This window comes from Chamaea fasciata, unplaced genomic scaffold, assembly GCF_029207755.1.
Source record: "Chamaea fasciata isolate MVZ Bird 193981 ecotype frontalis unplaced genomic scaffold, bChaFas1.0.hap1 SCAF_17, whole genome shotgun sequence".
NCBI lineage: Eukaryota > Metazoa > Chordata > Aves > Passeriformes > Sylviidae > Chamaea > Chamaea fasciata.
In genome coordinates, this window is record NW_027094102.1 from 13,538,125 (window position 1) to 13,607,092 (window position 68,968).

At 52.9% G+C, this 68,968-nt stretch overlaps 2 protein-coding genes across 2 annotated transcripts; both read left to right on the top strand.

The window, feature by feature from the left end:
• The first annotated feature begins 4,858 nt into the window (after positions 1 to 4,858).
• LOC136298498 (chromosome partition protein Smc-like) lies at positions 4,859 to 7,392 on the top strand. The gene is made up of 4 exons (XM_066199238.1): positions 4,859 to 4,863; positions 5,310 to 5,451; positions 6,031 to 6,252; positions 7,119 to 7,392. Exons 1-4 carry the CDS (start codon positions 4,859 to 4,861, stop codon positions 7,281 to 7,283), a joined length of 534 nt encoding a protein of 177 aa, XP_066055335.1. The 3' UTR covers positions 7,284 to 7,392.
• Positions 7,393 to 14,751: 7,359 nt separating this feature from the next.
• On the top strand, positions 14,752 to 29,978 carry LOC136298499 (centrosome-associated protein CEP250-like). Its single transcript, XM_066199239.1, has 17 exons — positions 14,752 to 14,760; positions 17,562 to 17,698; positions 18,040 to 18,193; positions 19,258 to 19,538; positions 20,633 to 20,792; positions 21,387 to 21,603; positions 22,219 to 22,352; positions 23,669 to 23,983; positions 24,719 to 24,912; positions 25,131 to 25,258; positions 25,431 to 25,600; positions 26,348 to 26,527; positions 27,136 to 27,270; positions 27,547 to 27,690; positions 28,142 to 28,422; positions 29,517 to 29,676; positions 29,877 to 29,978. Exons 1-17 carry the CDS (start codon positions 14,752 to 14,754, stop codon positions 29,976 to 29,978), a joined length of 2,901 nt encoding a protein of 966 aa, XP_066055336.1.
• The last annotated feature ends 38,990 nt before the right edge of the window (positions 29,979 to 68,968 follow it).

Genomic DNA, 68,968 nt, shown 5'->3' on the forward strand with positions numbered 1-68,968 from the left:
GCCGTGCTCTGCCTTGTGCTGCTGCTGAACCCTGAGGCCAAGTCTGCATGTGGTGCCGCGTGCTGCCACTGTTTTCACCCATTCTCTGCCGGCTCCCAGCAGGAAATGTGGGAGGAGAGGCTGCAGCGGACTCTTTTGGAGCTTCTCTGTCCCTCTGTTAGCAGTGTTGTCCCAGGCAGAGTTGGTGCCTGTGCCAGGCCCTGAGCAATGTGGGGACACAGACGTGGCTGTGGCAGGCTGGGGAGGGCACTTCCAGCACAGCCAGTTCAGCCGGTGTTCAGAGCTGCAGCCTCAAGGATGGCCCTTGCCTCCCTCTCCCTGTTTTCTCCACATTTGTCTCCATTACAATCCTTGCTTCTGGGCTTTCTATTTCCGGCGTGTTTTTTGCTTGACGTCGTTTCTCTATTCTTGCTCTCCCTACTGCCCACTCTGAGCCTCAGAAGCAGCCCTGTCCCTGAGGCTCTGTGCATCCATCTTCCAAATCCACACCCTGCAGGACGCAGTGAAGGAGAAGGCAGCTCGAGAGAAGCAGCTGCTGGAAACTGAGGTGTCTGAGCTTCGTGTGCGGCTCCAGAGCTCTGAGAAAAAAGCAGAGGCCATGGTCATACAGTGTAAGGCCCTGAAGATGAAGCTGCGGAATACAAAGGCTCAGAGAGACCAACTAAATGCCAAGAATCAGAAGCTGCTGAAACAGCTGGAGGAAAGTGAGCAAGGTACAGCTTTTTCTCTTCCACCCATTGCCCCATCCTGTCTTGCCAGCGAGGATGTCTGATGCCACACAGAATAAAAGTGCCCAGGGATGGCAGAGGGGGAAAACGATCAGCAGGAGATTTATCCATCCTAGTGCCAGTGGAAGCTTTTTCTCAAGAAAGATGCCATGGCTGGCAGTGCCATCTGGCTGTGCTGTGGCTGATCCCGTGCACAGCTGGTGCCTTTCAGGTGCCCTGTCTGTGCTAAGGAGCTGTAGCTGACTGCCTCAGCTCCGTTCCCCCAAACTCCAAGCCCTGCCAGAGCCTCCAGGCTATTGGCCTGTCTGGAGCAGGGCTGCACAGGCATTCCTGCTCCTTTGTCTCTCTTGGATTGCTCACTCTGCACAAGTCCAGGAGCAAAGACACTTCCCTACTCTTCTGAACCTTGCCCCTTCCATTCCTGCTTTTCTCTCTGCCTGGAAGCTTCCTTCATTTCTGTCAGTTTTGGCGCCCTTGTGGGCTTAGGGCCTGGCAAAGACAGGCAGGCAGAGAAGACAGTGCTGTTGGCTCTGCAGGATGCACATCAGTTTGCTTTTGCTTTGCTTTCCCCCTTCTTGTCCTTCCCCTTCCCTCCTGCAGCAATGTGGAGAGCAGAACACCAGAATACCTCTTTTCAAGATGTCCTGAAGCAAGAGGCTGTGGCTCTTCGTCAGAAGGTGACATCTCTGCAAAGGCAGTTGGAGAGACTGGAGAAGGAAAGGAAGGATGTGCAGGTGAGATTGGCAGATGCTACAAAGGGCCGTTTCCTGGCTATGATTGGACCTTGCCTTACTAGTTCTAAGGAGCTCCTTTTTCCAGTTTAACATTTCTAATTTCATTCTTCTGAAAAAGGAGGAAAAGATATTGTTGTCATGCCAAAGCCAGGTGGTGCTGAGGCTGCTGGTTTTCCTCCAGGTGGGAATTGAGTGCCTTAGAAGTTTTAGTTCTCAATGTCCACACTGTCTCTAGTGACATTGCATAGTTTGGGCAATTTTATTGTCGATGCTGAGATTTCTAAATATCTGGACCTTGGAGGAGTGGTGAGAAGAGCAAGTTTGCTGTTAATAGAAATGTGTTCGGCCTTGGCCATCTGAGAGCAGCCAGTGGGGAGAGAAGAGGGGAAAGCCAAATGCTGATCCAGATAAGGATGTGTGCCTGTGCCCTAGTTCCTTCAGCCCTCGGTCCGGCCCTGGCTAGCTGTGGATCTCAGGGGGGAATCTGGGCTAGGGCGATGATCAAAGACAAAAGGCGCTCTTATTGCTCGTGGGAACAGTCCCACAAGTTTAATGTAGAACTCACACCTTAATGTCTAGGAGGAAAGAGAGGGTGAGATCCCCCGTGCGGGGAGTTTGAAGCCCTAGGGGAGAGGGGGAGGGGAGGGGAGTCTGTTGACCAGTGGGGGCTGACTCAGGGGGAGGGGAGAGATAGAGGGTATCAGGTGAAGAGGGCGCAAAGGTGCACGGGAAGGTGTGACCAGGAACACCCAGTGCAAAACGAACTAACTACTTAGTGCAATACAACGTGCCTGCAAGGGCAGGACTCGTCCTGAGTGGCAGCAGAGAATGACAGACTGGTCTGGCCACGGCTGCTCCAAGAGGGCAGTTGGCCATGGGGATGGTGCCATGGAAACTCTACACAGGAGAGGTGAGAATCCAGTCCTGTTGGGCCCAGCTCCAGGGAATGAAATGCTGGGGGTGGTTGCTCTTCCCTTCCTCCCTGATGGAGAGCACTACCTCGTGGCACTGCCTAAATCCTGCTTGGCATGGACTTGAAATCCAGGCTGCAGTTCTGGCAGCTCGTCCCCAAAGGAACAGGGGAGTGGAGCTGCAAGAGGTCGGGGAAGGGCAGAAAGGAAGCTGGGAGGGGCTGAGTGAGCTGGGAAAGATGCAGCATCAAGGGGGGCCCAGCAAAGGTCTGCGGCATCCCGAGAGGCAGAGAGAGAGGGGCAGCTCGTGCCTGCCCCTGCTGCAGGAGTCCATTTGTGGTATGAAAAGCAAACTGAGAGAGGGAATGAGGGACCCTTTTTCTCCCTGTTTTGGCAGCATGAACGGCAATTGTACGAGCAGAAGGTGAGAGATCTGGAAAAGAAGAATGAAATGCGTGCACCCCACATGCAAAGTTGGAATGACATAACCCAGCAACCAGAAATGGAGAGGGAAGGCATGCAGGAGGACTTGGAGCATGGGGCTGCTGCCACCTTCAATCTGACAGGAAAAGAACTCAAAGGGAGACAGGACGCTCAAGTCCTGAGTGCTGCACCGCACAAGAGTGAAATTGCCAATAGGACTTGGAAGAAAGATTTGGCAATCCCAAAGGGAAGGGCTCCTGACACTGGCATGGGCCAGTCTCATCTCCAGGTAGGCCCTGGCATTGACCTTTAGTCCACTACAACATCCCTGAATTATTCCAATGAGGTTTCCCATAAAGAGGTGGGACTCTACATCCCCGTCAGTCCAGGCCTGCTTGGGCAAGGCAGCCTGGGCTGCAGCAGGCAGCCTTGTCTGTGTGCCTGGCTCCAGCCAGAGACCATTGACCGCCAGACTGTTTCCTGGCATGCCCGGAATGATTGACACAGCTCTGGAGTTTGCTGTTCCAATCAGCTCCAGGCCAAAAGCTGGGCATGGGGAGCTGCTTCTTCTGTGCCCACACAAGGGGCGGGAACACATGGGAACTTGGATTTGGTGTGGAAAGGAATAGAGCAGGTGAGCAGAGTGAGGGACTAAACCCAGCAGAGCTTTGGACCAGTGCCTGAAAAGCGTCTGCACTGCTGGTGCTCAGAGTAAATTGTTTTGGCAGTAGTAGAAGATGTGGTAATTCTGAGTGACGACACGGAGTCAGGAGTAGGGATGTTTGTTGGGAAGGAGCTGTCTGGTCCCAGGAAAGCCAGCAGGGCCTGACACAGCACTTGCAAGGGAGCAGTGCCAGAGGCTTTTGGAGCTCAGGGTATCAGAGCAGCATAGGGCAGATGCTGTGAAACTTTGAGCCCAGAGCACAGGTGCTCCTTGTCCTCTGGCTGCCTGCGAGCTGGCACTGGCTGGCTCTGCACAGGGCTCCTGAGGAAGGGCTCGACCTGTACCTTGTCCTGCTTCCAGGTTTCCCAGCAGCAAGAGTCGTCAAGGAGGGCTCTGGAGCGGCTGCACCGGGAATCCTCTGGCCAAGGGCACACACTGGCCCAGGTGTGCAGAGGGAAGGAGCTGCTGTGCCAGGAGAAGGCTGCCCTTGAGGGCCAACTGGCAGCCGTGGAGCAGCACAGACATGACCTTTCCAAGCAGCTGGCAGAGACCAGGTAAAGGCAGGGAACAGATCCTTTCCAGATGTTTTTACACTCTATGGACAGAATATGGAAGAGTCTCAAGAAAAAAACCCAAAACTATGCCACCATGTGAAGATTATTTTTCTGGCACCTAAAGCCAGCAAAGCTCTCGTGAGCCTTGGGCTCCTGTTTGTGCCGCTGAGCACACTCCTGTGGGAAGTCCAAAGCAAGCCACCCACCCTGAATTGAGTAGTAGTTAAACCATGCAGATGTTGAGTGAAACCACACGTGTCTCTTGGGTTTGGTTCCTGGTTCTGGGCATTGAATATCCCTCATTCCTAACAAAGTAGCTTGACATGATCCCGATCTCTGGAACTGAAGATTCATCTTCAGCATTCCAGGCTCTTACCTTTGGACATTGGGAGTAGCACGAAGCCAGAGGCTGCTGCTGAATGTCTTGAGGGCCTTCTGCTTCCAAGCACACTCTTGAGAAGTGTGGGGCAGGTCCTAGAACTGCTTAGAGAGCAGCAGGAAAAGCTCTTTGGAATTCTCAACAGCCTCTGAGGATTCTTGCTGATTGTTGATGGGCAGCCACCTGCCAAACCCGCCAAGGCCCCTTTGGATGGTCCCTCGCACTCTGTAAAGGTGGACAAGTCACTTGGGCTACTGCCTGCTTAGCCAGCAACACTAAAACAAAGCTGGCAAGTCTACTCCTTGACTTTGCAAGAGTTTAAACTGCAGTCTCTTCATTCAGGTAGTTGTTGTTCAGAGAAAAATCCGTGTGTTCTGATTTTTTACAAGTGCTGCCATGGCCATGAGATTTTACTGTATCATGCAAAGTAGTTTGCAAGTCTCTTAAAGACAGGGTGTCTGGAAGATGATGTACCTTCATGTCCATTATCAAGAGCATTACAGCGTCAGGAGTCAGCCAGGACAAGAATCTGTTCTGTCCCCCAGCAGAGCAGCTTAGAAGTGCTGAGGAGAGAAGGGCTGTGAGCAGGGGCTGGGCTTTCGCTCGCCAGCCCGGCCTGTTTGGGCGCAGCTACCCAGTGTCATAGGTCAGGAACAGCAACTGAAGGCTTGGCTCTTGAAGTCAAGCTGGGCTGGGCTGTCTGTGCTGTGCCAGGCCATAAGGAAGGCCTGGGCACTCCCTCAGAGGGCCCTGCTTTGCCATTGAAATGGCACAAATGTGCCTTCTCTGGACGACTTTCCATGCCTCCCATTTTTCATACTCAGGTGTGGGGATCTTGAGCCATGTTGTCCTGGAATACCTGACTGTGGGAGTCAGGAGCAAGCAACTCATGTCTCTCCATATTTGCAACTTGTAGATCACAGAACCCGTGCCTCAGATCGCTGGAAGAAAAGAACCTGGCACTGAACACTCAGGTGACTGAGCTTCGTTCTGCTCTTCAGGAGACCCTGCAGCTCTGTTCTGAATATAGAAGAGAAGTGGACGAGCTCCACGCCCTGGTAAGCAGTGCACTGGCATCCTCTTCTCCAGGGACACGCACCACCACCTTTGGCTGGGAGGCCCCAAGCTCTTTTCCCTCCCAGCAGCATCCACTGCTGCCGTGCTCTGCCTTGTGCTGCTGCTGAACCCTGAGGCCAAGTCTGCATGTGGTGCCTTGTGCTGCCACTGTTTTCACCCATTCTCTGCCGGCTCCCAGCAGGAAATGTGGGAGGAGGGGCTGCAGCGGACTCCTTTGGAGCTTCTTTGTCCCTCTGTTAGCAGTGTTGTCCCAGGCAGAGTTGGTGCCTGTGCCAGGCCCTGAGCAATGTGGGGACACAGACGTGGCTGTGGCAGGCTGGGGAGGGCACTTCCAGCACAGCCAGTTCAGCCGGTGTTCAGAGCTGCAGCCTCAAGGATGGCCCTTGCCTCCCTCTCCCTGTTTTCTCCACATTTGTCTCCATTACAATCCTTGCTTCTGGGCTTTCTATTTCCGGCGTGTTTTTTGCTTGACGTCGTTTCTCTATTCTTGCTCTCCCTACTGCCCACTCTGAGCCTCAGAAGCAGCCCTGTCCCTGAGGCTCTGTGCATCCATCTTCCAGATCCACATACTGCAGGACACAGTGCAGCAGATGGAGGCTACCCAGGCAGCTCGAGAGAAGCAGCTGCTGCAGCAGCTGGAGGAGTCCCGAGCAAGAGAACGGCGCTTGAAGGACTCTGTGCAAGTGCTGCGGGCTGCAGTGTCCCAGCTGCGTGTGAGTCTCCAGAAGGTCAAGACAAAGAAGCCTGAATCAACTACTGAGCCCAGGAGAACTGGCGAGCAGGTAAAGTGCGCTGCCTGTGCAGAGCCTCGGGGCTGCTCTGGAACACAACATGTTAGCCCAGGCAGTGCTTTGGAGATCTCTGCTTGTTTCCTTGCCTCTCCCTGTGCCTGCTGTGGGCACACCCTTCTGTTTGTTCTCTCTCTTGTGGCAGCCCATGGCTTTAACAAAGGCACCTTCACTCTGCTGCCTCTCTGGCCCCGTGTCCCCAGACACTCACTGACCTCTCTTGCACAGCCCCCAGAGAGAGCTTTTTGCCCCCAGTGTTGTCTGGTGCAATTCAGAGTCTCAGAGCAGAGATCTCCATGCCTTGATGGCCACAGATCCTTTTGCTCCACGCTTGCTGACAGGTTTCTGTGACCCTTTCTCCCATCCAACATGCTGGTGGAACCTGAAGGGAGAAGAATCAGAACTTTTAGGAGAGTGTTCCCCCCAGACACTTTATGTTGCCTGTCTCCCAGTCTGACCGGCAGACTATATCGGCGTCTCAGGAAGAGTCCTTCAGTAGCTCAGAGGAGCAGTAGCCCTTGTGCTGAGGCACAGCCTGTGGAGAAAGGGGTCAGTGGCCCAAGTCTGTGCTTTGGAAATCAGAGCTGGGTTCCTAAATGCTGTCGGAACTCTCTCTAATAGACCTGTGGTGGCTGAGGGATGTACGTGGGAAGGGTTTGCCAGCCATGAAGTGGAGCTGTTGATCCTCTGAGCTCTGTTGAGGGGCAGTCTGGGAGCCTGTTCCTTTCCCCTTCCCCAAGGGCAGAGTGTTGGTGAGGGCTGGACTTGGAGGCTGTGTCTGCCCCGACAGCCGGTTCCGTGGGGCTGCGGATGCTCCTGCCAGCGTGGGCTTGTCTGAGCCGGGCCTTTGCCTCTTCCAGGTGTCCCTGCTGCAGTCACAGCTGGCCCGGGACCAGCAGGACCACCTGGAGAGCTGTGCAGGGAGCAGGCAGGACGCTCCTGTTGAGTCACAAGGTGCAGAAAGGACCTCCTTGCTTCCTCGACTTCTCAGAGAAGAGCCCGGACGCCGCTGGATGCAGCCATAGACTTAGTCAGTAGTTTGTGTTTAAAGGATAGTATAGGTGTAATTGAACCTTTATATAACTGTGTTCCATGGCACGAAGGTTGTATTTGTAGGCAAATAAAGAGTTTATTATGGTCATGATTAAATGAAAAGATCTTTCTCAGAATTACTTACTACCCAGTACAGAGAACTATAGCTTCCAGTATAGTGAGTTCTATTTGAAGCAACATTGAAGCAATTCCCTTCAAGCCAGCAAAACCAGTTCTTAAGTAAAGACTGATCACCCAAACCAATGACCATGGGCAAATCTCAGGTTTGGTTTTCTTTTCCCGAGATTCAGGTGGTGGTTCGAGTGGGCCCTTTTTGCCCTCTGAAGGCCCCGAGCCAGACGCGAGAAAAAAGCGGAGTCTTCAAGGTCTTTTTCTCTTTGGTTTCTCGCGTTGTTTATTAGTTTCTTATCTTACAATTTTCTCTGTGCCCGGCTGAGATGTTCACAGCTGCTCGGACACAGGACGACTCCCCCCGCCATGGGAGGTCGCTGCCTTTTATACAGATAACTACCTGTCTATTATTTGCAATTATGTGCCAATGCCTATTACCTACACTAAAGGGGTCAACTCTACTCTGACCCAATCTGCTTAAACTACTTTGTGCCACCGTCACCAGGAGATGGACGCCAGGGGAGAAGAAGGAAGAACTCAGGGCAACACCCTAAATCCTCCATCTTGTTCTCCATGCACCTACATACTAAGAATCCTAAAACTACAAAATTTTCCACCCTGCGACACACTACACTACTGTCAGTTACGTCTTTGTGACTTGTAATTCTTCTCTCAGTGTTAGAAGCTTTTTTGCATGGACTGAAGTCAAAGACAGTGTCTCTCTGGGCTCTGTGCCAGGGTCTCCAACCCCCCTGTACAGATTCCAGACCCCCCTGTACAGATCTCTAACCCTCTTGCTAGGGTCCCAGACCTCTCTGCCGAGGTCTGTGGCCTCCCAGGGTGCCCAAAGGAATGCCCTGGACTCCAACAGGCAAACACTTCTCTCTGCCTCAAGGAGTGACCTTAGGGGCATCCTCCCTCCAGGGAGGAATGTGCAGAAGGGAAACATGTGACATGAACCACTTTGGTGAGGGCAGGAGAAACCTGCCATGTGTGGAGCTTTTCCATTTGTCCTTAGGAAACTGCAACCTGTTTTTTCTCAGAGTCACAGAACCTCAGGCTGGGTGAGGCACCTCTGGAGGTCACCTTGCCCAGCCCCTGCTCCATCAGAGCCACCCCAGGGGTGAGATGCCCTGAGCCTGCTCTGCTCCAGGCTGGGCAGTCCCAGCTCTCTCAGCCTCTCCTCATGGCAGAGATGCTCCAGTCCCCCCATCACCTTCATGGCCCTGTGCTGGCCTCTGTCCAGTCTGTCCCTGTCTCCTCTACTGGGCAGCCCAGCTCTGGGCCCAGCACCCCAGGGCTGGCCTCACTGGTGGGGAGCAGAGGGGAAGGATCCCCTCCCTTCACCAGCCGAGTCACAGCTCCCAGTGCAGCCCAGGGCTCTGTTCTGCGTTGCTGCAGGAGCACACTGCTGGCCCATGGGCATCCTGGTGCCCAGCAGGACCCTGCCTAACCTCAGTTTTCCACCCCAGAAGATACGGGTGCCTGTGGTTGTTCCTTCCCAAGGACAGCACTCAGCACTTGGCGTTGAACTGTCACCCTTGAACTGTCGTCCCTGTGGATGGCAGCACGTCTCTCTGGCACATCAGCCACTCCTCCCGGTTTTGTGGGAGCGCACACTCTGCCCCATCCCCCGCTTTGCTAACAAAGGTGTCAGAAAGGACTGGAGTCAGCACCGTCCTCCAGGGTACACTGCTCGTGCCACTGACCACCAGGGATCCAAGAAGGTAGATTTTTCTGCAAGGCATCTTTGCTTGTATGTAAATCTTGAGAAAGAATTGGCAGGATTTACATCAGGGATTTCTGCTCCATATCTTATGTGGGAAAAATGTAATGATCCATGCTCCCTCTCACTGGTGGTGGGTAAAGTGGTCCTGTTGTTGGTGACAGTGGATGCCAGCTGCATAGGAACTGTGCCAGACAGGTGTGACATACTGTGGGAAGGAGGACTCTGAGGAAGATAAAATCCGGGGCGTAGAGATCACTCAAAGGCTATTCCACAAACCATGGAAGCTCCTGTTTTGTGGAGGTCAGGAACAATTCCTAGGCAAGGGCTGAAACTGTGCTTCTGTGAGTTCTTTTCCCTCCTAGGTCAATTCTTCCATTAATGACAGCAGATTGTCCTGGTTTAAAAGACAGATGTCTGCCAAGAAAGCTGGGAATCTTCCTGAAATGGAAAGATAGCCCCCTCCCTCTAATTTATTATAACTTGAAATTGCAGGGCTTCCAGGCAAAGATCTGGGAAAAGGAATAACAGTTCTTTCCTGGAATACATGTATACACATGTGTAACAAGAGAGAATGAACAACAACAGCCCCCCAAAGCAGGAACAGACTTTTCCCACCCATTAAGCAGTTCTCACTTTGCTGTAGTTATGCCCCACCTGGGCAGAGGGCACCGTTGGCTCAGGCAGCTTCAGGGGGCCACTGATGCGAGCTCTGAGCCATCCCAGGGGTTAAGGGCAGCCTCAGGGAGAGAGAGAAGGTGGGGGCCTGGTTTTCCCAGGTTCTCACCTGTCTGTTGCAGCATCCTGGCGATGGCAGCTCTGGTGAGGTTCCAGGCAAACAGCAGCTGGGGCTCCCTCTCTCCAGAGAGGGAGAGAATAGGTGGGGTGGTCTGGTTTCCCCCGAAGCACCCATGCAGATGGTGAGGGTCTTCCTTGCGATGGCAAGTGTCGAAAAGTCCCTGTCAACCAACAGCTGCTGCAAGCAACCGGCTCGCCTGTGGGTGGCAAGGAGAATTCTGAAGCAGTGCTGGGTCCAGCACCAAAACCTGCCCAAACTGCCCTGCTCCCAGCATAGCCGGCTGGTTCTTCCTCAGCAAGGCAGCGCCCGATCCAGCCCGCCCTGCCTGGAGCCTTCCAGTGGAGTGGGAGGGTCACTGGCCAGTTCTTTTGTATTTCAGTTGCCCCTCATTCATTCCCCAGGGCCATCAACTGCCCTCTCCTTGCCACATCTCCCTTCTCAGGTCACATATGGGAGAAAATTCACTAAACACACCCCCCCCGCCTCCAAACCCACAACATTTTCCATCCTGAATTTTTTCCCATGCCAACATGTTACATCAAACTTTGACTTTTAAACTATACACATATGTTGCAGACAGGTAAAAGATGTTATAAAAGAAAAGTCTTATGAAATATGGATTAGGCCCCGCTACTTTAGCTAAGTGCAGATAACTCACAAGTTCTCATACAAAACAATCTTGAGCATGAAAAGTTCATTAGCGCAACAATCTATTCTTGGGGAGAAAAATAAGTGCATCTGCATAAACATTAGATCTGCTCCATGAAAACGCACAAAGGAAAAATGTAAACAACCTGAACCTTAGCAGACGCAAATCACCCTCTGACCAAGAAATGAAGTAGCAAGAAAACTACCAACCAGTGGCTTGTAGTTTTGTAGGGTTGTTGCACCCAAGGTCTGTGAAAACTGTATAAATTGAGTTAAGTGCATAAAGACTTGGCTTTTCCTGCATAAAGAAAATGGAGTCTCAGCTGACTTATTTCAACATACATCCATGTATTATCCTAATTATATACATCCATACATACATGCAGATATGGATAGAGGCACAATGTCTCAGGCAATTCACCCAAAACCAAGATCCCCCTGAGATATACATCGTGTTTCTCCATCTTTCCGCATCACCCACCAAGTGCAACCTGGTCCCTGAACAAAGACAACCCCAGCAATGGGTTTGTCTTTCCTCAAGGCAGAATTAACCCAAACAGTCTTTCCTAGCATACCTCTCATAGGCACCACCAGAACCTTGTCTCCACCTGCCGTACACGGGGGTTGGGATCGGGAATGGCCAGCTTGGTTGCTGGAACCTCCGGTGTTAAGTAACCGTGTAGCCTTTGCTAAATGCACGTCCCACTCCTTGAAGGTCCCACCCCCCCATTGCCTTCAAGGTTCTTTTTAAGAGTTCATTGCACTGCTCAACTTTCCTGGCAGATGGTGCATGGTAGGGGATACGGTCTACCCACTCAATGCCGTGTTCTCTAGCCCAGGTGTTTATAAGGCTATTCCTGAAATGAGTCCCATTGTTGGACTCAGTTCTCTTGTGGGTACCATGCCTCCAAAGGACCTGCTTTTCAAGACCCAGGATGGTGTTCCGGGCAGTAGTGTGACCGGCTAGGTCTCCAGCCATCCACTGGTGGCTTCTACCACTGTGAGCATGTAGCACTTGCCTTGGTGGGTCTGGGGCAGTGTAATGTAATCAGTCTGCCAGGCTTCCCCATACTTATGTTTGGAGCACGGCCCCCCATATCACAGGGGCTTCACTCACTTTGCTTGCTTGATCTGAGCTCACATCTCACAAGCAGGGATAACCTGGGAGATGCTGCCCATGCTTAGATCCACCCTTCGGTCTCGTGCCTACTTATAGGTGGCATCTCTGCCCTGATGGCCTGAGGCATCAGGGCCCATCAAGCAAGGAACAATTGTCCCGTGTGTTGCCAATCCAAATCTATCTGTAACACCTCGATTTTTGCAGCCCGATCCACCTGCTCGTTGTTTCAGTGTTCCTCATTAGCCCAACTCTTGGGGACATGGGCATCTACCTGCAGACTTTCACAGGTAGCTTCTCTACCCAAATGGCAATGTCTTGCCATTCGTCAGTGTCGTGGTTTGAAAGCAAAATAAATGAGAGGCTCCAAGTCAGAGATACATTTTAATAGGAAGAAAGGAAAGAAAGTAAAATAAAATAGATGCAATAATACAGAAGACCACTGACAGAGTCAGAATACAACTTGAGCAGGGTGATGGAAGCAGTCCAGGTGAGGTGGTCTTCCTGAAGCAGTGATCCCGTAGAAAGGTCTGGTAGCTCTGGTCCTCTGGGAATCCAGTGGGTAAGGGCTGCTTGTACTGTCCCACATCCCAGATTATATCCAGGCTGGAATGCTTGGTTCCTCCCCCTGGGCGGAGCATCTCACAATGGGATGATGAGTCATGCAGGGGGTCCCTGATGGCCCATTAAACAGAGATAGCTCCTGGAGGGAGTTCTCCATGAGTCATGGGCAAGGCATTTGATGGGCCATTAAGAGAAGGTAATGGCCCAGAGGGAGGGGGTCTGGAAAAACACTGCCCCACCTGGATTCAACAGTTCATGAAGATGGTGATAGAATACTCGGTGCACATCCTATACTACAACCCAGGACAATTTTATAGCCTTCCTGGCCGGGGCGGTCCCTGTCCCCTTTCCCATTGCCTGGGTACAAGGGAACTTCCACTCTCTCCCACTGCCTACTCTTCTGTCCCCTCCCCTCTCATCCTACTGCCTTTTTAGTCAGATCTTCAACCCCACCCCTCTCCCAGCTCACAGCAACACGCAACAAACCATCCAGAACATATCCAAGCCACAAAGAGCAACACACGGAACCAACAACTTTCCTTCTTTAACTTAAGAACCTTTTGGCTTCAGCAAAATATCACCTCATCCTCAAAATCCCATAAAGTCTTTATTCCTCTTCCCCAAGTTCAGGAGTTTAGCATGACCTTGGCTGAGGAGCAGTCCATGTCAATTAATAAAGCTTACTAAAAAATTTCAATGGATTTATCTAGTGGCAATTGTGGATCATGTGTTTTACAGAGGGCACATAGTACGGGGGGACATGGATAGGTGGATCAGGAAATTCCCGGTATCATGCCAGTACCTCAGCCAAGGGAGAAAGGCAATGAGGAGAAAAGAAGGTTACTTGCTCCAGTTAATTGAGAAAGACCCCGTTGGATGCAGGCCTGATGGACATTGTCCCTTTGTTTGACTCCAGGGACTTTTACAGGACTCCTCTGCCTCCTTTGTGGACACGAACCTCTAGCGATGTGAATTTTACGCTCTGGGGGGTGGGAGCGGAGGGCGCCGGATCTCCCCTACCTGGGGAGGGAGGAGAATAAACCAGTGGAGAGCAGTCCAGACTGGGGCAGCTGGGGAAAATTCAGAGTCACTGGGGCCCACTGGGAGCCAGGCAGGGCAGGGGCGGGAGCGATCGGCCAGGGGCCGGCGGGGAGAAGTTCCCGCCTCAGCCGAAGCCCCTCAGGGACTGACAGTGGGGGGGCGGCGGCTCCCGCCCAACCCGCGGGCGGGGAAAAGTGCCCTCAGGGATTGGCTGGGCGGGATGGGGGCGGGGCAGGAGCGGGCCCCGCCTCAGACAAACTCCCCTCAGGGAGCGGCTGGGCCGGGACCCAAAACAGCCTCAAAACCTCCTCAAAATTTCAACAAGACTGACACAAACGGAATACGTGTGAATAACTGTGAAATACTCAAGGCTATATTTTTGTTATATTTAAACAATGGCGGGGGGAAAAGGCAGATTGCGCACTCAAAGGTGGCAAAACCAAGAAAACCTCCAAAACACCTTTAAGAGTCCCTGGAAGTGAAGTAAAGTTGACTAGAAGCATAATGAATATGAAAAAATATAAATCAGTTAAAGCCAGAGTTAACGTATAATAAAAAAATGGGGGCGTGTAGAATGGGGCTTGGGGTGCTAAAAGGCCTCCAGAAAGCACCAAAAGACCCCAAGCACCACGTTCCCCTCATGTCTGGCATGGCTGTGCAGCAGCTCAAGTACAAGAGTCCTCCAGTAGCTCTGGAAGGGAAGTAGAGGGTGCTAAAAATGGGCAGGAGACAATGTTTCCTCCTTAATTGCCTTTATTACAAAGGGGCTGGGTCAGAGGCATGCCCTACACCGGCCGCTGGGGAGTCTCGCTTCCACCGCTGAGGAGGTGGTGCCGAGTCGGTGCTGCGGAGACCGCTGCAGATCCGGGAGTTCGCTCAGCACACGGGAGCCCTCAGGAACTCCTTGGGGCTCCTCGAGTCTAGGGGTGTCTTTCCCTCGGAGTGTCTTTGAGGTCATGGCCAGACACCAGGATCAGTCAGCCAACACTTCAAGGTGTCCACAGTCCACTGCTGTCCTCCGGGGGGTTGAATTCTTTGTACATTCAACTGGGCCGGGGACTGTTGGGGTCAGTTCTGTCCCAGTTTGCAGTGGGGCTCCATAATTTCCATAGGGGTGGCAACAGCAGCTTGATAGGCAGGCTGGGGCTGACAGGATGGAGGAAGATGGCTAGCAGGAAATAGAAGGATGGCTGGCGGGAAGCCAGCAGGGCAGCAGCAGCAGTCCAACTTGGGAGAATTGCTACGGCATTCTAAGGGGTTTCAAAAGGGGTACAAAACTTGCAGCTCAAGGAAGAAAAAACTCGGGCTGGGATACATATAACGTGTAACAATTCATGGGCACAACTGGGATAAATATAGCATGTAACCACTAATGGGGTATAGTTAGTAACTTTTCAACTTGAACGTTCAGCATGGGGTCGGTAGCCTAGGACGATGAGACAGGTAAGTGGGGTTTCCAAGGGAGGAGGGAGGGGACAGGATCTGGGGTACGGAACGGGGATTTTACAGCTTTTATAAACGACGTTTTAACCTCTAATGTATGGAACCTCATAACTTACAACTAGTAACTTCCTTTACTCGGCGTTGTCTAATCTTAGTTTATCACAGAGGGAAGCAGAGGGAAGCAGCATGGGAAGAACTACATTGAGAGCTGTGCAAGGACCAGTCAGGAGCTGTCAGACCTTCACCAGGAGCTGTCGTGCTCCTTTGCAGCTCTGCTCAAGGAGTCCCAGGCTGCTCTTGTGAAAGAAGAGACTTGAATCTGCCTTGGTCTCTGAAGCTTTACTTGGCAGTGACATCCTTGGGCCGTCAGTCTCGGGAGAGTCAGGCCCTGGAGAAGGCAGGTGCAGCTCTTCTCTTCCACGGAGGATTTGTGCCCTGCTCAGAAGCCAGTTCCTGTCAACTGGGACACACAAATCCTCCTAGGACACAGGCAAACACTGCCAAAGATGAGGGCAAAAACCACTTGCCGACGCTTTTCCAAACAGACCCATATGGTTCTTGAAGGTCTGGGCCTAGTGAGGAATCTTTGATGTAAGCAGCAAGACTTTTCTTCTGCCTAGAACACCTAATGATATATTGCCAAAGAGATAGCAGAGGAAAAAAATGCACTTGTGGCTGTCTCAGGATTCTTAATCCATTTTATGAGCCTTAAACACTGCAGCTCTCGGCTTTTCTCTGTAGGAATCTGAAAAGCCCCTCAAACACCATTTTTCTCGTCATGTGGCCGTTCTAAATGCAAACCTTTACTTTCCATGAGTATTTGTAAGCACCAAGAACCTTTTTAGCCTTTTTCTTACATCTCCCCTTTGTCAGGGAAGACAGAATTTCTGTGACTCAGGAACTAAGCACATCCCTAAAGAGCATGCAGGTCGTGAGAATGCTGAGCCTTAAAACTGATGTTGTCTGGACCAGCAACTTTGAACTCATGCTATGAGCCAGGTCCCTGCCCAGCAGGGCTCTGGGGACACGGGGGAAGGTAGGGCAGGTGCCAGGGCCAGCAGGGAGCTGGGATGGGGGAGAGCCAGGAAGGGCTTCTCCAACAGCCCCTGGAATGCTGGGCTTCTTACCCCAGCAACCGTCAACAGGCCATGGAATGTTGGAGGTTAGACCCTGGCAACTGTCAACAGGCCATGGAATGTTGGGGGGTGGACCCTGGCAACAATCAACAGCTCCTGGCTATTGGGGTTTAGACCCTGGAGCTGTCAACAGCTGGCGAACCTTGGTGCTTGGACTTTGCAAATACTGACAGCACTTTGTGTGCTGTTGACCCTGCAAAGGCCAAGGACCTTTGGAGATTGGTGTCTAGACCCCGCAAAGGCCAAGGACCTTTGGAGATTGGTGTTTAGACCCCGCAAAGGCCAAAGGCCTTTGGGCACTGGCGTTTAGACCCTGCAAAGGCCAAAGGCCTTTGGAAACTGGTGTTTAGACCCCGCAAAGGCCAAGGACCTTTGGACACTTACTTTTGGTCACTGCTCGTGCCAACAGGCGGATGGAGACCCGGCGGGTGAGTGAGAAAGCTGCTGCTCTCCTTGTGCCAAGCCCAGCAGGGGCCTGGGTGGGCCTGGGCTATGCCGTGTGGAACGGTTCCCTTTGGGAAGAGCAAGGGATTCACAGTTGGCTGTTTCAGAGCTGGCAGTAGCTTTGGTGCTTTCCATGGGGACAGGCGTGGGAGGGAATGGGAGGCTCCTGGCCATCCCAGAGCACAGCCACATCGCCTCCTCCATCCTTGTCCCCCTGGAGGCCGTGGGCACAAACAAGGGAGCAGCTTTTCCTTGCCTTCCCCTCAGCCCAATTTACAGCACAGCCTCAGCGCTTCCCAGAGGCAAGAATGGGTTTCTCCCAGACATGTCCGAGATGATCTCCAGTGGCCTGGAGGAGGCCACAGGGATAACAGGAAGATGCTCCAGGGGCTGGAGCACCTGTGCCAAGGGGAAAGGATGCAAAGTTGGAGATGTCCAGCCTAGAGAAGGTTCCAGGATGACCTTACAGCCTCTTGCAATGCATGAAGGGGCTTCAGGATAGCTGGAGAGGGACTTAAGCCAGGAGCCTGCAGGGACAGGACAAGAGACAGTGGCTTACCACTGAGACAGAGCAGGGGTGGATGGGATATTGGGAGGGAAATCTGCCCTGTGAGGGTGCTGAGGCCCTGGCACAGGTTGCCCAGAGAAGCTGTGACTGCCCCTGGATCCCTGAGAGTGTTCAAGGCCGGGTTGGATGGGGCTCCGGGCAGTTCCCCTCCTGGTGCTCTTAGAAGTGATGAGACACCTTCCAGCATGTTCATTTGTGCTGCTGTCAAACTACTGGGCTGAAAATATTCCCCGGGGGGGGGGGGGGGGGTGGGGGGGAAGAAGAGCTCTGCTGGAATTGCTGTGCTCTGGGACAGGCTGGGAAGCACTTAGAGGCCACTGCCTCAGGGGCAGCCATGCAGTCTGAGCATGCTCTTCCCTGTGCTCTTCCAGGGAGCTCGAGGGCTTTCTCACCAGGGACGTTCCTCCCGAGCCCCTGAGGTGAGTAAACTGTGCTGAGCTGGCCGGGATTTTGAAACCGCTTCTCCGTTAACGGACACTGCTTCTTGTGGGAGCAGAAGAGGCATCTCAGTGGTACTTTGGAATAGGAACAGAATACCTGACTAACAGCTGGATGTGGGCTTGCAGGGGCTGTTAGACAACAGTGACAGCATGGCCAATTCCATCATCTCAACTGGGAGCACCCTCTCAACTCTGACATCCACTGATGCGCAGTATCCCTTTAAATTGGTTCGGAAAGCCACGGAGAATTGTGAGCGCTTGCAGAGACGTTTTGAGCTAATGGCAGAGAAATGCCGGACGCTCAGAAGCCGCCATGAGAACATAGACTGTCTGGTAGAAGAAATAAGAAGGTGAGCATTTCCCCCTCCTCCTCCTGTCTGGGTTTTTCATGCTCTACTGTGACTCCCAAGGCCGTGTGGGAGGTGCACAGCCATGTTGGCACAGAAGACTCCTTCTGGTTGTGCTGCTTCCCTGAATTCTGTTCTTTGTGTGCCCCTGCCCAGCCACTGCTTCTCGCTGCAAGAAGGCAAAGTCCTGCCTTCCTTTCCCTTTGCCTCTGGAGGATTTCCTGGGAGGGAAAGAGCAAGGTCTTCCTTAGCCCACTGCCCCCTGCTCCATGCTGGAGTGCTGAAAATGGGATTGGGAACTCTTCGGGCCTCTTGGTTCTTCTGACTGTGCCTTGCCTCTGCAGTGACTGTGAAAACTTTGAGAAGTCCAAGGAAATGCTGCATCAATGCATTGGGATCCCGGAGCCAGGAGCCTTTTTTCTGCGTCAGAAGAACACCAAGCAGCAGAAGGAAGCGTCAGCCCAGGCAGAAAAGGCAGAGCAGCAGGACAGGATGGAGGTTGGTTTTGGAAATGAGACTGGTTTTCTGTTGAAAACTTGTCTTGGCCCTTCTTGTACAGTGGAGGACTTGGCTGCACTCGAGGGACAAGACCCATCATTGCAGAGCCAGTGGGAAGTCAAGAGGCAGACATTGGAGTAATTGCAGCTTCAGAGGAATCTGCTGGGGCAAAAGAAGGATGATGTTACCATGGCTCTGGACACCTTATTCCGAGGCAGCACCCGTGGGACTGGGAGTTGTGCCAAGCACTTCAGCCCAGATACTGTTTCTGGCAGTAGAAGACAGGGACACTGCGGCGCACACCTGGCAGAAGGCAGCATACGCATTTATTAGCCAGGGATAGGCATGTTCATGAGCAAAGTGTTGCCTGCTTCTGCAGAATTTGTTGCTTTGGGCAGCCACAGAGCCTCTAAAACAGGGAACAGAGCTGGGGAAGGGTCTGGAGCACAGGTGTGATGAGGAGCAGCTGAGGGAGCTGGAGGGGCTCAGCCTGGAGGAAAGGAGGCTCCGGGGGCACCTTCTTGCTCTTTACAACTCCCTGTGACAGGAAGGTGCAGCCAGGTGAGGGTCGGGCTCTGCTCCCAGGGAACAAGGGACAGGACAAGAGGAAATGACCCCAGGCTGTACCAGGGGAGGTTTGCGTTGGGTGTTACAGGAGAGCTGCGAGAGAAGGGCTTGTTTCCGACGGTCTGTCACACAGTCTCAGTTCTGGGGTATGTGGTAGATTTGGCAAATACACAAACAGCAGAGGTTTTGCTCTGCTGAATCTCAGCTGCTGCCCTGGACAGCTGGGCTAGTCTTCTGGGCTGTTGGCCAGGGAACCACCAGCATGCATTCCTGCTGGCCTTCTACTGCTGGCCTTGGTTTTGGAGGTGCTTTTTCAGTTGCCCTTGGTGGGCCACTTCGAGATTGAAACACCTTGTCCATATCCATTGTGAATCTGGTGCTCTCAGGACTGGGAGTAATGGAAAGTTGTCCTTTCCTTTTCCTCACAGCCTCTGCTGTGGCTGACAGTGACAGGCTGTGGCTGTAGCCTCTGATTGCTCTGTTCTGCTTGACTGCAGGTGGGAGAGTTGACATCCCAGCTGGCAGCCTACCGAGAGTCCCAGGAAAGAATTGTCCAGAGAGCCCAGCAAGTTGTGAGGGAGGCCCAGGAAGAGTCAAGGCAGAAGCTGTTGGAGGATGAGCGAGTCCAGAAGATGCTGGAGGAAGTAGAAGATCAGAAAAATGAGCTGCAAGTGCACCTGCAGAACTTGGAGAGGGAAAGGAGTCATTGGGCAGAAGTGGCATGGCAAAATTCAGAATTGCAGGCTTCTGTGAATGCCCTAGAGAGTGAAAAAGCCAGGTAAGTGAATTGTCCGTGCAGACAGGTGTCATTGTCTTTACCTTCATTTTCTTTCCCTTTAAACCTCCAGTTAGAGTTTTTCTGCAAAGCAAGGCTTTGGGGGTAGCTCCTTCCCTCCAGGGAATGTTGTGTTGTGTACGTTAGGTGGGTGTGTTAACACTGCCCAAGCTGCAGTGCAAGGAGCTGGATACATCCATCAGCTGCACCTTGGCTGCTGTAACTTGAAGCCCTTGGGATCTGGATCAGCCTGGCGTCTGATGCCTTTGCTGGGCAGAACCATCTTAAGGCCCTGACTGCGGTCCTAGGCCAGACTGCCCTCAGAAGCACCCAAGAAACCAGAATGTCTCCATTGCATTGTTCCTCATAAAATGCCCCCAGTGCCCAGAGGGGTCAAGCAGGGTCCCTGACACCCTCCACAGTCACAGGCGGTAGTGACTGTGCAGAGAATGCAAGAAACAAGACCAGGGTTAGGGGGGCTCCTCCAGCTGATCAAGTCCTGCCAGTCTTCAGTGCCACCGGATTCTTCTTCCAAGAAGACGACGACAAAGGAAAGGCAGGGCACTCTTGCTTGCCTGGAGGTTTCTGCATCTGCCATCAGGTTGTGCTTCAAGCCTCCGTTGCCACTTCTGCCTTTGGCCTTTGTTCCTGCAGCTGACAGTAGGATGGGTGCTGGTAAATCTTAGGGAACTTGCCAGAGATCCCCTGGCTGTAGGGTGCTGCTCCTCCTGCCTGGACATACAAGATGGGGGAAGGAAATGTCTCTTCCATTTTGGCCCAACCTCTCGCCCTTGGAACATGATTCGTTAGAAGCAAATTCTTCCTCCCCCCTAATGTCTTCATTGCAAGACTTTGTTAGGTTTGTACTCACATTCCCATCTCAAAAAGAAGTTTGGGCATGTAGGCAGGAACTCCCTGTTCTTTCAGGAACAAAAGTAGAGTGGGCACATGCTGGGCTGGGACTGCAGGGGGAACAAACAGCCAAGTTGTTTAGAGAAACCTCATCAGACAGAGCATTTCTCCCTGAGGTGATGGAAGTACTAAGGATTCATGGAATGTGTTATCGTGTAGTAAGGAGTTGCATGCTTCCCTTCTAGGCTGATTCTGTCTCTGGAGGAAAAGAACCTGTGCCTCAGATCGCTGGAAGAAAAGGCCCTGGCACTGAATACTCAGGTGACTGAGCTTCGTTCTGCTCTTCAGGAGACCCAGCAGCTCTGTTCTGAATATAGAAGAGAAGTGGACGAGCTCCACGCCCTGGTAAGCCGTGCACTGGCATCCTCTTCTCCAGGGACACGCACCACCACCTTTGGCTGGGAGGCCCCAAGCTCTTTTCCCTCCCAGCAGCATCCACTGCTGCCGTGCTCTGCCTTGTGCTGCTGCTGAACCCTGAGGCCAAGTCTGCATGTGGTGCCTTGTGCTGCCACTGTTTTCACCCATTCTCTGCCGGCTCCCAGCAGGAAATGTGGGAGGAGAGGCTGCAGCGGACTCCTCTGGAGCTTCTCTGTCCCTCTGTTAGCAGTGTTGTCCCAGGCAGAGTTGGTGCCTGTGCCAGGCCCTGAGCAATGTGGGGACACAGACGTGGCTGTGGCAGGCTGGGGAGGGCACTTCCAGCACAGCCAGTTCAGCCGGTGTTCAGAGCTGCAGCCTCAAGGATGGCCCTTGCCTCCCTCTCCCTGTTTTCTCCACATTTGTCTCCATTACAATCCTTGCTTCTGGGCTTTCTATTTCCGGCGTGTTTTTTGCTTGACGTCATTTCTCCATTCTTGCTCTCCCTACTGCCCACTCTGAGCCTCAGAAGCAGCCCTGTCCCTGAGGCTCTGTGCATCCATCTTCCAAATCCACACCCTGCAGGACGCAGTGAAGGAGAAGGCAGCTCGAGAGAAGCAGCTGCTGGAAACTGAGGTGTCTGAGCTTTGTGTGCGGCTCCAGAGCTCTGAGAAAAAAGCAGAGGCCATGGTCATACAGTGTAAGGCCCTGAAGATGAAGCTGCGGAATACAAAGGCTCAGAGAGACCAACTAAATGCCAAGAATCAGAAGCTGCTGAAACAGCTGGAGGAAAGTGAGCAAGGTACAGCTTTTCCTCTTCCACCCATTGCCCCATCCTGTCTTGCCAGCGAGGATGTCTGATGCCACACAGAATAAAAGTGCCCAGGGATGGCAGAGGGGGAAAACGATCAGCAGGAGATTTATCCATCCTAGTGCCAGTGGAAGCTTTTTCTCAAGAAAGATGCCATGGCTGGCAGTGCCATCTGGCTGTGCTGTGGCTGATCCCGTGCACAGCTGGTGCCTTTCAGGTGCCCTGTCTGTGCTAAGGAGCTGTAGCTGGCTGCCTCAGCTCCGTTCCCCCAAACTCCAGGCCCTGCCAGAGCCTCCAGGCTATTGGCCTGTCTGGAGCAGGGCTGCACAGGCATTCCTGCTCCTTTGTCTCTCTTGGACTGCTCACTCTGCACAAGTCCAGGAGCAAAGACACTTCCCTACTCTTCTGAACCTTGCCCCTTCCATTCCTGCTTTTCTCTCTGCCTGGAAGCTTCCTTCATTTCTGTCAGTTTTGGCGCCCTTGTGGGCTTAGGGCCTGGCAAAGACAGGCAGGCAGAGAAGACAGTGCTGTTGGCTCTGCAGGATGCACATCAGTTTGCTTTTGCTTTGCTTTCCCCCTTCTTGTCCTTCCCCTTCCCTCCTGCAGCAATGTGGAGAGCAGAACACCAGAATACCTCTTTTCAAGATGTCCTGAAGCAAGAGGCTGTGGCTCTTCGTCAGAAGGTGACATCTCTGCAAAGGCAGTTGGAGAGCCTGGAGAAGGAAAGGAAGGATGTGCAGGTGAGATTGGCGGATGCTACAAAGGGCCGTTTCCTGGCTATGATTGGACCTTGCGTTACTAGTTCTAAGGAGCTCCTTTTTCCAGTTTAACATTTCTAATTTCATTCTTCTGAAAAAGGAGGAAAAGATATTGTAGTCATGCCAAAGCCAGGTGGTGCTGAGGCTGCTGGTTTTCCTCCAGGTGCGAATTCAGTGCCCTAGAAGTTTTAGTTCTCAATGTCCACACTGTCTCTAGTGACATTGCATAGTTTGGGCAATTTTTAGTGTCCAAACCCAGGCTGAGATTTCTAAATATCTGGACCTTGGAGGAGTGGTGAGAAGAGCAAGTTTGCTGTTAATAGAAATGTGTTCGGCCTTGGCCATCTGAGAGCAGCCAGTGGGGAGAGAAGAGGGGAAAGCCAAATGCTGATCCAGATAAGGACGTGTGCCTGTGCCCTAGTTCCTTCAGCCCTCGGTCCGGCCCTGGCTAGCTGTGGATCTCAGGGGGGAATCTGGGCTAGGGCGATGATCAAAGACAAAAGGCGCTCTTATTGCTCGTGGGAACAGTCCCACAAGTTTAATGTAGAACTCACACCTTAATGTCTAGGAGGAAAGAGAGGGTGAGATCCCCCGTGTGGGGAGTTTGAAGCCCTAGGGGAGAGGGTGAGGGGAGGGGAGTCTGTTGACCAGTGGGGGCTGACTCAGGGGGAGGGGAGAGATAGAGGGTATCAGGTGAAGAGGGCGCAAAGGTGCACAGGAAGGTGTGACCAGGAACACCCAGTGCAAAACGAACTAACTACTTAGTGCAATACAACGTGCCTGCAAGGGCAGGACTCGTCCTGAGTGGCAGCAGAGAATGACAGACTGGTCTGGCCACGGCTGCTCCAAGAGGGCAGTGGTGCCATGGGGATGGTGCCATGGAAACTCTACACAGGAGAGGTGAGAATCCAGTCCTGTTGGGCCCAGCTCCAGGGAATGAAATGCTGGGGGTGTTTGCTCTTCCCTTCCTCCCTGATGGAGAGCACAGCCTCGTGGCACTGCCTAAATCCTGCTTGGCGTGGACTTGAAATCCTGGCTGCAGTTCTGGCAGCTCCTCCCCAAAGGAACAGGGGAGTGGAGCTGCAAGAGGTCGGGGAAGGGCAGAAAGGAAGCTGGGAGGGGCTGAGTGAGCTGGGAAAGATGCAGCATCAAGGGGGGCCCAGCAAAGGTCTGCGGCATCCCGAGAGGCAGAGAGAGAGGGGCAGCTCGTGCCTGCCCCTGCTGCAGGAGTCCATTTGTGGTATGAAAAGCAAACTGAGAGAGGGAATGAGGGACCCTTTTTCTCCCTGTTTTGGCAGCATGAACGGCAATTGTACGAGCAGAAGATGAGAGATCTGGAAAAGAAGAATGAAATGCGTGCACCCCACATGCAAAGTTGGAATGACATAACCCAGCAACCAGAAATGGAGAGGGAAGGCATGCAGGAGGACTTGGAGCATGGGGCTGCTGCCACCTTGAATCTGACAGGAAAAGAACTCAAAGGGAGACAGGACGCTCAAGTCCTGAGTGCTGCACCGCACAAGAGTGAAATTGCCAATAGGACTTGGAAGAAAGATTTGGCAATCCCAAAGGGAAGGGCTCCTGACACTGGCATGGGCCAGTCTCATCTCCAGGTAGGCCCTGGCATTGACCTTTAGTCCACTACAACATCCCTGAATTATTCCAATGAGGTTTCCCATAAAGAGGTGGGACTCTATATCCCCGTCAGTCCAGGCCTGCTTGGGCAAGGCAGCCTGGGCTGCAGCAGGCAGCCTTGTCTGTGTGCCTGGCTCCAGCCAGAGACCATTGACCGCCAGACTGTTTCCTGGCATGCCCGGAATGATTGACACAGCTCTGGAGTTTGCTGTTCCAATCAGCTCCAGGCCAAAAGCTGGGCATGGGGAGCTGCTTCTTCTGTGCCCACACAAGGGGCGGGGACACATGGGAACTTGGATTTGGTGTGGAAAGGAATAGAGCAGGTGAGCAGAGTGAGGGACTAAACCCAGCAGAGTTTTGGACCAGTGCCTGAAAAGCGTCTGCACTGCTGGTGCTCAGAGTAAATTGTTTTGGCAGTAGTAGAAGATGTGGTAATTCTGAGTGACGACACGGAGTCAGGAGTAGGGATGTTTGTTGGGAAGGAGCTGTCTGGTCCCAGGAAAGCCAGCAGGGCCTGACACAGCACTTGCAAGGGAGCAGTGCCAGAGGCTTTTGGAGCTCAGGGTATCAGAGCAGCATAGGGCAGATGCTGTGAAACTTTGAGCCCAGAGCACAGGTGCTCCTTGTCCTCTGGCTGCCTGCGAGCTGGCACTGGCTGGCTCTGCACAGGGCTCCTGAGGAAGGGCTCGACCTGTACCTTGTCCCGCTTCCAGGTTTCCCAGCAGCAAGAGTCGTCAAGGAGGGCTCTGGAGCGGCTGCACCGGGAATCCTCTGGCCAAGGGCACACACTGGCCCAGGTGTGCAGAGAGAAGGAGCTGCTGTGCCAGGAGAAGGCTGCCCTTGAGGGCCAACTGGCAGCCGTGGAGCAGCACAGACATGACCTTTCCAAGCAGCTGGCAGAGACCAGGTAAAGGCCATGGGAGGCCATAAGGAAAGCCGGGGCACTCCCTCAGAGGGCCCTGCTTTGCCATTGAAATAGCACAAATGTGCCTTCCCTGGACGACTTTCCATGCCTCCCATTTTTCATACTCATGTGTGGGAATCTTGAGCCATGTTGTCCTGGAATACCAGAGTGTGGGCGTCAGGAGCAAGCAACTCATGTCTCTCCATATTTGCTACTTGTAGATCGGCAAAGGAGAGCCTGGAATGCAGCCTGTTTGCTGCTCAGCAGCAGATATCTCAGCTGGAGAAGACCAGGGACCATCTGCAGGCTCAAGTGGTCACAATGACACAGGCCAAGGAGGTGATAGAAGGTGAGAACCTCGTGTGCTTTGTTTGTGGTGCCGCCCCTGCCTAGAGAGGCTGCTGTAAAGCCACCTCTGTCCACAGGGCTTCTGAGGAGTGGTGGGGCTGGGGGCACTGAAAGGGCCTGAGGTCAGGAAAGTCAGTAAAGACTCTGACTCTTGCTGTTGGTCTTGTTTGCAGGACAAGTGAAGGGCCTGCAACATGAGCTGGAAGCAGAGAGAGCTGTCAGGTGGCAGGAACAGGAAGACACAGCTCAACAGCTCTTGCAGGCAGAGCAGCAGCATCACGAAAGCCTCAGGCTTCAGGAAGCTGCTCAGCAACTGCAAATAAACAAGCTCCTGCAAGAGCTGGTAGGGGACAATACACTTCTGAATTGTCCAGGCTGGCACTGTGGGTTGGTTTAGCACAAGCAGAGCCACTGGGTGGGTGTGAAAGGACAGCAATCCTCTGCCAGAGGACTCCTGCTGCTGGGCCGGGCAGCAGAGCCATCGGCTCGGACTTGGAGGCACCTGAAGGCCCCCAGGATGGTGCTGGGACAGTAAATGCAGCCAGGGCTCCAGTCAGGGTGTAAGACGAGTTCCAGAGCAGGTTGGGCAGTGTCCAGCCAAAGCGTGGCAGCCCAGGGCAGGATTGTCCCCAGGTCCCACCTGCCACGTGGAGCAGATGCCAACGTGGAGCAGATGCCAACAGTGCTGCTGGCTGCAGGCCTGGGAACTCGGTTCCTTCCTTGCTGTGCTTCCGTGGTGGACAAATGGATTAGCTTTGGGCTGGAAGCAAATGGAACACGCCCCTTGTCCCTGCTCCTTCAGTGCTTGTTCCTGGGGCATCAGAGAGGGGAAGGTGACACCTCCTTTCCTGAGTGGTTGGACTCAATGCTTGGGAAGGTCTTTCCCAACAGAAATCATTCCACGAGTCCGTGATTCTTATACCTGCTGAGCCTCCTTTTAAATTCCCTGACAGGACGTGGTTTCTGGAGGGCAGAAAGTCAGTGCTGTAGTCTTTTCAGGTTGGGGTTAGTGGGAGGGATGAAGCTTCACATTTTGCAGCAAGGAGCTTGCCGGGGACTTCACCTTGCAAATTTCTCCTCCCCTCCTCAGGCAAGTGAGCGCGAAAGGCACCGTGCAGAGATGCAGGAGACGCTGGAGCAATGGGAAAAAGAGAAGGCAGGGAGAGAGGAGGAGCACGAGAAAGTGCTGTTTGAGATGAGGCAGAAAGTTGCCTCCCTGCAGGCACAACAGGAAGAAGAACGGACAAGATTTGAAGATGCCAAGCGAGAGGTAACGATTGTGAAAGGAGAACTGGTGTGATTTTCTGCAAGGCTGGAGCTGTGGGAGATGGCAGCATATGGGGCTGTGTGGAGCATGCCCTGCGTGTCTTCTGCCTTGAATGTGGGAAGGTGAAAGGTGAACGGGGCCATCTTTGGGACCAGGAATGAGCCCCCTCGTAGGAAGCCGGGCAGAAACATCAGCTTTCAGCTGAGATTTTTGTGCTGCTCTTGTGCTCCGATTTTTGAATTTTACTTTAGAGTATCTTCCCTGTTTTCTTACCACACCTGTTTTGGAGTGTACTGGTAGGTGTTCGTAGCCAAAGGGAGTTTGTAGGGCTTTTCTTTTACAGGCACAGGGAAGGTGCAGCAGGAATGCTGAGAAGAGAAAAATCCTTTTAAAGACTCGTCTGGAGTATTTCTGAACAGTAACCCAGAGATATCTTCTGGGCTGTGTTTTCAGTCACTTCCTGGGAAGCTGTGTCTCCCTCGGGGCAGACAGTGGCCCAGGGGAGCATCAGCCCAGTGCTCTGCGAGCCCGTGAGCCCATCACTCTTTGCCTCCTGCGACACGGATGTTGCAGGAGAAGTGTGAAGCCCTCTGCTCTTTCCTTCTGTGCAGGTCCTGCTGGAAGAGCAGAATGAGAAAAATGCTTTATCAGAGGCACTGCTCCAAACTCGGCGGGAGCTCAGCCAAGCGTGCCAGCAGGTCCAGCAGCTCAGGCAGGAGGTGGAAGCGCAGCAAGAGAAGGGGCAGGTAAGCCTGAGTAGGCAGGAATCAGAGTGCAGCGCAGGGACAAGGGCACAAAAGGCAGCTCCTGGGACTGAGGAGGCAAGGGCTGCTTCAGGCCCTGGGAGCACAGAGCCTGCTAAGCTGCAGAGCTCAGCCCCAGGAAGGAAGGCTTGCAGTGGAAGCAGAGCTGGGAAGAGAAGCCAAAAGAAGTTGTGGAAGGAAGGAGATTTTGAGACAGCAAGTGGGAAAAGCTGGGCGTGAGGAAAGATCTCAGGAAGCTGCTCTGCATTTTGTTGCCAGACCATCAAGGCAGAGCTGCAAGCTGAGCTGCAGGTGGCTCAGAATGAATTCCAGGCAGCGCAGACGAGGCACCAGGAAGAAGTACAAGGCATCAAAGAGGAAATGAATGTGCTCCTTGAGCAGAGGGAGGCTCTACAAAATCAGGTGAGTGAGACAGCACAGGAACTGCAGTCATCCAACCAAGGGGTCTGTGCCCTTCGAGCCTTTCCATGGCAGAACAGCAGCTGATGGGGTGATCCATCGTGCTCTGGGGACTCCATGGCAGCTGCTCGGAAGGACACTCAGTGCTCTGCTGAATCTCAGCTGCTGCCCTGGACAGCTGGGTTAGTCTTCTGGGCTGTTGGCCAGGGAACCATCAGCATGCATTCCTGCTGGCCTCCTACTGCTGGCCTCGGTTTTGGAGGTGCTTTTTCAGTTGCTCTTGGAGGGCCACTTCGAGACTGAAACACCTTGTCCATATCCATTGTGAATCTGGTGGTCTCAGGACTGGGAGTAATGGAAAGTTGTCCTTTCCTTTTCCTCACAGCCTCTGCTGTGGCTGACAGTGACAGGCTGTGGCTGTAGCCTCTGATTGCTCTGTTCTGCTTGACTGCAGGTGGGAGAGTTGACATCCCAGCTGGCAGCCTCCCGAGAGTCCCAGGAAAGAATTGTCCAGAGAGCCCAGCAAGTTGTGAGGGAGGCCCAGGAAGAGTCAAGGCAGAAGCTGTTGGGGGATGAGCGAGTCCAGAAGATGCTGGAGAAAGTAGAAGATCAGAAAAATGAGCTGCAAGTGCACCTGCAGAACTTGGAGATTGAAAGGAGTCATTGGGCAGAAGTGGCATGGCAAAATTCAGAATTGCAGGCTTCTGTGAATGCCCTAGAGAGTGAAAAAGCCAGGTAAGTGAATTGTCCGTGCAGACAGGTCTCATTGTCTTTACCTTCATTTTCTTTCCCTTTAAACCTCCAGTTAGAGTTTTTCTGCAAAGCAAGGCTTTGGGGGTAGCTCCTTCCCTCCAGGGAATGTTGTGTTGTGTACGTTAGGTGGGTGTGTTAACACTGCCCAAGCTGCAGTGCAAGGAGCTGGATACATCCATCAGCTGCACCTTGGCTGCTGTAACTTGAAGCCCTTGGGATCTGGATCAGCCTGGCGTCTGATGCCTTTGCTGGGCAGAACCATCTTAAGGCCCTGACTGCGGTCCTAGGCCAGACTGCCCTCAGAGGCACCCAAGAAACCAGAATGTCTCCATTGCATTGTTCCTCATAAAATGCCCCCAGTGCCCAGAGGGGTCAAGCAGGGTCCCTGACACCCTCCACAGTCACAGGCGGTAGTGACTGTGCAGAGAATGCAAGAAACAAGACCAGGGTTAGGGGGGCTCCTCCAGCTGATCAAGTCCTGCCAGTCTTCAGTGCCACCGGATTCTTCTTCCAAGAAGACGACGACAAAGCAGAGGCAGGGCACTCTTGCTTGCCTGGAGGTTTCTGCATCTGCCATCAGGTTGTGCTTCAAGCCTCCGTTGCCACTTCTGCCTTTGGCCTTTGTTCCTGCAGCTGACAGTAGGATGGGTGCTGGTAAATCTTAGGGAACTTGCCAGAGATCCCCTGGCTGTAGGGTGCTGCTCCTCCTGCCTGGACATACAAGATGGGGGAAGGAAATGTCTCTTCCATTTTGGCCCAACCTCTCCCCCTTGGAACATGGTTCATTAGAAGCAAATTCTTCCTCTCCCCTAATGTCTTCATTGCAAGACTTTGTTAGGTTTGTACTCACATTCCCATCTCAAAAAGAAGTTTGGGCATGTAGGCAGGAACTCCCTGTTCTTTCAGGAACAAAAGCAGAGTGGGCACATGCTGGGCTGGGACTGCAGGGGGAACAAACAGCCAAGTTGTTTAGAGAAACCTCATCAGACAGAGCATTTCTCCCTGAGGTGATGGAAGTACTAAGGATTCATGGAATGTGATATCATGAAGTAAGGAGTTGCATGCTTCCCTTCTAGGCTGATTCTGTCTCTGGAGGAAAAGAACCTGTGCCTCAGATCGCTGGAAGAAAAGAACCTGGCACTGAACACTCAGGTGATTGAGCTTCGTTCTGCTCTTCAGGAGCCCCTGCAGCTCTTTTGCGAATATAGAAGAGAAGTGGACGAGCTCAATGCCCAGGTAAGCAGTGCACTGGCATCCTCTTCTCCAGGGACACGCACCACCACCTTTGGCTGGGAGGCCCCAAGCTCTTTTCCCTCCCAGCAGCATCCACTGCTGCCGTGCTCTGCCTTGTGCTGCTGCTGAACCCTGAGGCCAAGTCTGCATGTGGTGCCTTGTGCTGCCACTGTTTTCACCCATTCTCTGCCGGCTCCCAGCAGGAAATGTGGGAGGAGAGGCTGCAGCGGACTCCTTTGGAGCTTCTCTGTCCCTCTGTTAGCAGTGTTGTCCCAGGCAGAGTTGGTGCCTGTGCCAGGCCCTGAGCAATGTGGGGACACAGACGTGGCTGTGGCAGGCTGGGGAGGGCACTTCCAGCACAGCCAGTTCAGCCGGTGTTCAGAGCTGCAGCCTCAAGGATGGCCCTTGCCTCCCTCTCCCTGTTTTCTCCACATTTGTCTCCATTACAATCCTTGCTTCTGGGCTTTCTATTTCCGGCGTGTTTTTTGCTTGACGTCGTTTCTCTATTCTTGCTCTCCCTACTGCCCACTCTGAGCCTCAGAAGCAGCCCTGTCCCTGAGGCTCTGTGCATCCATCTTCCAGATCCACATACTGCAGGACACAGTGCAGCAGATGGAGGCTACCCAGGCAGCTCGAGAGAAGCAGCTGCTGCAGCAGCTGGAGGAGTCCCGAGCAAGAGAACGGCGCTTGAAGGACTCTGTGCAAGTGCTGCGGGCTGCAGTGTCCCAGCTGCGTGTGAGTCTCCAGAAGGTCAAGACAAAGAAGCCTGAATCAACTACTGAGCCCAGGAGAACTGGCGAGCAGGTAAAGTGCGCTGCCTGTGCAGAGCCTCGGGGCTGCTCTGGAACACAACATGTTAGCCCAGGCAGTGCTTTGGAGATCTCTGCTTGTTTCCTTGCCTCTCCCTGTGCCTGCTGTGGGCACACCCTTCTGTTTGTTCTCTCTCTTGTGGCAGCCCATGGCTTTAACAAAGGCACCTTCACTCTGCTGCCTCTCTGGCCCCGTGTCCCCAGACACTCACTGACCTCTCTTGCACAGCCCCCAGAGAGAGCTTTTTGCCCCCAGTGTTGTCTGGTGCAATTCAGAGTCTCAGAGCAGAGATCTCCATGCCTTGATGGCCACAGATCCTTTTGCTCCACGCTTGCTGACAGGTTTCTGTGACCCTTTCTCCCATCCAACATGCTGGTGGAACCTGAAGGGAGAAGAATCAGAACTTTTAGGAGAGTGTTCCCCCCAGACACTTTATGTTGCCTGTCTCCCAGTCTGACCGGCAGACTATATCGGCGTCTCAGGAAGAGTCCTTCAGTAGCTCAGAGGAGCAGTAGCCCTTGTGCTGAGGCACAGCCTGTGGAGAAAGGGGTCAGTGGCCCAAGTCTGTGCTTTGGAAATCAGAGCTGGGTTCCTAAATGCTGTCGGAACTCTCTCTAATAGACCTGTGGTGGCTGAGGGATGTACGTGGGAAGGGTTTGCCAGCCATGAAGTGGAGCTGTTGATCCTCTGAGCTCTGTTGAGGGGCAGTCTGGGAGCCTGTTCCTTTCCCCTTCCCCAAGGGCAGAGTGTTGGTGAGGGCTGGACTTGGAGGCTGTGTCTGCCCCGACAGCCGGTTCCGTGGGGCTGCAGATGCTCCTGCCAGCGTGGGCTTGTCTGAGCCGGGCCTTTGCCTCTTCCAGGTGTCCCTGCTGCAGTCACAGCTGGCCCGGGACCAGCAGGACCACCTGGAGAGCTGTGCAGGGAGCAGGCAGGACGCTCCTGTTGAGTCACAAGGTGCAGAAAGGACCTCCTTGCTTCCTCGACTTCTCAGAGAAGAGCCCGGACGCCGCTGGATGCAGCCATAGACTTAGTCAGTAGTTTGTGTTTAAAGGATAGTATAGGTGTAATTGAACCTTTATATAACTGTGTTCCATGGCACGAAGGTTGTATTTGTAGGCAAATAAAGAGTTTATTATGGTCATGATTAAATGAAAAGATCTTTCTCAGAATTACTTACTACCCAGTACAGGGAACTATAGCTTCCGGTATAGTGAGTTCTATTTGAACCAACATTGAAGCAATTCCCTTCAAGCCAGCAAAACCAGTTCTTAAGTAAAGACTGATCACCCAAACCAATGACCATGGGCAAATCTCAGGTTTGGTTTTCTTTTCCCGAGATTCAGGTGGTGGTTCGAGTGGGCCCTTTTTGCCCTCTGAAGGCCCCGAGCCAGACGCGAGAAAAAAGCGGAGTCTTCAAGGTCTTTTTCTCTTTGGTTTCTCGCGTTGTTTATTAGTTTCTTATCTTACAATTTTCTCTGTGCCCGGCTGAGATGTTCACAGCTGCTCGGACACAGGACGACTCCCCCCGCCATGGGAGGTCGCTGCCTTTTATACAGATAACTACCTGTCTATTATTTGCAATTATGTGCCAATGCCTATTACCTACACTAAAGGGGTCAACTCTACTCTGACCCAATCTGCTTAAACTACTTTGTGCCACCGTCACCAGGAGATGGACGCCAGGGGAGAAGAAGGAAGAACTCAGGGCAACACCCTAAATCCTCCATCTTGTTCTCCATGCACCTACATACTAAGAATCCTAAAACTACAAAATTTTCCACCCTGCGACACACTACACTACTGTCAGTTACATCTTTGTGACTTGTAATTCTTCTCTCAGTGTTAGAAGCTTTTTTGCATGGACTGAAGTCAAAGACAGTGTCTCTCTGGGCTCTGTGCCAGGGTCTCCAACCCCCCTGTACAGATTCCAGACCCCCCTGTACAGATCTCTAACCCTCTTGCTAGGGTCCCAGACCTCTCTGCCGAGGTCTGTGGCCTCCCAGGGTGCCCAAAGGAATGTCCTGGACTCCAACAGGCAAACACTTCTCTCTGCCTCAAGGAGTGACCTTAGGGGCATCCTCCCTCCAGGGAGGAATGTGCAGAAGGGAAACATGTGACATGAACCACTTTGGTGAGGGCAGGAGAAACCTGCCATGTGTGGAGCTTTTCCATTTGTCCTTAGGAAACTGCAACCTGTTTTTTCTCAGAGTCACAGAACCTCAGGCTGGGTGAGGCACCTCTGGAGGTCACCTTGCCCAGCCCCTGCTCCATCAGAGCCACCCAGGGGCAGCTGCCCAGGATGTGTCCAGGGGGCTTTTGAGTCCCTCCAGGGATGGACACTCCACCACCTCCCTGGGCACCTGCACCAGTGCTCAGCCACCCTCCCAGTGCAGAAGTGTCTCCTGAGCTCGGAGGGCCCCTCCAATGTGTCACCTTGTGCCTCTGGCCCCTGGGGCTGTCCCTGGCCCTGGCCCCTCTGCAGCCTCCCCCCAGGTATTTATCCCCAGGGGTGAGATGCCCTGAGCCTGCTCTGCTCCAGGCTGGGCAGTCCCAGCTCTCTCAGCCTCTCCTCATGGCAGAGATGCTCCAGTCCCCCCATCACCTTCATGGCCCTGTGCTGGCCTCTGTCCAGTCTGTCCCTGTCTCCTCTACTGGGCAGCCCAGCTCTGGGCCCAGCACCCCAGGGCTGGCCTCACTGGTGGGGAGCAGAGGGGAAGGATCCCCTCCCTTCACCAGCCGAGTCACAGCTCCCAGTGCAGCCCAGGGCTCTGTTCTGCGTTGCTGCAGGAGCACACTGCTGGCCCATGGGCATCCTGGTGCCCAGCAGGACCCTGCCTAACCTCAGTTTTCCACCCCAGAAGATACGGGTACCTGTGGTTGTTCCTTCCCAAGGACAGCACTCAGCACTTGGCGTTGAACTGTCACCCTTGAACTGTCGTCCCTGTGGATGGCAGCACGTCTCTCTGGCACATCAGCCACTCCTCCCGGTTTTGTGGGAGCGCACACTCTGCCCCATCCCCCGCTTTGCTAACAAAGGTGTCAGAAAGGACTGGAGTCAGCACCGTCCTCCAGGGTACACTGCTCGTGCCACTGACCACCAGGGATCCAAGAAGGTAGATTTTTCTGCAAGGCATCTTTGCTTGTATGTAAATCTTGAGAAAGAATTGGCAGGATTTACATCAGGGATTTCTGCTCCATATCTTATGTGGGAAAAATGTAATGATCCATGCTCCCTCTCACTGGAGGGAGAGGGTGGTGGGTAAAGTGATCCTGTTGTTGGTGACAGCGGATGCCAGCTGCATAAGAACTGTGCCAGACAGGTGTGACATACTGTGGGAAGGAGCACTCTGAGGAAGATAAAATCCGGGGCGTAGAGATCACTCAAAGGCTATTCCACAAACCATGGAAGCCCCTGTTTTGTGGAGGTCAGGAACAATTCCTAGGCAAGGGCTGAAACTGTGCTTCTGTGAGTTCTTTTCCCTCCTAGGTCAATTCTTCCATTAATGACAGCAGATTGTCCTGGTTTAAAAGACAGATGTCTGCCAAGAAAGCTGGGAATCTTCCTGAAATGGAAAGATAGCCCCCTCCCTCTAATTTATTAAAACTTGAAATTGCAGGGCTTCCAGGCAAAGATCTGGGAAAAGGAATAACAGTTCTTTACTGGAATACATGTATACACATATGTAACAAGAGAGAATGAACAACAACAGCCCCCCAAAGCAGGAACAGACTTTTCCCACCCATTAAGCAGTTCTCACTTTGCTGTAGTTATGCCCCACCTGGGCAGAGGGCACCGTTGGCTCAGGCAGCTTCAGGGGGCCACTGATGCGAGCTCTGAGCCATCCCAGGGGTTAAGGGCAGCCTCAGGGAGAGAGAGAAGGTGGGGGCCTGGTTTTCCCAGGTTCTCTCACCTGTCTGTTGCAGCATCCTGGCGATGGCAGCTCTGGTGAGGTTCCAGGCAAACAGCAGCTGGGGCTCCCTCTCTCCAGAGAGGGAGAGAATAGGTGGGGTGGTCTGGTTTCCCCCGAAGCACCCATGCAGATGGTGAGGGTCTTCCTTGCGATGGCAAGTGTCGAAAAGTCCCTGTCAACCAACAGCTGCTGCAAGCAACCGACTCGCCTGTGGGTGGCAAGGAGAATTCTGAAGCAGTGCTGGGTCCAGCACCAAAACCTGCCCAAACTGCCCTGCTCCCAGCATAGCCGGCTGGTTCTTCCTCAGCAAGGCAGCGCCCGATCCCGCCCGCCCTGCCTGGAGCCTTCCAGTGGAGTGGGAGGGTCACTGGCCAGTTCTTTTGTATTTCAGTTGCCCCTCATTCATTCCCCAGGGCCATCAACTGCCCTCTCCTTGCCACATCTCCCTTCTCAGGTAACATATGGGAGAAAATTCACTAAACACACCCCCCCTGCCACCAAACCCACAACATTTTCCATCCTGAATTTTTTCCCATGCCAACATGTTACATCAAACTTTGACTTTTAAACTATACACATATGTTGCAGACAGGTAAAAGATGTTATAAAAGAAAAGTCTTATGAAATATGGATTAGGCCCCGCTACTTTAGCTAAGTGCAGATAACTCACAAGTTCTCATACAAAACAATCTTGAGCATGAAAAGTTCATTAGTGCAACAATCTATTCTTGGGGAGAAAAATAAGTGCATCTGCATAAACATTAGATCTGCTCCATGAAAACGCACAAAGGAAAAATGTAAACAACCTGAACCTTAGCAGACGCAAATCACCCTCTGACCAAGAAATGAAGTAGCAAGAAAACTACCAACCAGTGGCTTGTAGTTTTGTAGGGTTGTTGCACCCAAGGTCTGTGAAAACTGTATAAATTGAGTTAAGTGCATAAAGACTTGGCTTTTCCTGCATAAAGAAAATGGAGTCTCAGCTGACTTATTTCAACATACATCCATGTATTATCCTAATTATATCCATCCATACATACATGCAGATAAGGATAGAGGCACAATGTCTCAGGCAATTCACCCAAAACCAAGATCCCCCTGAGATATACATCGTGTTTCTCCATCTTTCCGCATCACCCACCAAGTGCAACCTGGTCCCTGAACAAAGACAACCCCAGCAATGGGTTTGTCTTTCCTCAAGGCAGAATTAACCCAAACAGTCTTTCCTAGCATACCTCTCATAGGCACCACCAGAACCTTGTCTCCACCTGCCGTACACAGGGGTTGGGATCGGGAATGGCCAGCTTGGTTGCTGGAACCTCCGGTGTTAAGTAACCGTGTAGCCTTTGCTAAATGCACGTCCCACTCCTCGAAGGTCCCACCCCCCCATTGCCTTCAAGGTTCTTTTTAAGAGTTCATTGCACTGCTCAACTTTCCTGGCAGATGGTGCATGGTAGGGGATACGGTCTACCCACTCAATGCCGTGTTCTCTAGCCCAGGTGTTTATAAGGCTATTCCTGAAATGAGTCCCATTGTTGGACTCAGTTCTCTTGTGGGTACCATGCCTCCAAAGGACCTGCTTTTCAAGACCCAGGATGGTGTTCCGGGCAGTAGTGTGACCGGCTAGGTCTCCAGCCATCCACTGGTGGCTTCTACCACTGTGAGCATGTAGCACTTGCCTTGGTGGGTCTGGGGCAGTGTAATGTAATCAATCTGACAGGCTTCCCCATACTTATGTTTGGAGCACGGCCCCCCATATCACAGGGGCTTCACTCACTTTGCTTGCTTGATCTGAGCTCACATCTCACAAGCGGGGATAACCTGGGAGATGCTGCCCATGGTTAGATCCACCCTTCGGTCTCGTGCCTACTTATAGGTGGCATCTCTGCCCTGATGGCCTGAGGCATCAGGGCCCATCAAGCAAGGAACAATTGTCCCGTGTGTTGCCAATCCAAATCTATCTGTAACACCTCGATTTTTGCAGCCCGATACACCTGCTCGTTGTTTCAGTGTTCCTCATTAGCCCAACTCTTGGGGACATGGGCATCTACCTGCAGACTTTCACAGGTAGCTTCTCTACCCAAATGGCAATGTCTTGCCATTCGTCAGTGTCGTGGTTTGAAAGCAAAATAAATGAGAGGCTCCAAGTCAGAGATACATTTTAATAGGAAGAAAGGAAAGAAAGTAAAATAAAATAGATGCAATAATACAGAAGACCACTGACAGAGTCAGAATACAACTTGAGCAGGGTGATGGAAGCAGTCCAGGTGAGGTGGTCTTCCTGAAGCAGTGATCCCGTAGAAAGGTCTGGTAGCTCTGGTCCTCTGGGAATCCAGTGGGTAAGGGCTGCTTGTACTGTCCCACATCCCAGATTATATCCAGGCTGGAATGCTTGGTTCCTCCCCCTGGGCGGAGCATCTCACAATGGGATGATGAGTCATGCAGGGGGTCCCTGATGGCCCATTAAACAGAGATAGCTCCTGGAGGGAGTTCTCCATGAGTCATGGGCAAGGCATTTGATGGGCCATTAAGAGAAGGTAATGGCCCAGAGGGAGGGGGTCTGGAAAAACACTGCCCCACCTGGATTCAACAGTTCATGAAGATGGTGATAGGATACTCGGTGCACATCCTATACTACAACCCAGGACAATTTTATAGCCTTCCTGGCCGGGGCGGTCCCTGTCCCCTTTCCCATTGCCTGGGTACAAGGGAACTTCCACTCTCTCCCACTGCCTACTCTTCTGTCCCCTCCCCTCTCATCCTACTGCCTTTTTAGTCAGATCTTCAACCCCACCCCTCTCCCAGCTCACAGCAACACGCAACAAACCATCCAGAACATATCCAAGCCACAAAGAGCAACACACGGAACCAACAACTTTCCTTCTTTAACTTAAGAACCTTTTGGCTTCAGCAAAATATCACCTCATCCTCAAAATCCCATAAAGTCTTTATTCCTCTTCCCCAAGTTCAGGAGTTTAGCATGACCTTGGCTGAGGAGCAGTCCATGTCAATTAATAAAGCTTACTAAAAAATTTCAATGGATTTATCTAGTGGCAATTGTGGATCATGTGTTTTACAGAGGGCACATAGTACGGGGGGACATGGATAGGTGGATCAGGAAATTCCCGGTATCATGCCAGTACCTCAGCCAAGGGAGAAAGGCAATGAGGAGAAAAGAAGGTTACTTGCTCCAGTTAATTGAGAAAGACCCCGTTGGATGCAGGCCTGATGGACATTGTCCCTTTGTTTGACTCCAGGGACTTTTACAGGACTCCTCTGCCTCCTTTGTGGACACGAACCTCTAGCGATGTGAATTTTACGCTCTGGGGGGTGGGAGCGGAGGGCGCCGGATCTCCCCTACCTGGGGAGGGAGGAGAATAAACCAGTGGAGAGCAGTCCAGACTGGGGCAGCTGGGGAAAATTCAGAGTCACTGGGGCCCACTGGGAGCCAGGCAGGGCAGGGGCGGGAGCGATCGGCCAGGGGCCGGCGGGGAGAAGTTCCCGCCTCAGCCGAAGCCCCTCAGGGACTGACAGTGGGGGGGCGGCGGCTCCCGCCCAACCCGCGGGCGGGGAAAAGTGCCCTCAGGGATTGGCTGGGCGGGATGGGGGCGGGGCAGGAGCGGGCCCCGCCTCAGACAAACTCCCCTCAGGGAGCGGCTCGGCCGGGACCCAAAACAGCCTCAAAACCTCCTCAAAATTTCAACAAGACTGACACAAACGGAATACGTGTGAATAACTGTGAAATACTCAAGGCTATATTTTTGTTATATTTAAACAATGGCGGGGGGAAAAGGCAGATTGCGCACTCAAAGGTGGCAAAACCAAGAAAACCTCCAAAACACCTTTAAGAGTCCCTGGAAGTGAAGTAAAGTTGACTAGAAGCATAATGAATATGAAAAAATATAAACCAGTTAAAGCCAGTGTTAACGTATAATAAAAAAATGGGGGCGTGTAGAATGGGGCTTGGGGTGCTAAAAGGCCTCCAGAAAGCACCAAAAGACCCCAAGCACCACGTTCCCCTCATGTCTGGCATGGCTGTGCAGCAGCTCAAGTACAAGAGTCCTCCAGTAGCTCTGGAAGGGAAGTAGAGGGTGCTAAAAATGGGCAGGAGACAATGTTTCCTCCTTAATTGCCTTTATTAGAAAGGGGCTGGGTCAGAGGCATGCCCTACGCCGGCCGCTGGGGAGTCTCGCTTCCACCGCTGAGGAGGTGGTGCCGAGTCGGTGCTGCGGAGACCGCTGCAGATCCGGGAGTTCGCTCAGCACACGGGAGCCCTCAGGAACTCCTTGGGGCTCCTCGAGTCTAGGGGTGTCTTTCCCTCGGAGTGTCTTTGAGGTCACGGCCAGACACCAGGATCAGTCAGCCAACACTTCAAGGTGTCCACAGTCCACTGCTGTCCTCCGGGGGGTTGAATTCTTTGTACATTCAACTGGGCCGGGGACTGTTGGGGTCAGTTCTGTCCCAGTTTGCAGTCGGGCTCCATAATTTCCATAGGGGTGGCAACAGCAGCTTGATAGGCAGGCTGGGGCTGACAGGATGGAGGAAGATGGCTAGCAGGAAATAGAAGGATGGCTGGCGGGAAGCCAGCAGGGCAGCAGCAGCAGTCCAACTTGGGAGAATTGCTATGGCATTCTAAGGGGTTTCAAAAGGGGTACAAAACTTGCAACTCAAGGAAGAAAAAACTCGGGCTGGGATACATATAACGTGTAACAATTCATGGGCACAACTGGGAGAAATATAGCATGTAACCACTAATGGGGTATAGTTAGTAACTTTTCAACTTGAAGGTTCAGCATGGGGTCGGTAGCCTAGGACGATGAGACAGGTAAGTGGGGTTTCCAAGGGAGGAGGGAGGGGACAGGATCTGGGGTACAGAACGGGGATTTTACAGCTTTTATAAACGACGTTTTAACCTCTAATGTTATGGAACCTCATAACCTACAACTAGTAACTTCCTTTACTCGGCGTTGTCTAATCTTAGTTTATCACAGAGGGAAGCAGAGGGAAGCAGCATGGGAAGAACTACATTGAGAGCTGTGCAAGGACCAGTCAGGAGCTGTCAGACCTTCACCAGGAGCTGTCGTGCTCCTTTGCAGCTCTGCTCAAGGAGTCCCAGGCTGCTCTTGTGAAAGAAGAGACTTGAATCTGCCTTGGTCTCTGAAGCTTTACTTGGCAGTGACATCCTTGGGCCGTCAGTCTCGGGAGAGTCAGGCCCTGGAGAAGGCAGGTGCAGCTCTTCTCTTCCACGGAGGATTTGTGCCCTGCTCAGAAGCCAGTTCCTGTCAACTGGGACACACAAATCCTCCTAGGACACAGGCAAACACTGCCAAAGATGAGGGCAAAAACCACTTGCCGACGCTTTTCCAAACAGACCCATATGGTTCTTGAAGGTCTGGGCCTAGTGAGGAATCTTTGATGTAAGCAGCAAGACTTTTCTTCTGCCTAGAGCGCCTAATGATATATTGCCAAAGAGATAGCAGAGGAAAAAAATGCATTTGTGGCTGTCTCAGGATTCTTAATCCATTTTATGAGCCTTAAACACTGCAGCTCTCGGCTTTTCTCTGTAGGAATCTGAAAAACCCCTCAAACACCATTTTTCTCGTCATGTGGCCGTTCTAAATGCAAACCTTTACTTTCCATGAGTATTTGTAAGCACCAAGAACCTTTTTAGCCTTTTTCTTACATCTCCCCTTTGTCAGGGAAGACAGAATTTCTGTGACTCAGGAACTAAGCACATCCCTAAAGAGCATGCAGGTCGTGAGAATGCTGAGCCTTAAAACTGATGTTGTCTGGACCAGCAACTTTGAACTCATGCTATGAGCCAGGTCCCTGCCCAGCAGGGCTCTGGGGACACGGGGAAGGTAGGGCAGGTGCCAGGGCCAGCAGGGAGCTGGGATGGGGGAGAGCCAGGAAGGGCTTCTCCAACAGCCCCTGGAATGCTGGGCTTCTTACCCCAGCAACCATCAACAGGCCATGGAATGTTGGAGGTTAGACCCTGGCAACTGTCAACAGGCCATGGAATGTTGGGGGGTGGACCCTGGCAACAATCAACAGCTCCTGGCTATTGGGGTTTAGACCCTGGAGCTGTCAACAGCTGGCGAACCTTGGTGCTTGGACTTTGCAAAGGCTGACAGCACTTTGTGTGCTGTTGACCCTGCAAAGGCCAAGGACCTTTGGAGATTGGTGTCTAGACCCCGCAAAGGCCAAGGACCTTTGGAGATTGGTGTTTAGACCCGGCAAAGGCCAAAGGCCTTTGGGCACTGGCGTTTAGACCCTGCAAAGGCCAAAGGCCTTTGGACACTGTGGTTTAGACCCCGCAAAGGCCAAGGACCTTTGGACACTTACTTTTGGTCACTGCTCGTGCCAACAGGCGGATGGAGACCCGGCGGGTGAGTGAGAAAGCTGCTGCTCTCCTTGTGCCAAGCCCAGCAGGGGCCTGGGTGGGCCTGGGCTATGTCGTGTGGAACGGTTCCCTTTGGGAAGAGCAAGGGATTCACAGTTGGCTGTTTCAGAGCTGGCAGTAGCTTTGGTGCTTTCCATGGGGACAGGCGTGGGAGGGAATGGGAGGCTCCTGGCCATCCCAGAGCACAGCCACATCGCCTCCTCCATCCTTGTCCCCCTGGAGGCCGTGGGCACAAACAAGGGAGCAGCTTTTCCTTGCCTTCCCCTCAGCCCAATTTACAGCACAGCCTCAGCGCTTCCCAGAGGCAAGAATGGGTTTCTCCCAGACATGTCCGAGATGATCTCCAGTGGCCTGGAGGAGGCCACAGGGATAACAGGAAGATGCTCCAGGGGCTGGAGCACCTCTGCCAAGGGGAAAGGATGCAAAGTTGGAGATGTCCAGCCTAGAGAAGGTTCCAGGATGACCTTACAGCCTCTTGCAATGCATGAAGGGGCTTCAGGATAGCTGGAGAGGGACTTAAGCCAGGAGCATGCAAGGACAGGACAAGAGACAATGGCTTACCACTGAGACAGAGCAGGGGTGGATGGGATATTGGGAGGGAAATCTGCCCTGTGAGGGTGCTGAGGCCCTGGCACAGGTTGCCCAGAGAAGCTGTGACTGCCCCTGGATCCCTGAGAGTGTTCAAGGCCGGGTTGGATGGGGCTCCGGGCAGTTCCCCTCCTGGTGCTCTTAGAAGTGATGAGACACCTTCCAGCATGTTCATTTGTGCTGCTGTCAAACTACTGGCCTGAAAATATTCCCCGGGGGGGGGGGGGGGGGGGGGGGGTGGGGGGGAAGAAGAGCTCTGCTGGAATTGCTGTGCTCTGGGACAGGCTGGGAAGCACTTAGAGGCCACTGCCTCAGGGGCAGCCATGCAGTCTGAGCATGCTCTTCCCTGTGCTCTTCCAGGGAGCTCGAGGGCTTTCTCACCAGGGACGTTCCTCCCGAGCCCCTGAGGTGAGTAAACTGTGCTGAGCTGGCCGGGATTTTGAAACCGCTTCTCCATTAACGGACACTGCTTCTTGTGGGAGCAGAAGAGGCATCTCAGTGGTACGTTGGAATAGGAACAGAATACCTGACTAACAGCTGGACGTGGGCTTGCAGGGGCTGTTAGACAACAGTGACAGCATGGCCAATTCCATCATCTCAACTGGGAGCACCCTCTCAACTCTGACATCCACTGATGCGCAGTATCCCTTTAAATTGGTTCGGAAAGCCACGGAGAATTGTGAGCGCTTGCAGAGACGTTTTGAGCTAATGGCAGAGAAATGCCGGACGCTCAGAAGCCGCCATGAGAACATAGACTGTCTGGTAGAAGAAATAAGAAGGTGAGCATTTCCCCCTCCTCCTCCTGTCTGGGTTTTTCATGCTCTACTGTGACTCCCAAGGCCGTGTGGGAGGTGCACAGCCATGTTGGCACAGAAGACTCCTTCTGGTTGTGCTGCTTCCCTGAATTCTGTTCTTTGTGTGCCCCTGCCCAGCCACTGCTTCTCGCTGCAAGAAGGCAAAGTCCTGCCTTCCTTTCCCTTTGCCTCTGGTAGATTTCCTGGGAGGGAAAGAGCAAGGTCTTCCTTAGCCCACTGCCCCCTGCTCCATGCTGGAGTGCTGAAAATGGGATTGGGAACTCTTCGGGCCTCTTGGTTCTTCTGACTGTGCCTTGCCTCTGCAGTGACTGTGAAAACTTTGAGAAGTCCAAGGAAATGCTGCATCAATGCACTAGGATCCCGGAGCCAGGAGCCTTTTTTCTGCGTCAGAAGAACACCAAGCAGCAGAAGGAAGCGTCAGCCCAGGCCGAAAAGGCAGAGCAGCAGGACAGGATGGAGGTTGGTTTTGGAAATGAGACTGGTTTTCCGTTGAAAACTTGTCTTGGCCCTTCTTCTACACTGGAGGACTTGGCTGCACTCGAGGGACAAGACCCATCATTGCAGAGCCAGTGGGAAGTCAAGAGGCAGACATTGGAGTAATTGCAGCTTCAGAGGAATCTGCTGGGGCAAAAGAAGGATGATGTTACCGTGGCTCTGGACACCTTATTCCAAGGCAGCACCCGTGGGACTGGGAGTTGTGCCAAGCACTTCAGCCCAGATACTGTTTCTGGCAGTAGAAGACAGGGACACTGCTGGGCACACCTGGCTGAAGGCGGCATACGCATTTATTAGCCAGGGATAGGCATGTTCATGAGCAAAGTGTTGCCTGCTTCTGCAGAATTTGTTGCTTTGGGCAGCCACAGAGCCTCTAAAACAGGGAACAGAGTTGGGAAGGGTCTGGAGCACAGGTGTGATGAGGAGCAGCTGAGGGAGCTGGAGGGGCTCAGCCTGGAGGAAAGGAGGCTCCGGGGGCACCTTCTTGCTCTTTACAACTCCCTGTGACAGGAAGGTGCAGCCAGGTGAGGGTCGGGCTCTGCTCCCAGGGAACAAGGGACAGGACAAGAGGAAATGGCCCCAGGCTGTACCAGGGGAGGTTTGCGTTGGGTGTTACAGGAGAGCTGCGAGAGAAGGGCTTGTTTCCGACGGTGTGTCACACAGTCTCAGTTCTGGGGTATGTGGTAGATTTGGCAAATACACAGCAGAGGTTTTGCTCTGCTGAATCTCAGCTGCTGCCCTGGACAGCTGGGCTAGTCTTCTGGGCTGTTGGCCAGGGAACCATCAGCATGCATTCCTGCTGGCCTTCTACTGCTGGCCTTGGTTTTGGAGGTGCTTTTTCAGTTGCCCTTGGTGGGCCACTACGAGATTGAAACACCTTGTCCATATCCATTGAGAATCTGGTGCTCTCAGGACTGGGAGCAATGGAAAGTTGTCCTTTCCCTTTCCTCACAGCCTCTGCTGTGGCTGACAGTGACAGGCTGTGGCTGTAGCCTCTGATTGCTCTGTTCTGCTTGACTGCAGGTGGGAGAGTTGACATCCCAGCTGGCAGCCTACCGAGAGTCCCAGGAAAGAATTGTCCAGAGAGCCCAGCAAGTTGTGAGGGAGGCCCAGGAAGAGTCAAGGCAGAAGCTGTTGGAGGATGAGCGAGTCCAGAAGATGCTGGAGGAAGTAGAAGATCAGAAAAATGAGCTGCAAGTGCACCTGCAGAACTTGGAGAGGGAAAGGAGTCATTGGGCAGAAGTGGCATGGCAAAATTCAGAATTGCATGCTTCTGTGAATGCCCTAGAGAGTGAAAAAGCCAGGTAAGTGAATTGCCGTGCAGACAGGTCTCATTGTCTTTACCTTCATTTTCTTTCCCTTTAAACCTCCAGTTAGAGTTTTTCTGCAAAGCAAGGCTTTGGGGGTAGCTCTTTCCCTCCAGGGAATGTTGTGTTGTGTACGTTAGGTGGGTGTGTTAACACTGCCCAAGCTGCAGTGCAAGGAGCTGGATACATCCATCAGCTGCACCTTGGCTCCTGTAACTTGAAGCCCTTGGGATCTGGATCAGCCTGGCGTCTGATGCCTTTGCTGGGCAGAACCATCTTAAGGCCCTGACTGCAGACCTAGGCCAGACTGCCCTCAGAGGCACCCAAGAAACCAGAATGTCTCCATTGCATTGTTCCTCATAAAATGCCCCCAGTGCCCAGAGGGGTCAAGCAGGGTCCCTGACACCCTCCACAGTCACAGGCGTTAGTGACTGTGCAGAGAATGCAAGAAACAAGACCAGGGTTAGGGGGGCTCCTCCAGCTGATCAAGTCCTGCCAGTCTTCAGTGCCACCGGATTCTTCTTCCAAGAAGACAACGACAAAGCAAAGGCAGGGCACTCTTGCTTGCCTGGAGGTTTCTGCATCTGCCATCAGGCTGTGCTTCAAGCCTCCGTTGCCACTTCGGCCTTTGGCCTTTGTTCCTGCAACTGACAGTAGGATGGGTGCGGGTAAATCTTAGGGAACTTGCCAGAGATCCCCTGGCTGTAGGGTGCTGCTCCTCCTGCCTGGACATACAAGATGGGGGAAGGAAAAGTCTCTTCCATTTTGGCCCAACCTCTCCCCCTTGGAGCATGGTTAGTTAGAAGCAAATTCTTCCTCTCCCCTAATGTCTTCATTGCAAGACTTTGTTAGGTTTGTACTCACATTCCCATCTCAAAAAGAAGTTTGGGCATGTAGGCAGGAACTCCCTGTTCTTTCAGGAACAAAAGCAGAGTGGGCACATGCTGGGCTGGGACTGCAGGGGGAACAAACAGCCAAGTTGTTTAGAGAAACCTCATCAGACAGAGCATTTCTCCCTGAGGTGATGGAAGTACTAAGGATTCATGGAATGTGATATCATGAAGTAAGGAGTTGCATGCTTCCCTTCAGGCTGATTCTGTCTCTGGAGGAAAAGAACCTGTGCCTCAGATCGCTGGAAGAAAAGAACCTGGCACTGAACACTCAGGTGACTCAGCTTCGTTCTGCTCTTCAGGAGACCCAGCAGCTCTGTTCTGAATATAGAAGAGAAGTGGACGAGCTCCACGCCCTGGTAAGCAGTGCACTGGCATCCTCTTCTCCAGGGACACGCACCACCACCTTTGGCTGGGAGGCCCCAAGCTCTTTTCCCTCCCAGCAGCATCCACTGCTGCCGTGCTCTGCCTTGTGCTGCTGCTGAACCCTGAGGCCAAGTCTGCATGTGGTGCCTTGTGCTGCCACTGTTTTCACCCATTCTCTGCCGGCTCCCAGCAGGAAATGTGGGAGGAGAGGCTGCAGCGGACTCCTTTGGAGCTTCTCTGTCCCTCTGTTAGCAGTGTTGTCCCAGGCAGAGTTGGTGCCTGTGCCAGGCCCTGAGCAATGTGGGGACACAGACGTGGCTGTGGCAGGCTGGGGAGGGCACTTCCAGCACAGCCAGTTCAGCCGGTGTTCAGAGCTGCAGCCTCAAGGATGGCCCTTGCCTCCCTCTCCCTGTTTTCTCCACATTTGTCTCCATTACAATCCTTGCTTCTGGGCTTTCTATTTCCGGCGTGTTTTTTGCTTGACGTCATTTCTCCATTCTTGCTCTCCCTACTGCCCACTCTGAGCCTCAGAAGCAGCCCTGTCCCTGAGGCTCTGTGCATCCATCTTCCAAATCCACACCCTGCAGGACGCAGTGAAGGAGAAGGCAGCTCGAGAGAAGCAGCTGCTGGAAACTGAGGTGTCTGAGCTTCGTGTGCAGCTCCAGAGCTCTGAGAAAAAAGCAGAGGCCATGGTCATACAGTGTAAGGCCCTGAAGATGAAGCTGCGGAATACAAAGGCTCAGAGAGACCAACTAAATGCCAAGAATCAGAAGCTGCTGAAACAGCTGGAGGAAAGTGAGCAAGGTACAGCTTTTCCTCTTCCACCCATTGCCCCATCCTGTCTTGCCAGCGAGGATGTCTGATGCCACACAGAATAAAAGTGCCCAGGGATGGCAGAGGGGGAAAACGATCAGCAGGAGATTTATCCATCCTAGTGCCAGTGGAAGCTTTTTCTCAAGAAAGATGCCATGGCTGGCAGTGCCATCTGGCTGTGCTGTGGCTGATCCCGTGCACAGCTGGTGCCTTTCAGGTGCCCTGTCTGTGCTAAGGAGCTGTAGCTGGCTGCCTCAGCTCCGTTCCCCCAAACTCCAGGCCCTGCCAGAGCCTCCAGGCTATTGGCCTGTCTGGAGCACGGCTGCACAGGCATTCCTGCTCCTTTGTCTCTCTTGGATTGCTCACTCTGCACAAGTCCAGGAGCAAAGACACTTCCCTACTCTTCTGAACCTTGCCCCTTCCATTCCTGCTTTTCTCTCTGCCTGGAAGCTTCCTTCATTTCTGTCAGTTTTGGCGCCCTTGTGGGCTTAGGGCCTGGCAAAGACAGGCAGGCAGAGAAGACAGTGCTGTTGGCTCTGCAGGATGCACATCAGTTTGCTTTTGCTTTGCTTTCCCCCTTCTTGTCCTTCCCCTTCCCTCCTGCAGCAATGTGGAGAGCAGAACACCAGAATACCTCTTTTCAAGATGTCCTGAAGCAAGAGGCTGTGGCTCTTCGTCAGAAGGTGACATCTCTGCAAAGGCAGTTGGAGAGCCTGGAGAAGGAAAGGAAGGATGTGCAGGTGAGATTGGCGGATGCTACAAAGGGCCGTTTCCTGGCTATGATTGGACCTTGCGTTACTAGTTCTAAGGAGCTCCTTTTTCCAGTTTAACATTTCTAATTTCATTCTTCTGAAAAAGGAGGAAAAGATATTGTAGTCATGCCAAAGCCAGGTGGTGCTGAGGCTGCTGGTTTTCCTCCAGGTGCGAATTCAGTGCCCTAGAAGTTTTAGTTCTCAATGTCCACACTGTCTCTAGTGACATTGCATAGTTTGGGCAATTTTTAGTGTCCAAACCCAGGCTGAGATTTCTAAATATCTGGACCTTGGAGGAGTGGTGAGAAGAGCAAGTTTGCTGTTAATAGAAATGTGTTCGGCCTTGGCCATCTGAGAGCAGCCAGTGGGGAGAGAAGAGGGGAAAGCCAAATGCTGATCCAGATAAGGACGTGTGCCTGTGCCCTAGTTCCTTCAGCCCTCGGTCCGGCCCTGGCTAGCTGTGGATCTCAGGGGGGAATCTGGGCTAGGGCGATGATCAAAGACAAAAGGCGCTCTTATTGCTCGTGGGAACAGTCCCACAAGTTTAATGTAGAACTCACACCTTAATGTCTAGGAGGAAAGAGAGGGTGAGATCCCCCGTGTGGGGAGTTTGAAGCCCTAGGGGAGAGGGGGAGGGGAGGGGAGTCTGTTGACCAGTGGGGGCTGACTCAGGGGGAGGGGAGAGATAGAGGGTATCAGGTGAAGAGGGCGCAAAGGTGCACGGGAAGGTGTGACCAGGAACACCCAGTGCAAAACGAACTAACTACTTAGTGCAATACAACGTGCCTGCAAGGGCAGGACTCGTCCTGAGTGGCAGCAGAGAATGACAGACTGGTCTGGCCACGGCTGCTCCAAGAGGGCAGTGGTGCCATGGGGATGGTGCCATGGAAACTCTACACAGGAGAGGTGAGAATCCAGTCCTGTTGGGCCCAGCTCCAGGGAATGAAATGCTGGGGGTGTTTGCTCTTCCCTTCCTCCCTGATGGAGAGCACAGCCTCGTGGCACTGCCTAAATCCTGCTTGGCGTGGACTTGAAATCCTGGCTGCAGTTCTGGCAGCTCCTCCCCAAAGGAACAGGGGAGTGGAGCTGCAAGAGGTCGGGGAAGGGCAGAAAGGAAGCTGGGAGGGGCTGAGTGAGCTGGGAAAGATGCAGCATCAAGGGGGGCCCAGCAAAGGTCTGCGGCATCCCGAGAGGCAGAGAGAGAGGGGCAGCTCGTGCCTGCCCCTGCTGCAGGAGTCCATTTGTGGTATGAAAAGCAAACTGAGAGAGGGAATGAGGGACCCTTTTTCTCCCTGTTTTGGCAGCATGAACGGCAATTGTACGAGCAGAAGGTGAGAGATCTGGAAAAGAAGAATGAAATGCGTGCACCCCACATGCAAAGTTGGAATGACATAACCCAGCAACCAGAAATGGAGAGGGAAGGCATGCAGGAGGACTTGGAGCATGGGGCTGCTGCCACCTTGAATCTGACAGGAAAAGAACTCAAAGGGAGACAGGACGCTCAAGTCCTGAGTGCTGCACCGCACAAGAGTGAAATTGCCAATAGGACTTGGAAGAAAGATTTGGCAATCCCAAAGGGAAGGGCTCCTGACACTGGCATGGGCCAGTCTCATCTCCAGGTAGGCCCTGGCATTGACCTTTAGTCCACTACAACATCCCTGAATTATTCCAATGAGGTTTCCCATAAAGAGGTGGGACTCTACATCCCCGTCAGTCCAGGCCTGCTTGGGCAAGGCAGCCTGGGCTGCAGCAGGCAGCCTTGTCTGTGTGCCTGGCTCCAGCCAGAGACCATTGACCGCCAGACTGTTTCCTGGCATGCCCGGAATGATTGACACAGCTCTGGAGTTTGCTGTTCCAATCAGCTCCAGGCCAAAAACTGGGCATGGGGAGCTGCTTCTTCTGTGCCCACACAAGGGGCGGGAACACATGGGAACTTGGATTTGGTGTGGAAAGGAATAGAGCAGGTGAGCAGAGTGAGGGACTAAACCCAGCAGAGTTTTGGACCAGTGCCTGAAAAGCGTCTGCACTGCTGGTGCTCAGAGTAAATTGTTTTGGCAGTAGTAGAAGATGTGGTAATTCTGAGTGACGACACGGAGTCAGGAGTAGGGATGTTTGTTGGGAAGGAGCTGTCTGGTCCCAGGAAAGCCAGCAGGGCCTGACACAGCACTTGCAAGGGAGCAGTGCCAGAGGCTTTTGGAGCTCAGGGTATCAGAGCAGCATAGGGCAGATGCTGTGAAACTTTGAGCCCAGAGCACAGGTGCTCCTTGTCCTCTGGCTGCCTGCGAGCTGGCACTGGCTGGCTCTGCACAGGGCTCCTGAGCAAGGGCTCGACCTGTACCTTGTCCCGCTTCCAGGTTTCCCAGCAGCAAGAGTCGTCAAGGAGGGCTCTGGAGCGGCTGCACCGGGAATCCTCTGGCCAAGGGCACACACTGGCCCAGGTGTGCAGAGAGAAGGAGCTGCTGTGCCAGGAGAAGGCTGCCCTTGAGGGCCAACTGGCAGCCGTGGAGCAGCACAGACATGACCTTTCCAAGCAGCTGGCAGAGACCAGGTAAAGGCAGGGAACAGATCCTTTCCAGATGTTTTTACACTCTATGGACAGAATATGGAAGAGTCTCAAGAAAAAAACCCAAAACTATGCCACCATGTGAAGATTATTTTTCTGGCACCTAAAGCCAGCAAAGCTCTCGTGAGCCTTGGGCTCCTGTTTGTGCCGCTGAGCACACTCCTGTGGGAAGTCCAAAGCAAGCCACCCACCCTGAATTGAGTAGTAGTTAAACCATGCAGATGTTGAGTGAAACCACAAGTGTCTCTTGGGTTTGGTTCCTGGTTCTGGGCATTGAATATCCCTCATTCCTTACAAAGTAGCTTGACATGATCCCGATCTCTGGAACTGAAGATTCATCTTCAGCATTCCAGGCTCTTACCTTTGGACATTGGGAGTAGCACGAAGCCAGAGGCTGCTGCTGAATGTCTTGAGGGCCTTCTGCTTCCAAGCACACTCTTGAGAAGTGTGGGGCAGATCCTAGAACTGCTTAGAGAGCAGCAGGAAAAGCTCTTTGGAATTCTCAACAGCCTCTGAGGATTCTTGCTGATTGTTGATGGGCAGCCACCTGCCAAACCCGCCAAGGCCCCTTTGGATGGTCCCTCGCACTCTGTAAAGGTGGACAAGTCACTTGGGCTACTGCCTGCTTAGCCAGCAACACTAAAACAAAGCTGGCAAGTCTACTCCTTGACTTTGCAAGAGTTTAAACTGCAGTCTCTTCATTCAGGTAGTTGTTCAGAGAAAAATCCGTGTGTTCTGATTTTTTACAAGTGCTGCCATGGCCATGAGATTTTACTGTATCATGCAAAGTAGTTTGCAAGTCTCTTAAAGACAGGGTGTCTGGAAGATGATGTACCTTCATGTCCATTATCAAGAGCATTACAGCGTCAGGAGTCAGCCAGGACAAGAATCTGTTCTGTCCCCCAGCAGAGCAGCTTAGAAGTGCTGAGGAGAGAAGGGCTGTGAGCAGGGGCTGGGCTTTCGCTCGCCAGCCCGGCCTGTTTGGGCGCAGCTACCCAGTGTCATAGGTCAGGAACAGCAACTGAAGGCTTGGCTCTTGAAGTCAAGCTGGGCTGGGCTGTCTGTGCTGTGCCAGGCCATAAGGAAGGCCTGGGCACTCCCTCAGAGGGCCCTGCTTTGCCATTGAAATGGCACAAATGTGCCTTCTCTGGACGACTTTCCATGCCTCCCATTTTTCATACTCAGGTGTGGGGATCTTGAGCCATGTTGTCCTGGAATACCTGACTGTGGGAGTCAGGAGCAAGCAACTCATGTCTCTCCATATTTGCAACTTGTAGATCACAGAACCCGTGCCTCAGATCGCTGGAAGAAAAGAACCTGGCACTGAACACTCAGGTGACTGAGCTTCGTTCTGCTCTTCAGGAGACCCTGCAGCTCTGTTCTGAATATAGAAGAGAAGTGGACGAGCTCCACGCCCTGGTAAGCAGTGCACTGGCATCCTCTTCTCCAGGGACACACACCACCACCTTTGGCTGGGAGGCCCCAAGCTCTTTTCCCTCCCAGCAGCATCCACTGCTGCCGTGCTCTGCCTTGTGCTGCTGCTGAACCCTGAGGCCAAGTCTGCATGTGGTGCCTTGTGCTGCCACTGTTTTCACCCATTCTCTGCCGGCTCCCAGCAGGAAATGTGGGAGGAGAGGCTGCAGCGGACTCCTTTGGAGCTTCTCTGTCCCTCTGTTAGCAGTGTTGTCCCAGGCAGAGTTGGTGCCTGTGCCAGGCCCTGAGCAATGTGGGGACACAGACGTGGCTGTGGCAGGCTGGGGAGGGCACTTCCAGCACAGCCAGTTCAGCCGGTGTTCAGAGCTGCAGCCTCAAGGATGGCCCTTGCCTCCCTCTCCCTGTTTTCTCCACATTTGTCTCCATTACAATCCTTGCTTCTGGGCTTTCTATTTCCGGCGTGTTTTTTGCTTGACGTCATTTCTCCATTCTTGCTCTCCCTACTGCCCACTCTGAGCCTCAGAAGCAGCCCTGTCCCTGAGGCTCTGTGCATCCATCTTCCAGATCCACATACTACAGGACACAGTGCAGCAGATGGAGGCTACCCAGGCAGCTCGAGAGAAGCAGCTGCTGCAGCAGCTGGAGGAGTCCCGAGCAAGAGAACGGCGCTTGAAGGACTCTGTGCAAGTGCTGCGGGCTGCAGTGTCCCAGCTGCGTGTGAGACTCCAGAAGGTCAAGACAAAGAAGCCTGAATCAACTACTGAGCCCAGGAGAACTGGCGAGCAGGTAAAGTGCGCTGCCTGTGCAGAGCCTCGGGGCTGCTCTGGAACGCAACATGTTAGCCCAGGCAGTGCTTTGGAGATCTCTGCTTGTTTCCTTGCCTCTCCCTGTGCCTGCTGTGGGCACACTCTTCTGTTTGTTCTCTCTCTTGTGGCAGCCCATGGCTTTAACAAAGGCACCTTCACTCTGCTGCCTCTCTGGCCCCGTGTCCCCAGACACTCACTGACCTCTCTTGCACAGCCCCCAGAGAGAGCTTTTTGCCCCCAGTGTTGTCTGGTGCAATTCAGAGTCTCAGAGCAGAGATCTCCATGCTTTGATGGCCACAGATCCTTTTGCTCCACGCTTGCTGACAGGTTTCTGTGACCCTTTCTCCCATCCAACATGCTGGTGGAACCTGAAGGGAGAAGAATCAGAACTTTTAGGAGAGTGTTCCCCCCAGACACTTTATGTTGCCTGTCTCCCAGTCTGACCGGCAGACTATATCGGCGTCTCAGGAAGAGTCCTTCAGTAGCTCAGAGGAGCAGTAGCCCTTGTGCTGAGGCACAGCCTGTGGAGAAAGGGGTCAGTGGCCCAAGTCTGTGCTTTGGAAATCAGAGCTGGGTTCCTAAATGCTGTCGGAACTCTCTCTAATAGACCTGTGGTGGCTGAGGGATGTACGTGGGAAGGGTTTGCCAGCCATGAAGTGGAGCTGTTGATCCTCTGAGCTCTGTTGAGGGGCAGTCTGGGAGCCTGTTCCTTTCCCCTTCCCCAAGGGCAGAGTGTTGGTGAGGGCTGGACTTGGAGGCTGTGTCTGCCCCGACAGCCGGTTCCGTGGGGCTGCGGATGCTCCTGCCAGCGTGGGCTTGTCTGAGCCGGGCCTTTGCCTCTTCCAGGTGTCCCTGCTGCAGTCACAGCTGGCCCGGGACCAGCAGGACCACCTGGAGAGCTGTGCAGGGAGCAGGCAGGACGCTCCTGTTGAGTCACAAGGTGCAGAAAGGACCTCCTTGCTTCCTCGACTTCTCAGAGAAGAGCCCGGACGCCGCTGGATGCAGCCATAGACTTAGTCAGTAGTTTGTGTTTAAAGGATAGTATAGGTGTAATTGAACCTTTATATAACTGTGTTCCATGGCACGAAGGTTGTATTTGTAGGCAAATAAAGAGTTTATTATGGTCATGATTAAATGAAAAGATCTTTCTCAGAATTACTTACTACCCAGTACAGAGAACTATAGCTTCCAGTATAGTGAGTTCTATTTGAAGCAACATTGAAGCAATTCCCTTCAAGCCAGCAAAACCAGTTCTTAAGTAAAGACTGATCACCCAAACCAATGACCATGGGCAAATCTCAGGTTTGGTTTTCTTTTCCCGAGATTCAGGTGGTGGTTCGAGTGGGCCCTTTTTGCCCTCTGAAGGCCCCGAGCCAGACGCGAGAAAAAAGCGGAGTCTTCAAGGTCTTTTTCTCTTTGGTTTCTCGCGTTGTTTATTAGTTTCTTATCTTACAATTTTCTCTGTGCCCGGCTGAGATGTTCACAGCTGCTCGGACACAGGACGACTCCCCCCGCCATGGGAGGTCGCTGCCTTTTATACAGATAACTACCTGTCTATTATTTGCAATTATGTGCCAATGCCTATTACCTACACTAAAGGGGTCAACTCTACTCTGACCCAATCTGCTTAAACTACTTTGTGCCACCGTCACCAGGAGATGGACGCCAGGGGAGAAGAAGGAAGAACTCAGGGCAACACCCTAAATCCTCCATCTTGTTCTCCATGCACCTACATACTAAGAATCCTAAAACTACAAAATTTTCCACCCTGCGACACACTACACTACTGTCAGTTACATCTTTGTGACTTGTAATTCTTCTCTCAGTGTTAGAAGCTTTTTTGCATGGACTGAAGTCAAAGACAGTGTCTCTCTGGGCTCTGTGCCAGGGTCTCCAACCCCCCTGTACAGATTCCAGACCCCCCTGTACAGATCTCTAACCCTCTTGCTAGGGTCCCAGACCTCTCTGCCGAGGTCTGTGGCCTCCCAGGGTGCCCAAAGGAATGTCCTGGACTCCAACAGGCAAACACTTCTCTCTGCCTCAAGGAGTGACCTTAGGGGCATCCTCCCTCCAGGGAGGAATGTGCAGAAGGGAAACATGTGACATGAACCACTTTGGTGAGGGCAGGAGAAACCTGCCATGTGTGGAGCTTTTCCATTTGTCCTTAGGAAACTGCAACCTGTTTTTTCTCAGAGTCACAGAACCTCAGGCTGGGTGAGGCACCTCTGGAGGTCACCTTGCCCAGCCCCTGCTCCATCAGAGCCACCCAGGGGCAGCTGCCCAGGATGTGTCCAGGGGGCTTTTGAGTCCCTCCAGGGATGGACACTCCACCACCTCCCTGGGCACCTGCACCAGTGCTCAGCCACCCTCCCAGTGCAGAAGTGTCTCCTGAGCTCGGAGGGCCCCTCCTGTGTGTCACCTTGTGCCTCTGGCCCCTGGGGCTGTCCCTGGCCCTGGCCCCTCTGCAGCCTCCCCCCAGGTATTTATCCCCAGGGGTGAGATGCCCTGAGCCTACTCTGCTCCAGGCTGGGCAGTCCCAGCTCTCTCAGCCTCTCCTCATGGCAGAGATGCTCCAGTCCCCCCATCACCTTCATGGCCCTGTGCTGGCCTCTGTCCAGTCTGTCCCTGTCTCCTCTACTGGGCAGCCCAGCTCTGGGCCCAGCACCCCAGGGCTGGCCTCACTGGTGGGGAGCAGAGGGGAAGGATCCCCTCCCTTCACCAGCCGAGTCACAGCTCCCGGTGCAGCCCAGGGCTCTGTTCTGCATTGCTGCAGGAGCACACTGCTGGCCCATGGGCATCCTGGTGCCCAGCAGGACCCTGCCTAACCTCAGTTTTCCACCCCAGAAGATACGGGTGCCTGTGGTTGTTCCTTCCCAAGGACAGCACTCAGCACTTGGCGTTGAACTGTCACCCTTGAACTGTCGTCCCTGTGGATGGCAGCACGGCTCTCTGGCACATCAGCCACTCCTCCCGGTTTTGTGGGAGCGCACACTCTGCCCCATCCCCCGCTTTGCTAACAAAGGTGTCAGAAAGGACTGGAGTCAGCACCGTCCTCCAGGGTACACTGCTCGTGCCACTGACCACCAGGGATCCAAGAAGGTAGATTTTTCTGCAAGGCATCTTTGCTTGTATGTAAATCTTGAGAAAGAATTGGCAGGATTTACATCAGGGATTTCTGCTCCATATCTTATGTGGGAAAAATGTAATGATCCATGCTCCCTCTCACTGGTGGTGGGTAAAGTGGTCCTGTTGTTGGTGACAGTGGATGCCAGCTGCATAAGAACTGTGCCAGACAGGTGTGACATACTGTGGGAAGGAGGACTCTGAGGAAGATAAAATCCGGGGCGTAGAGATCACTCAAAGGCTATTCCACAAACCATGGAAACCCCTGTTTTGTGGAGGTCAGGAACAATTCCTAGGCAAGGGCTGAAACTGTGCTTCTGTGAGTTCTTTTCCCTCCTAGGTCAATTCTTCCATTAATGACAGCAGATTGTCCTGGTTTAAAAGACAGATGTCTGCCAAGAAAGCTGGGAATCTTCCTGAAATGGAAAGATAGCCCCCTCCCTCTAATTTATTATAACTTGAAATTGCAGGGCTTCCAGGCAAAGATCTGGGAAAAGGAATAACAGTTCTTTACTGGAATACATGTATACACATGTGTAACAAGAGAGAATGAACAACAACAGCCCCCCAAAGCAGGAACAGACTTTTCCCACCCATTAAGAAGTTCTCACTTTGCTGTAGTTATGCCCCACCTGGGCAGAGGGCACCGTTGGCTCAGGCAGCTTCAGGGGGCCACTGATGCGAGCTCTGAGCCATCCCAGGGGTTAAGGGCAGCCTCAGGGAGAGAGAGAAGGTGGGGGCCTGGTTTTCCCAGGTTCTCACCTGTCTGTTGCAGCATCCTGGCGATGGCAGCTCTGGTGAGGTTCCAGGCAAACAGCAGCTGGGGCTCCCTCTCTCCAGAGAGGGAGAGAATAGGTGGGGTGGTCTGGTTTCCCCCGAAGCACCCATGCAGATGGTGAGGGTCTTCCTTGCGATGGCAAGTGTCGAAAAGTCCCTGTCAACCAACAGCTGCTGCAAGCAACCGGCTCGCCTGTGGGTGGCAAGGAGAATTCTGAAGCAGTGCTGGGTCCAGCACCAAAACCTGCCCAAACTGCCCTGCTCCCAGCATAGCCGGCTGGTTCTTCCTCAGCAAGGCAGCGCCCGATCCCGCCCGCCCTGCCTGGAGCCTTCCAGTGGAGTGGGAGGGTCACTGGCCAGTTCTTTTGTATTTCAGTTGCCCCTCATTCATTCCCCAGGGCCATCAACTGCCCTCTCCTTGCCACATCTCCCTTCTCAGGTCACATATGGGAGAAAATTCACTAAACACACCCCCCCCGCCTCCAAACCCACAACATTTTCCATCCTGAATTTTTTCCCATGCCAACATGTTACATCAAACTTTGACTTTTAAACTATACACATATGTTGCAGACAGGTAAAAGATGTTATAAAAGAAAAGTCTTATGAAATATGGATTAGGCCCCGCTACTTTAGCTAAGTGCAGATAACTCACAAGTTCTCATACAAAACAATCTTGAGCATGAAAAGTTCATTAGCGCAACAATCTATTCTTGGGGAGAAAAATAAGTGCATCTGCATAAACATTAGATCTGCTCCATGAAAACGCACAAAGGAAAAATGTAAACAACCTGAACCTTAGCAGACGCAAATCACCCTCTGACCAAGAAATGAAGTAGCAAGAAAACTACCAACCAGTGGCTTGTAGTTTTGTAGGGTTGTTGCACCCAAGGTCTGTGAAAACTGTATAAATTGAGTTAAGTGCATAAAGACTTGGCTTTTCCTGCATAAAGAAAATGGAGTCTCAGCTGACTTATTTCAACATACATCCATGTATTATCCTAATTATATACATCCATACATACATGCAGATATGGATACAGGCACAATGTCTCAGGCAATTCACCCAAAACCAAGATCCCCCTGAGATATACATCGTGTTTCTCCATCTTTCCGCATCACCCACCAAGTGCAACCTGGTCCCTGAACAAAGACAACCCCAGCAATGGGTTTGTCTTTCCTCAAGGCAGAATTAACCCAAACAGTCTTTCCTAGCATACCTCTCATAGGCACCACCAGAACCTTGTCTCCACCTGCCGTACACGGGGGTTGGGATCGGGAATGGCCAGCTTGGTTGCTGGAACCTCCGGTGTTAAGTAACCGTGTAGCCTTTGCTAAATGCACGTCCCACTCCTTGAAGGTCCCACCCCCCCATTGCCTTCAAGGTTCTTTTTAAGAGTTCATTGCACTGCTCAACTTTCTTGGCAGATGGTGCATGGTAGGGGATACGGTCTACCCACTCAATGCCGTGTTCTCTAGCCCAGGTGTTTATAAGGCTATTCCTGAAATGAGTCCCATTGTTGGACTCAGTTCTCTTGTGGGTACCATGCCTCCAAAGGACCTGCTTTTCAAGACCCAGGATGGTGTTCCGGGCAGTAGTGTGACCGGCTAGGTCTCCAGCCATCCACTGGTGGCTTCTACCACTGTGAGCATGTAGCACTTGCCTTGGTGGGTCTGGGGCAGTGTAATGTAATCAATCTGACAGGCTTCCCCATACTTATGTTTGGAGCACGGCCCCCCATATCACAGGGGCTTCACTCACTTTGCTTGCTTGATCTGAGCTCACATCTCACAAGCGGGGATAACCTGGGAGATGCTGCCCATGGTTAGATCCACCCTTCGGTCTCGTGCCTACTTATAGGTGGCATCTCTGCCCTGATGGCCTGAGGCATCAGGGCCCATCAAGCAAGGAACAATTGTCCCGTGTGTTGCCAATCCAAATCTATCTGTAACACCTCGATTTTTGCAGCCCGATCCACCTGCTCGTTGTTTCAGTGTTCCTCATTAGCCCAACTCTTGGGGACATGGGCATCTACCTGCAGACTTTCACAGGTAGCTTCTCTACCCAAATGGCAATGTCTTGCCATTCGTCAGTGTCGTGGTTTGAAAGCAAAATAAATGAGAGGCTCCAAGTCAGAGATACGTTTTAATAGGAAGAAAGGAAAGAAAGTAAAATAAAATAGATGCAATAATACAGAAGACCACTGACAGAGTCAGAATACAACTTGAGCAGGGTGATGGAAGCAGTCCAGGTGAGGTGGTCTTCCTGAAGCAGTGATCCCGTAGAAAGGTCTGGTAGCTCTGGTCCTCTGGGAATCCAGTGGGTAAGGGCTGCTTGTACTGTCCCACATCCCAGATTATATCCAGGCTGGAATGCTTGGTTCCTCCCCCTGGGCGGAGCATCTCACAATGGGATGATGAGTCATGCAGGGGGTCCCTGATGGCCCATTAAACAGAGATAGCTCCTGGAGGGAGTTCTCCATGAGTCATGGGCAAGGCATTTGATGGGCCATTAAGAGAAGGTAATGGCCCAGAGGGAGGGGGTCTGGAAAAACACTGCCCCACCTGGATTCAACAGTTCATGAAGATGGTGATAGAATACTTGGCGCACATCCTATACTACAACCCAGGACAATTTTATAGCCTTCCTGGCCGGGGCGGTCCCTGTCCCCTTTCCCATTGCCTGGGTACAAGGGAACTTCCACTCTCTCCCACTGCCTACTCTTCTGTCCCCTCCCCTCTCATCCTACTGCCTTTTTAGTCAGATCTTCAACCCCACCCCTCTCCCAGCTCACAGCAACACGCAACAAACCATCCAGAACATATCCAAACCACAAAGAGCAACACACGGAACCAACAACTTTCCTTCTTTAACTTAAGAACCTTTTGGCTTCAGCAAAATACCACCTCATCCTCAAAATCCCATAAAGTCTTTGTTCCTCTTCCCCAAGTTCAGGAGTTTAGCATGACCTTGGCTGAGGAGCAGTCCATGTCAATTAATAAAGCTTACTAAAAAATTTCAATGGATTTATCTAGTGGCAATTGTGGATCATGTGTTTTACAGAGGGCACATAGTACGGGGGGACATGGATAGGTGGATCAGGAAATTCCCGGTATCATGCCAGTACCTCAGCCAAGGGAGAAAGGCAATGAGGAGAAAAGAAGGTTACTTGCTCCAGTTAATTGAGAAAGACCCCGTTGGATGCAGGCCTGATGGACATTGTCCCTTTGTTTGACTCCAGGGACTTTTACAGGACTCCTCTGCCTCCTTTGTGGACACGAACCTCTAGCGATGTGAATTTTACGCTCTGGGGGGTGGGAGCGGAGGGCGCCGGATCTCCCCTACCTGGGGAGGGAGGAGAATAAACCAGCGGAGAGCAGTCCAGACTGGGGCAGCTGGGGAAAATTCAGAGTCACTGGGGCCCACTGGGAGCCAGGCAGGGCAGGGGCGGGAGCGATCGGCCAGGGGCCGGCGGGGAGAAGTTCCCGCCTCAGCCGAAGCCCCTCAGGGACTGACAGTGGGGGGGCGGCGGCTCCCGCCCAACCCGCGGGCGGGGAAAAGTGCCCTCAGGGATTGGCTGGGCGGGATGGGGGCGGGGCAGGAGCGGGCCCCGCCTCAGACAAACTCCCCTCAGGGAGCGGCTGGGCCGGGACCCAAAACAGCCTCAAAACCTCCTCAAAATTTCAACAAGACTGACACAAACGGAATACGTGTGAATAACTGTGAAATACTCAAGGCTATATTTTTGTTATATTTAAACAATGGCGGGGGGAAAAGGCAGATTGCGCACTCAAAGGTGGCAAAACCAAGAAAACCTCCAAAACACCTTTAAGAGTCCCTGGAAGTGAAGTAAAGTTGACTAGAAGCATAATGAATATGAAAAAATATAAACCAGTTAAAGCCAGTGTTAACGTAGAATAAAAAAATGGGGGCGTGTAGAATGGGGCTTGGGGTGCTAAAAGGCGTCCAGAAAGCACCAAAAGACCCCAAGCACCACGTTCCCCTCATGTCTGGCATGGCTGTGCAGCAGCTCAAGTACAAGAGTCCTCCAGTAGCTCTGGAAGGGAAGTAGAGGGTGCTAAAAATGGGCAGGAGACAATGTTTCCTCCTTAATTGCCTTTATTAGAAAGGGGCTGGGTCAGAGGCATGCCCTACGCCGGCCGCTGGGGAGTCTCGCTTCCACCGCTGAGGAGGTGGTGCCGAGTCGGTGCTGCGGAGACCGCTGCAGATCCGGGAGTTCGCTCAGCACACGGGAGCCCTCAGGAACTCCTTGGGGCTCCTCGAGTCTAGGGGTGTCTTTCCCTCGGAGTGTCTTTGAGGTCACGGCCAGACACCAGGATCAGTCAGCCAACACTTCAAGGTGTCCACAGTCCACTGCTGTCCTCCGAGGGGTTGAATTCTTTGTACATTCGACTGGGCCGGGGACTGTTGGGGTCAGTTCTGTCCCAGTTTGCAGTGGGGCTCCATAATTTCCATAGGGGTGGCAACAGCAGCTTGATAGGCAGGCTGGGGCTGACAGGATGGAGGAAGATGGCTAGCAGGAAATAGAAGGATGACTGGCGGGAAGCCAGCAGGGCAGCAGCAGCAGTCCAACTTGGGAGAATTGCTACGCCATTCTAAGGGGTTTCAAAAGGGGTACAAAACTTGCAGCTCAAGGAAGAAAAAACTCGGGCTGGGATACATATAACGTGTAACAATTCATGGGCACAACTGGGAGAAATATAGCATGTAACCACTAATGGGGTATAGTTAGTAACTTTTCAACTTGAACGTTCAGCATGGGGTCGGTAGCCTAGGACGATGAGACAGGTAAGTGGGGTTTCCAAGGGAGGAGGGAGGGGACAGGATCTGGGGTACGGAACGGGGATTTTACAGCTTTTATAAACGACGTTTTAACCTCTAATGTATGGAACCTCATAACCTACAACTAGTAACTTCCTTTACTCGGCGTTGTCTAATCTTAGTTTATCACAGAGGGAAGCAGAGGGAAGCAGCAGTCCTCGTGCTGAGGCAAAGCCTGTGGAGAAAGGGGTCAGTGGCCCAGGTTTGTGCTTTGGAAATCAGAGCTGGGTTCCTAAATGCTGTCGGAACTCTCTCTAATAGACCTGTGGTGGCTGAGGGATGTACGTGGGAAGGGTTTGCCAGCCATGAAGTGGACCTGTTGATCCTCTGAGCTCTGTTGAGGGGCAGTCTGGGAGACTGTTCCTTTCCCCTTCCCCAAGGGCAGAGTGTTGGTGAAGGCTGGACTTGGAGGCTGTGTCTGCCCCGACAGCCGGTTCTGTGGGGCTGCGGATGCTCCTGCCAGCGTGGGCTTGTCTGAGTCGGGCCTTTGCCTCTTCCAGGTGTCCCTGCTGCAGTCACAGCTGGCCCGGGACCGACAGCATGGGAAGAACTACATTGAGAGCTGTGCAAGGGCCAGTCAGGAGCTGTCAGACCTTCACCAGGAGCTGTTGTGCTCCTTTGCAGCTCTGCTCAAGGAGTCCCAGGCTGCTCTTGTGAAAGAAGAGACTTGAATCTGCCTTGGTCTCTGAAGCTTTACTTGGCAGTGACATCCTTGAACCGTCAGTCTCGGGAGAGTCAGGCCCTGGAGAAGGCAGGTGCAGCTCTTCTCTTCCATGGAGGATTTGTGCCCTGCTCAGAAGCCAGTTCCTGTCAACTGGGACACACAAATCCTCCTAGGATGCAGGCAAACACTACCAAAGATGAGGGCAAAAAACATTTGCCGACGCTTTTCCAAACAGACCCATATGGTTCTTGAAGGTCTGGGCCTAGTGAGGAATCTTTGATGTAAGCAGCAAGACTTTTCTTCTGCCTAGAACACCTAATGATATATTGCCAAAGAGATAGCAGAGGAAAAAAATGCACTTGTGACTGTCTCAGGATTCTTAATCCATTTTATGAGCCTTAAACACTGCAGCTCTCGGCTTTTCTCTGTAGGAATCTGAAAAGCCCCTCAAACACCATTTTTCTCATCATGTGGCCGTTCTAAATGCAAACCTTTACTTTCCATGAGTATTTGTAAGCACCAAGAACCTTTTTAGCCTTTTTCTTACATCTCCCCTTTGTCAGGGAAGACAGAATTTCTGTGACTCAGGAACTAAGCACATCCCTAAAGAGCATGCAGGTCGTGAGAATGCTGAGCCTTAAAACTGATGTTGTCTGGACCAGCAACTTTGAACTCATGCTATGAGCCAGGTCCCTGCCCAGCAGGGCTCTGGGGACACGGGGGAAGGTAGGCCAGGTGCCAGGGCCAACAGGGAGCTGGGATGGGGGAGAGCCAGGAAGGGCTTCTCCAACAGCCCCTGGAATGCTGGGCTTCTTACCCCAGCAACTGTCAACAGGCCATGGAATGTTGGAGGTTAGACCCTGGCAACTGTCAACAGGCCATGGAATGTTGGGGGGTGGACCCTGGCAACAATCAACAGCTCCTGGCTATTGGGGTTTAGACCCTGGAGCTGTCAACAGCTGGCGAACCTTGGTGCTTGGATTTTGCAAAGGCTGACAGCACTTTGTGTGCTGTTGACCCTGCAAAGGCCAAGGACCTTTGGAGATTGGTGTTTAGACCCCGCAAAGGCCAAGGGACTTTGGAGATTGGTGTTTAGACCCCGCAAAGGCCAAGGCCTTTGGACACTAGCGTTTAAACCCTGCAAAGGCCAAGGCCTTTGGACACTGTGGTTTAGACCCCACAAAGACCAAGGACCTTTGGACACTTACTTTTGGTCACTGCTCGTGCCAACAGGCGGATGGAGACCCGGCGGGTGAGTGAGAAAGCTGCTGCTCTCCTTGTGCCAAGCCCAGCAGGGGCCTGGGTGGGCCTGGGCTATGTCGTGTGGAACGGTTCCCTTTGGGAAGAGCAAGGGATTCACAGTTGGCTGTTTCAGAGCTGGCAGTAGCTTTGGTGCTTTCCATGGGGACAGGCGTGGGAGGGAATGGGGGGCTCCTGGCCATCCCAGAGCACAGCCACATCGCCTCCTCCATCCTTGTCCCCCTGGAGGCCGTGGGCACAAACAAGGGAGCAGCTTTTCCTTGCCTTCCCCTCAGCCCAATTTACAGCACAGCCTCAGCGCTTCCCAGAGGCAAGAATGGGTTTCTCCCAGACATGTCCGAGATGATCTCCAGTGGCCTGGAGGAGGCCACAGGGATAACAGGAAGATGCTCCAGGGGCTGGAGCACCTGTGCCAAGGGGAAAGGATGCAAAGTTGGAGATGTCCAGCCTAGAGAAGGTTCCAGGATGACCTTACAGCCTCTTGCAATGCATGAAGGGGCTTCAGGATAGCTGGAGAGGGACTTAAGCCAGGAGCCTGCAGGGACAGGACAAGAGACAGTGGCTTACCACTGAGACAGAGCAGGGGTGGATGGGATATTGGGAGGGAAATCTGCCCTGTGAGGGTGCTGAGGCCCTGGCACAGGTTGCCCAGAGAAGCTGTGACTGCCCCTGGATCCCTGAGAGTGTTCAAGGCCGGGTTGGATGGGGCTCCGGGCAGTTCCCCTCCTGCTGCTCTTAGAAGTGATGAGACACCTTCCAGCATGTTCATTTGTGCTGCTGTCAAACTACTGGCCTGAAAATATTCCCCGGGGGGGGGGGGGGGTGGGGGGGAAGAAGAGCTCTGCTGGAATTGCTGTGCTCTGGGACAGGCTGGGAAGCACTTAGAGGCCACTGCCTCAGGGGCAGCCATGCAGTCTGAGCATGCTCTTCCCTGTGCTCTTCCAGGGAGCTCGAGGGCTTTCTCACCAGGGACGTTCCTCCCGAGCCCCTGAGGTGAGTAAACTGTGCTGAGCTGGCCGGGATTTTGAAACCGCTTCTCCATTAACGGACACTGCTTCTTGTGGGAGCAGAAGAGGCATCTCAGTGGTACTTTGGAATAGGAACAGAATACCTGACTAACAGCTGGACGTGGGCTTGCAGGGGCTGTTAGACAACAGTGACAGCATGGCCAATTCCATCATCTCAACTGGGAGCACCCTCTCAACTCTGACATCCACTGATGCGCAGTATCCCTTTAAATTGGTTCGGAAAGCCACGGAGAATTGTGAGCGCTTGCAGAGACGTTTTGAGCTAATGGCAGAGAAATGCCGGACGCTCAGAAGCCGCCATGAGAACATAGACTGTCTGGTAGAAGAAATAAGAAGGTGAGCATTTCCCCCTCCTCCTCCTGTCTGGGTTTTTCATGCTCTACTGTGACTCCCAAGGCCGTGTGGGAGGTGCACAGCCATGTTGGCACAGAAGACTCCTTCTGGTTGTGCTGCTTCCCTGAATTCTGTTCTTTGTGTGCCCCTGCCCAGCCACTGCTTCTCGCTGCAAGAAGGCAAAATCCTGCCTTCCTTTCCCTTTGCCTCTGGAGGATTTCCTGGGAGGGAAAGAGCAAGGTCTTCCTTAGCCCACTGCCCCCTGCTCCATGCTGGAGTGCTGAAAATGGGATTGGGAACTCTTCGGGCCTCTTGGTTCTTCTGACTGTGCCTTGCCTCTGCAGTGACTGTGAAAACTTTGAGAAGTCCAAGGAAATGCTGCATCAATGCATTGGGATCCCGGAGCCAGGAGCCTTTTTTCTGCGTCAGAAGAACACCAAGCAGCAGAAGGAAGCGTCAGCCCAGGCAGAAAAGGCAGAGCAGCAGGACAGGATGGAGGTTGGTTTTGGAAATGAGACTGGTTTTCCGTTGAAAACTTGTCTTGGCCCTTCTTCTACACTGGAGGACTTGGCTGCACTCGAGGGACAAGACCCATCATTGCAGAGCCAGTGGGAAGTCAAGAGGCAGACACTGGAGTAATTGCAGCTTCAGAGGAATCTGCTGGGGCAAAAGAAGGATGATGTTACCATGACTCTGGACACCTTATTCCAAGGCAGCACCCGTGGGACTGGGAGTTGTGCCAAGCACTTCAGCCCAGATACTGTTTCTGGCAGTAGAAGACAGGGACACTGCGGTGCACACCCGGCTGAAGGCGGCATACGCATTTATTAGCCAGGGATAGGCATGTTCATGAGCAAAGTGTTGCCTGCTTCTGCAGAATTTGTTGCTTTGGGCAGCCACAGAGCCTCTAAAACAGGGAACAGAGCTGGGGAAGGGTCTGGAGCACAGGTGTGATGAGGAGCAGCTGAGGGAGCTGGAGGGGCTCAGCCTGGAGGAAAGGAGGCTCCGGGGGCACCTTCTTGCTCTTTACAACTCCCTGTGACAGGAAGGTGCAGCCAGGTGAGGGTCGGGCTCTGCTCCCAGGGAACAAGGGACAGGACAAGAGGAAATGGCCCCAGGCTGTACAAGGGGAGGTTTGCGTTGGGTGTTACAGGAGAGCTGCGAGAGAAGGGCTTGTTTCCGACGGTCTGTCACAGAATCTCAGTTCTGGGGTATGTGGTAGATTTGGCAAATACACAGCAGAGGTTTTGCTCTGCTGAATCTCAGCTGCTGCCCTGGACAGCTGGGCTAGTCTTCTGGGCTGTTGGCCAGGGAACCATCAGCATGCATTCCTGCTGGCCTCCTACTGCTGGCCTTGGTTTTGGAGGTGCTTTTTCAGTTGCCCTTCTTGGGCCACTTCGAGATTGAAACACCTTGTCCATATCCATTGTGAATCTGGTGCTCTCAGGACTGGGAGCAATGGAAAGTTGTCCTTTCCCTTTCCTCACAGCCTCTGCTGTGGCTGACAGTGACAGGCTGTGGCTGTAGCCTCTGATTGCTCTGTTCTGCTTGACTGCAGGTGGGAGAGTTGACATCCCAGCTGGCAGCCTCCCGAGAGTCCCAGGAAAGTATTGTCCAGAGAGCCCAGCAAGTTGTGAGGGAGGCCCAGGAAGAGTCAATGCAGAAGCTGTTGGAGGATGAGCGAGTCCAGAAGATGCTGGAGGAAGTAGAAGATCAGAAAACTGAGCTGCAAGTGCACCTGCAGAACTTGGAGAGGGAAAGGAGTCATTGGGCAGAAGTGGCATGGCAAAATTCAGAATTGCAGGCTTCTGTGAATGCCCTAGAGAGTGAAAAAGCCAGGTAAGTGAATTGTCCGTGCAGACAGGTCTCATTGTCTTTACCTTCATTTTCTTTCCCTTTAAACCTCCAGTTAGAGTTTTTCTGCAAAGCAAGGCTTTGGGGGTAGCTCTTTCCCTCCAGGGAATGTTGTGTTGTGTACGTTAGGTGGGTGTGTTAACACTGCCCAAGCTGCAGTGCAAGGAGCTGGATACATCCATCAGCTGCACCTTGGCTCCTGTAACTTGAAGCCCTTGGGATCTGGATCAGCCTGGCGTCTGATGCCTTTGCTGGGCAGAACCATCTTAAGGCCCTGACTGCAGACCTAGGCCAGACTGCCCTCAGAGGCACCCAAGAAACCAGAATGTCTCCATTGCATTGTTCCTCATAAAATGCCCCCAGTGCCCAGAGGGGTCAAGCAGGGTCCCTGACACCCTCCACAGTCACAGGCGGTAGTGACTGTGCAGAGAATGCAAGAAACAAGACCAGGGTTAGGGGGGCTCCTCCAGCTGATCAAGTCCTGCCAGTCTTCAGTGCCACCGGATTCTTCTTCCAAGAAGACGACGACAAAGCAAAGGCAGGGCACTCTTGCTTGCCTGGAGGTTTCTGCATCTGCCATCAGGCTGTGCTTCAAGCCTCCGTTGCCACTTCTGCCTTTGGCCTTTGTTCCTGCAACTGACAGTAGGATGGGTGCGGGTAAATCTTAGGGAACTTGCCAGAGATCCCCTGGCTGTAGGGTGCTGCTCCTCCTGCCTGGACATACAAGATGGGGGAAGGAAATGTCTCTTCCATTTTGGCCCAACCTCTCCCCCTTGGAGCATGGTTAGTTAGAAGCAAATTCTTCCTCTCCCCTAAGGTCTTCATTGCAAGACTTTGTTAGGTTTGTACTCACATTCCCATCTCAAAAAGAAGTTTGGGCATGTAGGCAGGAACTCCCTGTTCTTTCAGGAACAAAAGCAGAGTGGGCACATGCTGGGCTGGGACTGCAGGGGGAACAAACAGCCAAGTTGTTTAGAGAAACCTCATCAGACAGAGCATTTCTCCCTGAGGTGATGGAAGTACTAAGGATTCATGGAATGTGATATCATGAAGTAAGGAGTTGCATGCTTCCCTTCAGGCTGATTCTGTCTCTGGAGGAAAAGAACCTGTGCCTCAGATCACTGGAAGAAAAGAACCTGGCACTGAACACTCAGGTGACTCAGCTTCGTTCTGCTCTTCAGGAGACCCAGCAGCTCTGTTCTGAATATAGAAGAGAAGTGGACGAGCTCAACGCCCAGGTAAGCAGTGCACTGGCATCCTCTTCTCCAGGGACACACACCACCACCTTTGGCTGGGAGGCCCCAAGCTCTTTTCCCTCCCAGCAGCATCCACTGCTGCCGTGCTCTGCCTTGTGCTGCTGCTGAACCCTGAGGCCAAGTCTGCATGTGGTGCCGCGTGCTGCCACTGTTTTCACCCATTCTCTGCCGGCTCCCAGCAGGAAATGTGGGAGGAGAGGCTGCAGCGGACTCCTCTGGAGCTTCTCTGTCCCTCTGTTAGCAGTGTTGTCCCAGGCAGAGTTGGTGCCTGTGCCAGGCCCTGAGCAATGTGGGGACACAGACGTGGCTGTGGCAGGCTGGGGAGGGCACTTCCAGCACAGCCAGTTCAGCCGGTGTTCAGAGCTGCAGCCTCAAGGATGGCCCTTGCCTCCCTCTCCCTGTTTTCTCCACATTTGTCTCCATTACAATCCTTGCTTCTGGGCTTTCTATTTCCGGCGTGTTTTTTGCTTGACGTCATTTCTCCATTCTTGCTCTCCCTACTGCCCACTCTGAGCCTCAGAAGCAGCCCTGTCCCTGAGGCTCTGTGCATCCATCTTCCAAATCCACACCCTGCAGGACACAGTGAAGGAGAAGGCAGCTCGAGAGAAGCACCTGCTGGAAACTGAGGTGTCTGAGCTTCGTGTGCAGCTCCAGAGCTCTGAGAAAAAAGCAGAGGCCATGGTCATACAGTGTAAGGCCCTGAAGATGAAGCTGCGGAATACAAAGGCTCAGAGAGACCAACTAAATGCCAAGAATCAGAAGCTGCTGAAACAGCTGGAGGAAAGTGAGCAAGGTACAGCTTTTCCTCTTCCACCCATTGCCCCATCCTGTCTTGCCAGCGAGGATGTCTGATGCCACACAGAATAAAAGTGCCCAGGGATGGCAGAGGGGGAAAACGATCAGCAGGAGATTTATCCATCCTAGTGCCAGTGGAAGCTTTTTCTCAAGAAAGATGCCATGGCTGGCAGTGCCATCTGGCTGTGCTGTGGCTGATCCCGTGCACAGCTGGTGCCTTTCAGGTGCCCTGTCTGTGCTAAGGAGCTGTAGCTGGCTGCCTCAGCTCCGTTCCCCCAAACTCCAGGCCCTGCCAGAGCCTCCAGGCTATTGGCCTGTCTGGAGCAGGGCTGCACAGGCATTCCTGCTCCTTTGTCTCTCTTGGATTGCTCACTCTGCACAAGTCCAGGAGCAAAGACACTTCCCTACTCTTCTGAACCTTGCCCCTTCCATTCCTGCTTTTCTCTCTGCCTGGAAGCTTCCTTCATTTCTGTCAGTTTTGGCGCCCTTGTGGGCTTAGGGCCTGGCAAAGACAGGCAGGCAGAGAAGACGGTGCTGTTGGCTCTGCAGGATGCACATCAGTTTTCTTTTGCTTTGCTTTCCCCCTTCTTGTCCTTCCCCTTCCCTCCTGCAGCAATGTGGAGAGCAGAACACCAGAATACCTCTTTTCAAGGTGTCCTGAAGCAAGAGGCTGTGGCTCTTCGTCAGAAGGTGACATCTCTGCAAAGGCAGTTGGAGAGCCTGGAGAAGGAAAGGAAGGATATGCAGGTGAGATTGGCAGATGCTACAAAGGGCCGTTTCCTGGCTATGATTGGACCTTGCGTTACTAGTTCTAAGGAGCTCCTTTTTCCAGTTTAACATTTCTAATTTCATTCTTCTGAAAAAGGAGGAAAAGATATTGTAGTCATGCCAAAGCCAGGTGGTGCTGAGGCTGCTGGTTTTCCTCCAGGTGCGAATTCAGTGCCCTAGAAGTTTTAGTTCTCAATGTCCACACTGTCTCTAGTGACATTGCATAGTTTGGGCAATTTTTAGTGTCCAAACCCAGGCTGAGATTTCTAAATATCTGGACCTTGGAGGAGTGGTGAGAAGAGCAAGTTTGCTGTTAATAGAAATGTGTTCGGCCTTGGCCATCTGAGAGCAGCCAGTGGGGAGAGAAGAGGGGAAAGCCAAATGCTGATCCAGATAAGGACGTGTGCCTGTGCCCTAGTTCCTTCAGCCCTCGGTCCGGCCCTGGCTAGCTGTGGATCTCAGGGGGGAATCTGGGCTAGGGCGATGATCAAAGACAAAAGGCGCTCTTATTGCTCGTGGGAACAGTCCCACAAGTTTAATGTAGAACTCACACCTTAATGTCTAGGAGGAAAGAGAGGGTGAGATCCCCCGTGTGGGGAGTTTGAAGCCCTAGGGGAGAGGGGGAGGGGAGGGGAGTCTGT

Bases quoted from the DNA above. Each gene is read 5' to 3' on its own strand.
- LOC136298498 (XM_066199238.1), top strand. The intron at 5,452-6,030 runs GTAAGCAGTGCA...TCCATCTTCCAG, and splicing joins TGGACGAGCTCCACGCCCTG to ATCCACATACTGCAGGACAC. The intron at 6,253-7,118 runs GTAAAGTGCGCT...TGCCTCTTCCAG, and splicing joins CCAGGAGAACTGGCGAGCAG to GTGTCCCTGCTGCAGTCACA.
- LOC136298499 (XM_066199239.1), top strand. The intron at 17,699-18,039 runs GTGAGCATTTCC...TTGCCTCTGCAG, and splicing joins CTGGTAGAAGAAATAAGAAG to TGACTGTGAAAACTTTGAGA. The intron at 22,353-23,668 runs GTGAGATTGGCG...CTGTTTTGGCAG, and splicing joins AGGAAAGGAAGGATGTGCAG to CATGAACGGCAATTGTACGA.